The 68466-nt window shown below is 37.3% G+C and overlaps 1 protein-coding gene across 1 annotated transcript; it reads right to left on the minus strand.

The window, feature by feature from the left end:
• Positions 1–6758: 6758 nt before the first annotated feature.
• Positions 6759–57563, minus strand: DICER1 (dicer 1, ribonuclease III). The gene is given in 27 exon segments (XM_063290283.1): positions 6759–11518; positions 12950–13025; positions 13111–13273; positions 13881–14149; positions 14281–15157; positions 22625–22780; positions 23259–24036; positions 24607–24782; positions 24872–24977; positions 25757–25939; positions 26964–27117; positions 27595–27808; positions 29170–29349; positions 31557–31696; positions 35424–35499; positions 39646–39778; positions 42859–43013; positions 44600–44842; positions 47520–47652; positions 49195–49667; positions 50516–50684; positions 50964–51124; positions 52482–52616; positions 53829–53959; positions 54265–54427; positions 57416–57538; positions 57540–57563. Coding segments are annotated over 27 exon segments (5757 nt in total). The 3' UTR covers positions 6759–11352.
• Between the last annotated feature and the right edge of the window lie 10903 nt (positions 57564–68466).

Consider the following 68466-nt stretch of genomic DNA (forward strand, 5'->3'; position numbering starts at 1 on the left):
TAACTTCAGTTCTCGTCGCATTAGCCTTCTCTGGTAGTACCGAAAGCAGACAACCTCTTCCTTCTCCTTTTCCCCGGCTCCAGCTCTGTTGTGTCTCTGCCTGTCTCTCCGTCTTTCCTACATTCGCTCCCCATCAAAATCTTCTATTAAAACCACCTGCCGGGTTTTGTCAGTGGAGCTGAGGGCTGTCAAGCAATGGAGCCGCTTAAGCCCATACAAGTCATTAGGAAGAAAAGGGTGAATTAGAGCTTTTGACTGCCAATAGGAGCTATCTATGATCAATTGATACCTTCCTCTGATAAAATGGGGCCCTGCAGCCCACCCCCCTTCCTCCCCCCGCCTCCTCTCCTGCCTCATCCAGGCCGGACTGAAGCCCTGGATCCAATTACGAGTGAGGAATACCAGGCCCGATCTTGTGCTGAAAGGCCATCAGTAGGCCTATCCATTAATAACTCTCCAGTGCGCTGTACATTGTAATTGTCAGGCTGCAATTTACAGTAATCCTCCGATGCAAAGAGAGAGAGGGTGGGAGGACTTAAAGAGCTGCAGCTGATTTGAAATTCATACAACCAGTTGAAAGAGAGAAAAACAAGATGCACGGGTTAAAAGGCCAAGCCATGTATGTGTGTGCGTTGAGTGACAGACATTTTAGTACTAGCAAGGGACCATATTTTAAAAGGTCACTGAAAACTTTTGGCTTGGGCCCTCTGACAAACAATGAACTTTCCATATATTTATTTGCCATCTCTTTGTTTTTACAGCAAGCAGAATAAATGAGTTAAATGACGTTGCAGAGGCCTGTGTATTGTCAGCACAGGTTATAAGTCATTATTAAACTCCATCAAATCAGACCAAACCTGGTCTAGGCAAGCAGTCTAAAAGTTATTTGCATTCCTTCTGTCATAAAAAATCATATCCCCTTACCCCGAGACTTTCGTTTCTTTATTAAATACAGCCACAAGAGTATTTCAGGTCTGGCAACGCGAGCACAGGAAACCTTACTCTCTATGGCTCAGTATAACAGCTTAGAACCAATTCCACTAAAATGTCCCAGTTGAGTGTATCTGGGCACTCAATCAAGAAACACATATTACTTTTAAATAAGATTAGTCTTTCTATTTTGCTGCTTAAGTTAAAACTTTTCATGTCATTCTCTGGCTTTGAATAAACTTCATTCTGTGCATGGGTGCTTGTGTGTGTGTGTGTGAGCGTTATATGAATACTTAGCTGAAAATTAAAAACCTCAGACTCAAGGTGTCTTAACAAACATTGCCAAATGGCAGGACAGGTTGCATGGTGACAGTCAAGTGCTATTAACTAAGATAAATTTCTCTTGTGCTGCTCTGGGTTTGTAATTACTCTGGAGCAGTTTAAGTGCCTTTTTTACAACAGCAGAAGCAGCCTCTTTTAGTCAAGGACTTAAATGAACTTTTCTCCTGCCTTTTTTCTTTTTCACAAATCTTTACAACTTTTTTTTTAAACAAACATTGTATTCTTCTGGATCCTTTCATGATCTATCAAGCCAGGGGAGGGGAGCAATCCAATTTGTTGTGTCCATGCCTGCCAACTTATAAAGCTTATTATTTAGACATCTCTTGCTCCTGTAGTCTTCCTTCCTGTAATGCTTGAGATCTAGTCCCTTTGACCTGCTTTTCTAGCACTAGTGTTCTATATTTTGGAGATGACACACATTGACAATGCCTTTATTCTCATAACAAGAATCATTGGCTAACTCTTCCCCATCCCCACGCCCAAACCTATGACGAAGGCTGTCTTTCGACCACCTTTGTGATGTGATTTATTCTGCAATGATCTTTCCACCATTGATTTAAAAGCTGTTTTATTTTTTTTTAAGGTCAAGGATGCGGAAGACTGTGGTTCTCCAGAAACTGCTGAATTACACCTCAAAGCATCCTTCATCATGCTGGCTGGGGCTGCTGGGAATTGTTCATCAACATCTGGAGGACTGCAGATTTTCCTTACTTTAGGTTAAAGAAAATTTATAAGAGATTATCAACAAGTCAAAAGAAGTATCTCCATAGGATAGGAAACTCAGGAAAAATATGCCTTTTTGATAGAACTGGACAGTCTATAAAGTGGCTGTATTTACCTTAATAAATGGGATATTCAGCTGGTGCAATTTACTAGGGACAATCCTGTTCTTTAATATCTTCCCCTGGTATGCCTGTTTTGCCCTTCCCTCCCTGCTTCTTGGAGTATACCTTATTACACATCATGTTAAATGTATCTTCTATTTTTCAGTGGCTCCTGTAAAAGATAAAGTCATCATTTTTATTTATTTAAAGAGTTTATATGGCCTCTTAATTAATGTGACTCTAGGTAGCCTGCAAGAAAAAGCAAATCCAAGATAAAACAACTATCAGTAACAGTCAATAATGGGTGACCTGGCTCACATTTGTACACTCTCCCAATAGGACTCCAGTTACCCTGGCCCAAGTACCTGGGGAGTAGCCAAGCCTTTGAAGATTTTCTAAAGACCAGCAGGGTGGGACCAACCAACTATTGGTGCTGGTGGTTGGGAGCTCATTCCAAAGGGCAGGCACTGATACAAAAAAGTCATGCCTCCTGGGCCTTGTCAGATGGCCCTGATTCAAGGAAGGAACCCAGAGTGTACTCATCTTATTAAAGCAAGTGGGATGGGCAGATGTCTTTGGGAAAGGCAGTCCTGCAAATAATCCAATCCTGTGCCTTGAAGGGTTTTATAGGTGATAACCAACACCTTGAATGACACCTGGCAACTGATAGGAAGCCAGTGCAGCTCACAAAGTGGTGGTGTTCAGACCCTGTGTGGAACTCAGGGGTTCTGCTGGACTTGTGTTTGAAATGATTGATCCAAAAAGATGGCTATTTTCTTCTCATAGACCATTGTTTTTTCAGTGCAGATTACAATGCTACATGAAGTTAATTGTATTAATAGCCTATAAAAATAGGCTAATTCTATCATTAGCCTAATTGCCTCTATATAAGATATTGAAGGAGGCAAAACATATTTCTGAACTAGAAAGTCAAGTAGGTTCTAAGAATAGAGGTAGACATCTCTATTCTGTGCAATAGCCTGTAAGACAGGCAGACAAAATGAGTCTCCTTGAGCAGCATTTGTGGTGAAAAGGTGAGATTTACTTTTAATATCTCTCCTCCAACTGAGTGCAAAGCAATGGTACAACTGGAAATGACCTGGAATAGTTTGGCTGCTCAAACGTTATTTCTGCCATGAAATGATTTTGCCTGCAAAGTGATTTTGATCAGTTTTCTTTCTCAGCTTAAGTCTTCCATTCTTGCCTACAATGTGAAGATCTTAATCCCGACCTATCTTATATTACTGTTGTTGGGACTGCTAAAAGTAAGATATATTGAATCCTTAGAAGAGTAAAGAATTTGGGGTGAGCTTGCAGCCCCAGACCTTACATATTGTACTTACTTATAATTTCAGAGTAAAAGGCTGTCCCAACTCAAAGCTAACTCTGGGCTTTCAAAACCCCTTGGCAAGTGAGCCCTGGAGTCATTGCCACTTTTCAAGTAGGAAGGAGAGACAAAGCGGACCTACTTTTTTCTGTAGCTACCCTATTACCAGCGTGCAGTTGCCAGCTAGATGCTTCTGTGGGAGAACATCCATACAGCTGGGAAGCACACAGTATAATTTTATTCAAGCTAACAGCTACATTTATATATTGAATTGTGTGCTGTGGGCTATACTCCAAAAATTAAGAGACAGGAGAAAAACTGTATTTGGTGACAACCATTGTAGAGGGTCTAAGAGTTGCACCCAAGACTTTGAGGGGCTACACTAGGTACTAGAAACTGCTCTCAAGTGTGCTAGAGACTTAGGTCTCAGAGTATACATTTATACTCTGTGTAATATTTACAAAACTTCATGAACATTCTAATTCTTACACTGAGTTATGTTTCCTTCCAGATAGATACAAGCAATGGGAGGGGAATGATTGAAGATGAGGGAATTACTGCAGTTCCTTAATGCTTAGAGAAGTGTGAGCTTGGGAGTGATTCAGAGAGGGATGCAGCTTTTTGTGAAATAAGAAAATAAAACAATTATTGTATAAAAATCTATTCTTTAAAAAATAGACCAGAAACAAAGTTATAATAATTTTTGTTAAATTCAGAGGGTACACATCCTAATTTAGATCAATTTATCAATTAGTGGATGTTTTTTTTGTTTTTTGTCTGTCAGATATTAAGAACATTGTAGCAACAGACAGGCCACTGACGCTATCTCCCCTGACCAAACAGGCACGTCTCTGTGTAGGAAGATCTATTGAAGTCGCTTTCTAGCAAAGGCTATGGGTCATGAAAAAACATTCTTTGGTTAGGAACAGTGAAGTTGGGAAGACTATCTACAGGTAGTCCTCACTTAATGACCCTAACTGGGACCAGAATTTCTCTTGCTAAGCAGTCATTCACCTAACATAATTAGGCAAAATATCATGTGACTGGACCAGGTAGTCATGGATGCAGTGGTGAGCACCTCACACTTCTCCTGCCCTGGGTGAACTGCTGGCTCCATCCCGCTACCTCAGCAGGGCCCGGTGAGCTTTCTTCATCGGACAAGGCTCCGCCCCCTGCGGTGCTCGCCTCTGCTTCAACTCCCCTCACTTGCCTATCTTCCCCTTATCTCTACCCCTTTGGCCGCTCTGCACTCTGCCACCCCTGCCTACACTCCCCCCCGCCCCCCCCGCTTTTCCCAACTGACTTTCACCATCTTCCTCCTGCTGCTAGCCTGGGATCCAGGTGCCGGGTGAGGGTGCAGCCCTGGGACGCATGCAAGCATGGCAGGGGGGTGGAGCCTCATCTGCCAAAGGGAGCTCACTGGGCCCAGCCAGGGAAGACACTGTGGAATGGAGCTGGTGGAGGAGGCACGGCAGCAGCTCCTTGGGCAAAGGCCTTACACAGCGTTGACAGCCATCACCTTCACCTGGGGAGCTGCTGCCTGCACTGCCACCCAGCCTCCTCCACTGGCTCCATCCTGCTGCCTCCTCCCTGGCCAGGCTTGGTGAGCTTCCTTTGGCAGACAAGGCTCCACTGCCATGCTATGCACTTCCCAGGGCCACCACCTCACCCAGCGCCTGGATCCTGGACATGGAGGAAGAAGTCAGTGAGTGTCAGCAGGGGGTGGTGGCAGGGTACAGGGTGGCCAAAAGGGTAATAGGGAAGATAGCTGGGTGGGATGAGTCAAAGCATACGCTGCGGTCGTAAACGTGGGCTGGTTGCTGAATGCCTGAATTGTGATCACATGACTGCAAGCGCACTGCAATGGCTGTAACTTGGAGGACCAGTTGTAACTATCATGTTTGGTGCCATCTTAACTTCGAATGGTGGCTGAATGATCGTTAAGCAAGGACTACCTGCATGGCTGTGTGTCTAATTACCCAGAAATGCACCCATTTGGTGCATTTATTTGGTGATCAACTTGTTCATAGATCTATAGTGTATTGATTTATAATAGTAATTATAAAATTAATCATAGTGGGTACACATGCACATTTGTATGTAAAAGGGTATGTAATAAGGCCAGCTATTTTTTTCAGCCTTTTAGTTCATTAAATTAAGGATCATTATATACCATTGAGAAAATACCACTGAAAACATTTTAACATTCAATGACAGGGTACAAATCCAGCATCACTTCTTCCTGTAAGCAGTTGTAATTTTATATAAAAAAGAATCACAAAGGCAAGTCATAAACATGTGTCATAACCAAGCTCTGTGGTATTTCAATGGAGTCACAGTTAAATTCAGAATGCACGAAGTCAGTATTCATTACCTACGGTGAATGGAATTGCATTTTTTAAAATCTGTGCATCTTTTTATAAAAGTGTATACTCTCTCCTGTATATAAAAATACATGAATAGAGTTTTATGGCTTGTTTCAAGCCACTTGGAACACCAGAGAATTGAAGCAAGAACTATTTATTCATACTGAAATGGACCCAGGGTTGGCAGTACAGCTTCATTGCATACAAAAGCTCTGGCATAGCTAATTAAAGGACTCCAGTAATTGCTGATGGGAAAGATAGGGTAAGGCAGACCAAGAAATGTCTCTGACACTTTGCATTCTCATTCCCACATGGGGAGAAGTTCTGATCGTTATAGCAAGTAGAAGTATCTTTTACAAAGATGCTTTGTGAGTTGAGATGGCCCACTAGAGAAAAAATTGCTTTGCTGGAAAAGGGGTATGATAGCATACTGATTAAGGTACACGACACTCAGGATTTTCATCTTTTATCATTTTCTATCTTTTAGTGGCAAATGATAATTTTTGGAGACCAGTCTTTCACTGCTATTTAGACAGAAAGGTTTACCAAGAGTTATCAGCTCAATTATCTTGCTTCCAAATCAGACTACTCATTAGCAGAAAAATTCTGGGGTAGAATTAAGGCTTAGAGCTTTACTGACTCAAGCCAAAACCTTCTTGTTAGTGCTTTCGTCTCCTACCAGTCAAGGTAAAGTAAATCAAAGTGTCTTGTGGAGAAGACTTATTGAACCACCTGTGTGAGTGGCCTATCTTACTATAATTTAGGAAGGAGACTCAACAGTGCCTGGGTAGAGATAAAGATTTCATATACTATTTATTGTCCAAATGTATGTTTGAAATCAGAAGCTTCCAAAAAATTGTGCATACTAAGTTCTTAAAGCAAGGATAGTGTAATCAGCAATAATCCAATTTGATATATTCATGCAACATATGCATTTTAGTGTTAAATACAGAAAACAAAACACAAGAATGAACAGAACATAACTTTATTGGGGATAGATTCAGCTACAATTTTACAAAAAAAAAAGTATTAAAGGTAACTGTGATCCATAAGGTGCAGACTGCAAATTTCTGCAGCATGATTACAGTATGAATGAATTACATTTTATGTCCCTTAAGACAGCTGCAGCATGTGATGGGAATCTTTTATTGTCCATAAAATTATGTTATTCATTCTACTTGATTTTAACCATCTTTAAAGTCAAACTATTTACAATTAAAAAGCCTGCAATATTCAACTTTTTTCAACTTCTGTTTCTCCAGATAACTTCCTTTTGTAGTAAACCAGTTATATAAATGACATCAGTTTAAACAGTCTATGGTTATCCAAATTATAAAATACAAACAAGTAGAGGGAACCGTAAGCAGACTTAGAGACAAACAGATATATGCAGAATTATTCTTCAAAGACATTGTGGCTACTGTTTTGTATTCTACACTGACCCCATGGAGATCTGTTATCAGACTTCTGCTGGTGAATGCTGTTAAGTTTCAGTTATGTTTCATACCTGTAAATTATAAAGGTTTAAAGAAACACTATATAAATATTATCACATCTTTCCTTACTGAATATGAAATTTGCCATCAATACCCTAATACCATCCTTGATTCAACCTTGTGTTCATTAGTCACATACAACTAATTCTACTACATTCATGGAAGAATACAGAAGAACAGTGCATGGCTCTAGTATGATCAAATAACTTCCAATTTGAAAAGGCCTTGGCTATTAATTTATATCACTTATAGATGTGGGCCTGTTTAGAGTTGAACAGAGCCTATAGTTACAAGAGCTTTTATAAAAATCAGATCCTTTCACATCCAAAATGAAGGAGAAATGTAAGTGACCATCATGTAGACAAGTGAATTTACATCAAGGGGAGGAAATCAAAGTTAAATTTAACAATTCAACCATTTCATCAAAAATAAAAATGTGGTACAAGAAAGAAAAAGATAAGTGATAAGATTGAGGGAAGCACTTAGCAAGATTCTACTCATGCAATGGCACTCCTCTCAACTCCTTCCTGTTGCAGCCTCTGGTATTCACTGAAATATATATTCCTGTGGAGTTGAGAAACTCTTCCAAAAACTATGGGATAAAGCATCACTAGCTGCAACTGAAAGAAAACTCTTAAAATGGAGGAGCATGTACTTGAGGAAGTATCTTCTAATCATACAAAGGGCTCCCCAGAAATTTTTCAATAGTCATTTAAATGAAACAAATATAGTAACATGCCATAGGAAAACAACAGCAAATGGCCTTTATCATTTGTGCAAGTTAACTGATATACTGCAAACACTTTAGTGGTCTTATTCAAATTCAGTAAACCAAAGCAGCAGCAAGCCCCAAACCATATTTTCTCTTTTAAGGGTATTTCTCCTTGAAATGAGGTAAAGCATGGTACCAAGTGCAATGATTATTTGTGCTACATGAACTGAATAGCACAAAACAAAGCCGTAATAAAAATTAAAAATGCAGCATAGTTAGGAGGACTGTAAGCAGGACAGTTTAACATACAGACAAACATCTGAAAATAGGTTTATGCCATTAACCCCTCAGTTGTCTACATGAGGAATCTGTGTTATACAATTTGAAGGCAGGTTTGCAACAGTCCCTTTCATCTCATGCTTGTGGTGTATCCAAAGATTTAGACCCTAATTTTCAAATTTAGGTTTCAAAAATACGCCAAAATACCCAGTTGTATTTTCTAGAAAAGGAAAAAGGGTCACACAAGATCAAAATTTTATATGTGGATTTTGTGTTATATTTGTGCATTCTAATTGCTTTATGAAATACTTGAACTAAATGATAGAACAAAGACATTGTGATATTATACACAGACACACACAGCAGCAGGACCTAGAATTATAATTGGTCCCTACTCAGTATTTTCAATTACGTGGCTTGATGCACTGTGGAGGCACTGAATAATTTAGACCAGGGAATCTAATGATCAGACTCTTCAACTGCCATCATGCAATATCCTATTCTTTGAAATTATTCAAATATGAAATGTGTTTATTGAATATATTTGGATTGTATTTTAGGTATGGCATTTTATAAAACTACACAACTTTATATATGTGATTGGGATAACACATACTCTTTTTTAAAAATTGTATGAATATTTTTAAAGGCTAATCTGGCTATCAGCAGAGAAAAGAAAATCACTTTATTAACAATTATTTACTAGTGTTACAAGATGTTTACTTTGAGCCACCACTGTGAATTTAACAGTATTTATCCTGAAATTACCTTTACAGTCTAACTGTTCCATAAAGAGGGCTTATATGCCCCCCCCTTCCATTGAAATATGGATGCAACCAACTAGAGTTGGTGGCTGAGGGGGATTAAAGTCTTTTTTTTAATGCTGTCACAAATATCTGCAATCCAAAACACACACACACACACACACTCTCTTTATGTATATGGAGAGAGCTCTATGTATGTCGCAGTTTCTAATTTTTTAAAAAAAATTAATGGTAACCACTCATGCTGAAATGAAGAACAGACTAATTTAAAGCTGAAAGAGAAAATTACTTCCTCATCTGTCTGAAATGGTTGTGCTGGACACACACAAAAAATTCAATTGCATGTGCAGTTCCATGCATTTTATTCTCTCACTGAATTAAGCCCCACACAAATATTATTTTGATTCATTATTATGAATTTAAACAGGGTATCTGTCATTCAAAATTAAATCCTGAAATTTTAACTTAACTATTTTGTCACTAAGTTCTATTCTTTACGAAGATAAGCCAGATGGTTTTCCTCTTTACAGTTTGAATGAATATGCTTGTGGGGTGGAAGGGGGTCTTTAAAAGCAGAGAACAGGATTATCTGTAATTTAGCACTTAAAATAGTATCAAGAGTAAACCACTGTGCTGGAAAACATTAAAAACTTTGCTCAGTTCTCTCAACTTCAAGCATAATTAACAGGGGTAAAATTGCAGCAAACCTCTATTGATATTGGTGGGAGTGCAAGATGACCCACAGCTTTTTATAAAGGTAAATTAAGAGGTATTATAGTTACAGTGCAAAAATTAAAATTTCAAGCATAATACATACACATAGCACCAAAAACAAACAAACAAAAACAATGCATGCAAAAAGGAGAAAAAAGACATAAAAAGAACAAAGAACTGAGGTATTTAAGTGAAGGGTGCCTACAAATGCATAAAGAAATTGAGGCATAGCCTAACAATTTACGATTTCATATCAACTTAAACAACAATAATGATCTAGTCACTCTACATTAAAGAACCTAAGTCACAGATGTATCAAAAGTATGGCAGTTTCTCTCACTCGACAACTTCCATGGCATTTTAACAGCACAGCTTTGGTAGGTGAAATATGCATGCAACTCTGAAAAGTACAGTAAGAATTATGTGGAAATTGCTTTTAAAGGTGTAAAGGTGCTCTGTTTGTTAAATAGGTATCCAATAAAAAAAAACTGCAGCATATTTTAGGTGCGATATGTCAAAAGTTCTTTTTTTTTTCTTTTTAAAAAATGCAACAGTTCACACTGTGCAGTTATCATTACTAAGTTCCAGTAACCTATGGCAATAATCCACCAAGAAACTCTCCTGCACAAGCCCCTTGAACTGAAGGGAAGTTCCACAAGAGTAATGGACATTGCTCAGTCTAGACTCTTGGTTTCTTAATGGAAATTAAGAAGAAACATTTTCTTTGCAATATCAAATAAACTCTGTACTAATAATTTCCTTTGAAATGTTAAAAATAACCTCACTACATATATATGAATACAATTCTATTACAGTTGCGTAATAAGTTAAGTCACAGCTAAACTAACAAGTACTGTAAATACAGAGATTTATCATTGCAAAATGCATTCTAAAAGTGGAGGGAATATAATACAGTTTGTCCCAAAGAGATTAAAAAATGAATGTTTTTAATTTTGAGGGCATATGTACTTTTAAGGCAAGAACCTTTAATGCAAGACTATGTGGCATCAATTTAAAATTCTATTGGATGCAAGACATTTCAATTAAAAACCTGTCCCTAACAAATAAGTGCAATAATGATTGGGAATGCCATCTTAATGCAAAGATGACATGGAAAGAACAAGGACAATACTGGCACACTTATTCTTACACCATATTATCCAGCACAGTTTAGAACTGTTTTGTGACTGGCACTAGTGCACAGATTAAAGGAATTTCAAGATATATCCATGTATCTAGATAGAAGTAGAGATACAGATAATTATCTCACAAGAGACATAAGCTCCCTGGCCTTTAAGCAAAGCAAAGCTGTACTGTAGTGAAAAAGTAAACCAAAGAACCTGACAACTGTTTTGAACACTTGCTAAATATCATTAAAGCACTCTTGTGATTAAACAAAGCAGAAGTGAGGAAAGAAGACAAGATTGTGTTTGCGCAAAAAAACCTATAACTACAATTAGTTCCAAAATTATGTATACATGTTAAGGTTGTTAACTACTTTATTACCAAACTTTAATTGCTGTCTTCAGCTTGTTCCTCCCAACATATATTTTTTTTAAAATTTCTCTTTATGGTGTATTTGTTTTTAACAAGGGGTCTCAGCTATTCGGAACCTGAGGTTGATTTGCTTTGAGGCTTCGTAGAGCTCTTCTTGCTGCTGCTGATTTGGCAATCCGATAGCTTCTTCCAACACCTTTGAACTTTCCCTTCCCTACAACTTCCACTGTTACTCTGACCTTTCCATCATAAGTTCTTTCGGCAGGACTACATGAATTGTAGGGGGAAAGAAAAAAAATCAAATTACAATGAAAATAGAAAAAATGAAATTAATTCGAAAGAGTAACAATACAGTACTGTTAAATATTCCCCTGAGTTGAGCTCAACTCCTGGTAAATACACAGATACATTCAGGTAGTCTTCTTGGTAACAATATGATAACCAGGTAAACCCATTAACGTTAGAGAGTAATTTACGGAAAACCGAGCTTTATTGAAACTTGAGCAGAGTTACTATTTTGAGTATTCCATACCTGTGTTCTGAAATTTGTCTTGAGCTCATATCTATACATCTCCTTTCATTCCACATTACTTTAAATATTCCAAGATTCCATTTGTTAGCTTTTTTTAAAAAAATCTCCAGTCATGGATACTTGGAGAGTGCAGTAGCCAATGAAACAATGTTGAAGGAAAACATGCAGGGATGAGGAAAAGAAGTTAAGCACTTATAGAAGAATCATTGTGGATATAAAAAAAAGATTGCTGTCTACACTGTATGCAGATTTGTTGTTGTTTATTCGTTCAGTTGCTTCCGACTCTGGGTGACTTCATGGACCAGCCCACGCCAGAGCTTCCTGTCGGTCAACACCCCCAGCTCCCCCAGGGACGAGTCCATCACCTCTAGAATATGTATGCAGATTTACTATTTGTATTATTTTTTTCTCCAAGAAATTAACTTTCATAGGTAGTTATTGTGTTCTTGTTCATCTTCTTTCCTTTTCAGGCTGGTTAATGTAAAATGTAAAAATGTGCACTGTGGATATGCATTAATAGATAGCATTCCAATGCTGTTGACCTTTCATGTTACTAAATGGAAAAGTTATGTTGCTTTATTTGCCAAGCTGTGCAGTCATATTATCAAACACACAGGAAGAAACAGTAGCTAGAGCAACACATTTTTGCTATTGTGATGTTCATGGGTGGTAGAGATAAAGTTGCAAGCATTAGAGCTGGTTCTCACATTGATAGGAAGTCTAGTAACCGCTTAAAAATACCAACAGGTGCAGCTTATCCCATCTTCACAAGCCTCCTTCCCTTTACATGGAAAAAGTACAAAAACAAAAAAACCCCAAAACCCTCCTTAAATTACCTAAATTCTCACTGGAATTCTTGTGTTGTAACCTTAACTTTCTTTTTAATAAATATTACTAATCAGAGCTGAGAAGAGTTGTTCGTTGGAAAAAATCAGGAAAAAAACTTTCATGTGTGTTTGTACATAGTTAAGTTGTGCATATAAACTGATATCTAATGGTACATAGGGAAAGAAAACCCATGTCTACCTACTTTTGAATGGAATCAATTTATACTTAGAATCATAGAACCAGGGTGTTGGAGGGGATCTTGGAGGTCTAATAGTCCAACCTCCTGCCCAGGGCAGGAATCCTTCATTTATATAAATACGGAAGACATGAATTCTTACCTAAATTTAGCTGTCTCTGGCTCCATCTCCAAAAGCTCTCTTACTGGCGAACGGGGCACATTTGCAGAGAATTTTTCTATGATAAAAATACATAGAAATTTGTAACCCCCCTATCAAAGTAATAAATTACAGAACCCTTTTTCTGAGAACAATTACATTACCTATTAATGGCCTCATCATTGGATAGTACACTTGCCAAACCATTTCCAGAGACATTCCACTATCCATGTAAATTGCACCAGCAAGGGACTCAAATATATCTCCCATAGCCTTTGGTACTTCTATGTCTTCTTCTTTTTCTTCATCTTCTTCAGATCTTCGGAGCTAAAAGTCACCAAAAACAGTCCCTCAATAAAAGCTGTTGCAAAGCTTATATTAAAAATACAATTGGACTGTATTCAAGTTTGCCTGACTGTGATGGAACTGGTTGGGTGACCAGCTGGCACAGATCTAGGGAGCTCTGGGGGAAGGAGAGTTAGGGCAGTAGCACTATTAGCATCACTACTGAAAATGCTGCTAGGTGGGACAGGATAGAGAGGAAGCAACAGCAGTGGGGAAGGGAAGCAAAATTTTAGCAAATTTGCCTTCTTCTCATGGGTAGAATCCAAGCCTCAGAGTTGCTTTCTCCTCCCAATGAAAGAGTAGCTTAATTTTCTGTTGTCTTTGGAAATAAAATTCTTTTGTTTTTTGCAAGGGAAGGGGCATTTGTATGCATGTGAGAGATTATCTTTTTTATGATTTGTGGAAGAGTTTGTGTATGTATAATTGTATTTGAATACATAATCATGTAATTTGTAAATATATACTGCAAATGATACAACCTTGAATTACAGAAGGTTGACTACTTCAATCTTGCTATTCATCATGTCCTGTGCTGGGTGTTTTTTAATGATACTCAACATCAAAATTATTAGGATTTGTTGCCACTAACCTCAGAATCCATTCCTTGCATTTCATTCTTTTCCATCTGAAACTGTACAAAATCATCAATAACATGAAAAAGCTCAGGAGAGACAGCTTTGAAATATTTGTGGTAGTCGTATTTTACAGCCAATGAGGCAAAGATGGTGTTGTTAACGAGAGCCGATCGCAGGTCTGTTAGAACTCCTGGAGAGTGTTGTCGTGGGTCTTCGTAAAGGTGCTTAGTTATGAGGTAGTCCAAAATTGCATCTCCCAGAAATTCTAACCGCTGGTAACAATCTTAATAAATAAGGATTGAGGGATTGGAGAGAAATATATAATGATACAATACAATTAACATCTCTTTCAAATGATTTCTATTCCTTCAAGTACACAAGCTTAGAGAAAAGGAGATATTTTATGTGACTCACCAGTAATGGTGTTGTAATGATACGAGGCATGAGTAAATGCCTGGAGTAGATAAGCCTTGTTCTTAAAACTGTAGTTAATCTTCTTCTCAAAGTTTTCAAAGCCTGATATAAGGTGATTTAAAGTTCTCTCAGCGTCTGGATGATCAAACATACATCTTGGAGGAATCTTTAAACAACCATATACTAAGTCTTTATAGAGAGAAGATTCTTGATTAGCTAAAGAGGCAGAAATGCAGTTTGCTGAAGAATGCTTCTGTTGGCTGTTAAAATGGTCTCTGTAAGAGTACAGAACACTGTCCCAATCAGTTTTTTTAATAACTGGAAGCACTTTCAGACCCAACGAACAGAGGAAAAGCTGGGCTGCTCTTTCCCCACAGCTGGTCAGATAACATCCCAAAAGGGCTTCTACACAGTCTGCAATACTTTTGTCAGCAATGCACTGTTCTGTATGCAAATCATATGAGATAGATTGTTTTCCAGCATCAATACCACAGTTTTCCTCTGATGGATTCCAGAAACCTACAACAAAATCATCTTCTTCAACCGCTTTGCTAGGATCTAAGTAGCACATTGCGTCCCATGAGCTGTAGTCAAAATCATCAAAATCTGATGAAAATTGGACATTAGTTAAAGATGATTTTTTGGGTGCTTTCCATTCATAACTGCTATCAGCAGGTGAATATGGGGACAGTGATATTTTCTTCACAAATGCTCCGGAACCCATTAACATATTGTCAATAAATTTGATATGCTCCTGATCATATTCCAAAAAGTCATCTTCAAAGTCAGCTTCCTCCTTGGGTACCCGCCACATTAAATCATCTTCGTCGTCATCATAATCATCATGCTTTCCATTAGACAATAAACCCTCTTTTGTCTAAAAGTAGAAAAAATAAAACTTCATGTTGAAAAATTTGCAGAAATTTTTTAATTTCATATAAAATGGCTATAAATAGAATTTAAATACATTAATGTTGTCTATCAATGGGAAATATTCTTCTGCAGTGGTTCTGATTCTTCTTAGAAGGTAGACCTTGGAGCAAACCTTTTCCCCACATAGCCTTTAATGCGTGGTTTGCTATTAAGTTTCATACTTTTATTTAACATCTAAATAAAACTGTTGTAAAATAATCTCAATATTTTGGTTTGGGAATCATTAGGATACAGACAACACTTACTTTTGTCTCATTTCTAATGTCCAACTTTGGGGAGGAAATAAAAATTCTAAACTGGTGACAGTTTTAGCTGGATGAAGATGAAGACAAGACTAATTGAGACAAAAGTACTATATATCAAAAGATTTGATTACTGAACTGGACTCTTACAAGTTATCTGCACTCCCTAAATTCTAAGTTGGCAACCCTTTCAGATACCATCACAAGATCTCAGGAGATGTGGGCACAAAATAAATAAATAAAAATGGTAAAAAATGTTTTGAGATTTCTGTGATCTCATATGAAAACACATTTCACCAGACTTTGGTCGTTCATGAGTTTTAAGGGTTGGCTTTTGGTGTGAATGGCGGACTGAACGGCTGTGCCTGCTGGTTCAGCATGCAGAGCTGACGACGTGGTAACTTTTTTCAGGCTCATGCAGGTTTTCCTGAAGCCCAGAAACATTCTCTGGATAAAGCAGAACACCTGGAATTATCCCATCTGTCCTCCGGACTGCTGCTTGCAGCCAGAAGATCGCAAACAGCATTTCGCATTCGACTGGTAAGAGCCAGCTGGGAAGCAGTGACTTCATCACTTTCCAAGCCACGCTGTAGCCTTAAAGGGACCCTAAGATTGGCCACCCCATTTCTAAATCACCAATTTGTATTTTTTTTTAAAGTATATGTACCACAGCGAGCAGAGGCTGGTACTCTTGGTGCTTAACATTATTGTTGGGATTACTTTTTAAAAAAAAAATATTTTAAGTTTTGGATTCTGTTTTCCTTCCAAAGGAAATTCCAAAGATTGAGAGTAAACAATTGTCTTCCTGTTATTATTTTTGTATTAAATTTGAAGATATTAGCATTTTCCTACACGTTGAATCGGCTGATTTGAACCTTCAGTTTTCTGTTTTCACTTTCCCTTGAAAACTGTCTGTTATCTCACTCTCACTCTATATAAACACACTTTGGAACTCTTCCATATCTTTGATTTGGTTAAGTTCCTAAGGGGTTCCATAATCTATTGCGTGAGACATGGAGGATTTCAAACAGATTCCTTCTGACTTTCACTAGGATTTTAAACAGATTTCTTCTGACTTCTATCAAGCTTTTATGCAAGATATCCAAGACATTGTGGAAAATATGAGATCTAAAATGTGCCATCAGGTTGGGGATCTGGTGGATGAAACTGAGGAATTTAAGAATGATAGAAAGGTTTTTTTAAGACTGAGATTGGGATTTTTATCGAGATGCTGGATGAAGATTGGATAATGGAGTTGGAGAAATCTAAGGGAAAGAGTAATATGCAAACTATAAGTAAAATCGATCTCCTGGTAGAATGCCATGAAATGAACCTGGAATCTTTGAGGGGGGCAGTTGGGCTGTTTGATTCTTTAAAGAGGAAAGCTCTGTGCACATTGTGGGGATATGTAACTGCTTTGGTTTATTCTGAAGTGGGATAAGGGTTGAAGAATGTTAATCTGGTTTGCTTTAAGGATTTGACTGATGCTATTTGCCTTTAAAGGTTTGGATTTACTGTATTGAATTGGCTTTGTTTTTTCAGTTTATTAAGATGAAAATTATTACAACTGTTGTATTAGGGTTAAAGAATGCTTACCTGGTTTGCTTTAAGGATCTGATTGATGTTATTCCCTTTTAAAGATATGGAATTACTGTTTTGAATTGTCTTTGTTTTTTGGGTTTATTAAGTTTGGGATTATTAAAACTGTTATACTATTAAGTATAATAGCTCACAACTTACGTGCTTTTTAATTTGATTCTTATTGTAGACAGAAATGTATAGAATTGTGGTAGGAAGGGAATAATTACATATGTTGTATCTTTTGGAGGGGAGAAAGGTGTTTAGGAGGTTTATATGAACTTTTTCTTCTTTATTTTGATATAAGAGGGAGGAGTAACTGTACTTAGTGATTTTTATTATGTGTTAAAGTGGAATGACTTATAGAAATAATGTGGCATTTTGGTTTAATATAGAGTAAGAGATTGATTATGGAACTTTTTGTATATCCTTGCTGTTAAAAGTCAGAAGCCACATCTTTTTGTAAATTTGAAAAAAAATTCCCTTGTGTTTCCGCACTTTTTGTTTTTTTTCTTTCTTTGTATTTTCTTTGTAGTTTTTGTTCTTCTCTTGAAATCTAATAAAATTTACTATTAAAAAAGGGTTTTAAGGGCTAATTAACTAGTTTTAGGTATGCTTTAATGTCTAGACACACACACAGGGCAGAGTGAAAGGTTATCTAGTCCATGGTTCTGTCTAACCACATACCTAAGGAAGGCCAAAAAACGGAGTATGAGGGCAATAGCAACATTCTGCACATCTGTGATTTTGGATATTTTATTCATAATCTGTATGGGTTTTTTATGTGGCTTGGAGGTTGCTCATTGTGAGACTGCTTCACAATGAGATTTACAAAAGAGAAGGAAGACTTCAGTTTATTTTAGCTGGGACTTTATTTTCTGTCCTATGACCCATGCCTAATAAAAGATGAAATTATCTCCAACTGTAAATATGAACACTGCCCTATTGATTTCTTTTCTGTATTTCTCCCACAATCAAGGGAACTTTGAATATATCCAAGATAAAAAAAAAAAGACTGGAATCAAATAGAGATAAACAACAAATAACATATTTTTCTTGTCCTCTTCCTAATTAGCTTTGAAAAAACATAGCTTGCAACTCAGTGGTAGCCTGTAGCAGATAAGACCTTATCTGCTCAGCTAGAGGCACTATCACTGCAACTAAGAATACAACTCTGTACCTATAGTGCTCCACTGTCATTTAACAACCACCTCACTTCCTACCTTGTAACCATTTTATCTAATGAAAACTTCTGACAAAGCTGAAAGCTTACAACAGTTATAAAACTTCAGCTAGTTGCCACTGTGAATCTGTGATTTTGGATTTCATATCCCTCAACAAATGATCCTGAAAATAATGTACAGCAACCGTGTCAAAGCAGTCATTGATTTGTCTAATTTTCCTTTAAAGCCATGCATAACTTTACAGAATGAAGAAGCACTTCCTTTAAACAACTGCAAATCTCTCATGATTCAACTTAATTGGAAGCTCCTGGACTCCAGTCTAATAAAAGGGAGGTTCTTTTTATTTTAACTAAAAACCTTTGAACACTATCTCACCTCACAGAAGAAATGATTAATAATTTTGATTGTCTTTATTCACCTTTTTCAACTGTACAGTATCAATGTTGTGGTGTGGTAACCAATACCGTTCACAAGTATGGAACACAACATAGATTGTCTAGAACTATTGAAGTATCAATAGTGTGATTTTCTACTCCTTTCAAAATTATTATCAGAAACCTAGGTAAAGGTTTCCCTTGACATTAAGTCCAGTCGTGTCCAACTCTAGGGAGTGGTGCTCATCTCCATTTCAAAGCCAAAGAGCCGGCATTTGTCCATAGACACTTCCGTGGTCATGTGGCCAGCATGACTAAATGGAATGCCATTACCTGCCCGCCGAAGCGGTACCTATTAATCTACTCACATTTGCATGTTTTCGAACTGCTAGGTTGGCAGGAGCTGGGAGTAGCAAAGGGAGCTCACCCCGTCACGCAGATTTGAACCGCCGACCTTCCGATCGGCAAGCTCAGCAGCTCAGCGGTTTAAACCTGCAGAGCCAACACGTCCCCATCAGAAACCTATATGTGCATAATTTCCCATGTATTTACATTGGTCATATTAAGGTATTTACTCAGTTTAAAGAGATTTGGACTTCTACACTTTTTAGTCATCTTAAATAATTGGGTTTCAGCAGCAATATCTTTTAACTTCACCCGATATTAATACTTTATTTTTTTTTAGGCAAGCAGACATAGGGAAGGTTCCATTTTTCCTGTCTCCTGTGCATAAAAAATACATTGTTTCTGCTGCTAGCTATCTCGAGGAACTTGAAATTCCCACCCATTGGAGAGCCTTTTCCTTAGCTCGCTGCCACGCTCTCCTTTCTGCAGTATTGGAGGGCAAATATAAAAAAAATTCCATTGCCCACAAGACTTTGTCCACATGACTCAGGGGAGGTCGAAACTATAGACCATGTCCTTTTGCACTGCGCCTTTTACAAAGACATTCGTATTAAACTCATTACACTACTGATTGCTAAACATCCCAGATGTACAGACCCTGAGCATACGCAACTGCTGCTTATAGACAAAAAATCTAGTTATGGTGCAGGTAGATAGGTTCTGCGCTGCAGCAATTAAGATTCGACACACCAAGAGAGACCAATCTTCATAATGTCTTGTATACAATAGTAAACTCTTTATAATCTTATCTATATATACAGCATAGTCGCAACATAGTTTTTCATGTTTTATATCTCGTATCTAATATACGCTTAAAATTTTACACTCTTAAATAGTTAAAATAGGCTACACCTTAGACTTTACATATAGAGTTAGACAGATAATTAGTGTATTTTAGTGACTTTTAATATATTTTTTTATTGTATGTTTTTAATACTTCAAGCATGGGTATGTTTATCTCATAGAATAATACCATTGTATTGGTCTATGACAGTAATAAAGAGTGATGATAATACGTTTTTTTAAAAATTGGTCATGATACAGATTTTTGGGGCATTCTGCTGCTTCCAAAACTTTATTAGGGTAACTATCCATTTATACTTTCAGGCCAGTACATAGCACTGCTAGCAACTTCATTTTTTAATCACTCCTCTTTTTGTATACATTTATTCAATACTTAAAACGTTTTACTGTACAATAATATTCCATTGTAATATTTTGGTGTGCCCTCTGGTGGTTTTGTAGTTAAAAGTATAAATTTCAGAAAATGGATAAGCACAAAAAATATTAATTCTTTCTAACCAATCTTATGACTTTTTAAGTGGACATACCAATTATAAACCTAAAAGACCACTGTGGACTTCTGATGTAACCGTTGCATATAAATTCAAGGGAAAAATAAGTACAACAGTATCATTCAGTTTTATTCCACCCACAAAATAACAGAAGGCTAGCAATAAAGCATTTTGGCAAAGAATATTATTTATTATACGATAAAGAAATTCATAGTAATAAAAGAATTAGACCTTGGTCTAAAATAATCTGCATTAAACAGAGCTACAAATAAGCATTTCAAGAATCCATTATACATTGTATTTATCTTTGCAGCAAATATTCTGACAAAGTAGGACAAAGCTAAGTTCAAACTTGTGATTTCAGAAGTTCTGATTCTGTAGGGCAATACAACAACCTATAGTTAAACAGCAAACTATTACAAAGCTTTATCAAGATTGGGTTCTATCTGGAAATACTATAAATAGAACCCTCATTACAATAACACTGAAATAAATAGTCTTCTTAAATTACAGCTTCAGCTGTGAACTCAGAAATCTGAGGACTGGATATTGAAGAACTCTAGGGCTAAAAGGACAGCTGATTCCAGTATTATCCAATCAATTAATTTTCCTTCCTATGCATTTGAATGTTCCATAACAAAGATACACAATTTGCACGAAAATAGTATGAAATCAAATATATCTCCAGAAAAAGCATTTTGTCACAAAACAGAACAAAAAGATCCTGAGAAGAAAGAGCTACAAGTTAGTGTGATAAAAGCCAACCTGTATTTCTTATGCTAACTCTGACCCTGGTATCTTGTGACACTCTATCGGTAAAAACTGAAGAGCCAGGAAAGATGATAAAATAAGGAGTGTTAGAGTCATAAATTCCTTCTTACATTCTTATATAGGCAGACTGATAGACAGAAAAACTGTTCTGTAAGACACTGTACTGGTATTGAGAGTATGATTTTTATATGTATAAATCCATCTCAGAAATAAATGAATGAAAACACACAGACAAAAATGAATGATTGAGAAGTCTGACATAATTGAGAAGATAAGGTGGTATTACCTTAGGTTATCTGCTCATAAATACCTCTGAAATGTTATACATGAAAAATCAAATATACCACATTAGGAAGAAAATGAAAGGAGAGCTTATGCTGAAGACATTTAAGCTATCTGAAATGAACAGCTCAGATTGTTCAAATTTGCATATAGTTCAGAAAGACCTGTGTGTTTTTTTATTTCAAGCACTGATAAAGCAATGTTTTAATAATTTGATTGTGTGAATACTGGACCATGCTAAACTAGCTCTCTAATATTTTGATACCGTTTTGTTCTAGACTGCAGTATTTCTTTGAATAAATAGATACCTTATTCATTTAGGACACCAAAAAGAGTATGTGTCCTCAAGGAAGTCTATATTTCAACACAGAAAGAAACAAAAACTTCTAAAGTGCACCCAATAACATTTTGACTAATAGTTGGGAGCTGGGGATGTAAATATTTTTTTCATAATGTTCTTTGAGATTATACAAACACTACACATTGCTCATCATAGTTTATCTGTAACATAGGATGGGGTATGGGGAGGAGATAAATTTCCAGGATCAGTTTCAACTACAATTGGCAATCTCAAGTTTAAAAGATGAGGAACTTAGGCACTGTCCTGTTTATACACTGGGTTTTTCCTAAGGGGGCATTATCTTAAATTAAGATTCATATTCTTTTCAGGCAAATAATATTAACACACTACTATAACTCTTGCATGAGGCAGATATATGAAAATACCAATGTATATTCAAATTGAGTTGTTCTTTTTGAAGAGAACATTTGAATTTTCATATACTGTCATACATGAATTAGTGGTCATGAGAAGAAGAGGCTCCTAAATGCTATTTTGTGTTTGACTATCTGATTCAACTCTTCTTCAAAAAGAGAACCCCATTATGATTTTCAGTAAAAACTAGATAGGTGCAGTCTACAGACCTCCAACACTGAACTATCTTTTTTTTATTCCTCCCTTCCCTTCCCTTCCCTTCCCTTCCTTCCCACTTAAAGGTAGAGTGTTCTGGAGGAAGAATCTCGGTTTTCACAACAGAGAGCAAAGGAAATTTTTTGCACGAGTATTTTTCCTAATTTTCATTTTATTATTGAATAAATTTTCCTTCATAAGTCTTCCAATATTACCTTTCACCCTACTTTTATTACAGAAATGTTTTAAGAGAAATAAAAAAGATGTAGGCAATATTTTGTGGAAAACGGATATGTAAGGGCCTCATTTTCTTGTTTCGCTTGCAACAACACATTTGCAACTGAAACATTTAATATTTCAAAAGTCTTACCATTTCATCTTTTTCCCATTTGTCTGCATTACTCTTGTCTTGGTTTACTATGTAACCAGGAGGAAGCCAGTTCACGGGAGGATCAAATATAGACACTACCATGCGACTAGGAAGCCCTTTCTTTTTTCCAAGACGATACAAGTTACAATTGCTGACCTTTAAGAAAAAAAAGTTTATCATAATCAAAATATTCAAAAATTCAAAACGTGCAATTAACAGCAGGCTTCAGATAGCCAAATCTGCCTCTATTAAGTTTGTAACTTTTTGAAACACAGCTGTAATCCATTGCTACTTTGTGCCAGCTTTGACACTGACTTTGCCTGTCAGAAGCTGCAAATGGCAATCACGTGACCACGGGATGCTGCGACTGTCATAGATGCACTCTAGTTGTGAAGCGACCAAAATCACGATAATGTGACCACAGGGACACTGCAACAGCCGCAAGTTTGAGGACCTGTTGTAAACCTATTTTTTTCAGCACTGCTGCAACTTTCAACAGTTGCTGAACAAAGCAGTTGGTAAGTAAGAACTACCTGTACATACTCCACCAACACTGTAACATGTCCCTGGATTTATTGGTTTGTACACATACCCAAACTCTTACAGAGTTAGAAATCATGAATATACCACTTACTTTTTTGCTTCTCATATATGACAGGCGTCCCTCATGAGCATCAGGATAAGTGCAAAACAAGTATGTAGTGATGGCATGCTTTAAAAATGAATCACCAAGCATTTCAAGCCGTTCCAGATTAAATCCATCGCTAGCATTTGAGAGGGTCAATGCCTGAAGAATGAGACCAGGGTTCGGACCAAGGGTTTTTGAGGAATAACCACTGGAAGGGCTTGTTACAGAATCTATGCTTTCTTCTGAAAATCTGCAAGCTTCTGAAGCACTGGTGGTCATTGTCATTTTGGGACAATCATCTGAGGTAGATTTGTTAGCATTTCCATCAAGATATTTATTACTCAGAGTACATTCATTGCTGAGCTTGAGCTGGTTCTCACTGTTGTATAAATTTTGAATAGGATACGAGGTAGTTGATTGTACAGGTATTTCTTGCCTGCAGTAATTTAGCTGATTTTCTTGGCAAATGACTCTGTTAGGTAAGTCACAATTGCCATTGGCAAGGTTTTTACTGTAAGAAACACCATTAGCTGTTGCCAGTTCTACTGAGACATCCTTTTGGAGTTTGCTAGGTGACTCTATCAATGCTCTGTAGTTCACAGACATTTGGTCATGCTTATCTGCAGAGGAGGTTTTAATAGCACCTTGATGTGCAGCATTTTCAGGGACTACAATTGCGCTGTGCTTACAATAATTTTCATTCTCCTCTAGAGAGGAATTAGGAGCAGAGATGAAAGATTTGCTGTCAATGGATTTTTTCCACCCAAAGTCCAGGTTAGGATATCTGAAAAATAAATTATCTAATTAAAAACTTCTAATTGTTACATGTACAGAAGGCTTAGGTCCATAATACTGATACCTGATTTTCAATATATCCCTCCCCAATGGCCCTACAGCTATACTGCATTGCAAACTGCTTTTAGACTTCACAATATCCAAATCAACTTGACAATAAGAATTAACTGTTCAATAGAATTAAAAGATGGTAGTCCTGCTGCTCACTGAATTCTGGATGTTGGCCATAGTATTATCAGCAACTATAAACTTGAGAACAAAATTGATTTCAAAAAAGTAATGAACAAAATAGACTCTATCATTATTCGGCAAATATAATTTTAAAAGTTTGTTCAACGTTGTGAAAGGTTAATTATTTTCTTGTCCAATTTAACTTGGGCAAGTAAATCATTAGATTTCATTTTAGTTCTTGGAAAATATGCTAGTAAAATGTAAAAACTTCCCTTCTGTTAGTTGAAAACACGAAGTTCTGATGGGGCATTTATGGATCCATTGAGAAACTATTTGAGAACATGTTAAAAGTGGCCTAACTCCAGACTGGTGTTCATGTATTCAATACCTGAAATCTATAGGAAGTGACTTAACTCCTACACCAGCATCAATAGCTGTTTGAGATCTGAGTTCCTCGGCTGTCAAAAGGCAGTGAAGACGATAAAGGATGCTAGGGAGACAGACTGCTTTTCTCCAGAGTGATGCTGGAATAGGATGTATAGCACAAAGTTCTGGAACCAGAATCTTTAATAAAAAACAAAACAAAACTTCATTTTAAAAGCTTACATATTTTATAGTAGTAACGTGCTTACTGACAAAACATATACTATTACCTGCTTATTTTGCAGACTTTCCCACTTTGCTTTCCGTTTCTCTGCACTGCTTAATGGAAGAGCTTTCCCCTTCTGATTCAAATGCCGAGGAGTCAAAAGATTAAGTCTAAAACAAAACGAACAGGCTTCTTTAGAAGGCTTACTTTAATAATTTGTATTCCATCTTGAAAGATGGAAACAAGAAAAAGAAACTTGATTTATAAGATGTTAGACGTATGGATGAGATTAGCCCCTCCTAGACATTTTTGTTTCTTTTGAAATTTGTTCATGTTTATCATAAACAGAAAAACTTGGGAGTATTTTTTCTGTAGGAAAAAACTAACCATATAGTTAATTAATACTTTCTTTCTGAGACACAGATATTGTACAGCAATTCTATTCAGAGGGGAGATGAGAGAAAGTAAGGTAGAGGAACCAACTTATTCAGGTAGGGCAACTTTTTCTGTTTTCTTTTCTCCCTTTGACTGTCCCCAGTTGTTATTTTAATATTTTCTGCTTATTGTGCTCCCAAAAGGAAGATAGTATAAACTTTTTCCTGTTAAGGGACCTAGGAAGGAAAGGTAGGACAGCTCCCTCCCCAAATCTAGACACCCTTCCCAACAAATTTCATTTTTTAATCTTCTCTGATAGAATAGGCTTGGTATCAGAGTGCCAGTATATTGTTCCACTAATGAAGGTAAGAGGCCTTAGGAACAGTGAATGTCTCTCTCTCTTTACTTACAGAGGAGATCCAAAAAATCCTCAAGAAACTGCATTGGCCCAGGATTGTCCCCTGAACACAATTTTTAAAAAAGTAACATCAAATGTGTCTAAAATAGCATCACCACCACAAGGAAAAATATTTGTAAATTCCCATAGGTTACTAGATTATTAAGTTGACTTTACCTTGAAGATGTGTGGTCCACATCCAGCAATGGCTGGTTGAGATTGGTCAGATCAAGGTTATACTTTGTTTTATAATATTCAGCAAACGTTTCATATTCTGGTGAAGGAAATTTGCTCAGTGGTGTAAGATCTGTGTAGACATCAGCAACATAGAATCGATGAGGCTGATCAAAATTTCGATACCTAGACAGAAACAGATATTATTTAGCTGCCAATGTCAAACGCTATGCCAAATAAATTTTCTATCACGTCCTGACATTGGACGTAACTACAAACAAGTAAATAAAATATAATTTAATTCCATTTTCAAAATAGTTACAGATCAAAAAACAATGAGCTACATGCCCCAGTAGGAATTACTGCAAACCCTCCCAGATATCAAAATACTGTTGAAATCCCCTTCCTTTTAATACTGGAGGTGAAAGTACTCTTTGGGAGAACAAAATTAACTGAACAGTTATTTTGATCTTGGCTACTGCATTTCTACTGAAAGAAGGGAGAAAATTTTCCAAAGAAAAAGGAAGCATTCTGTGTTTAAGAGGTAAGTGTAAAACAATATATTTTAGCTTTTATCACTATTCCATTTTTAACCCAAAAGCTTCTATACTGTTTTTCCAAGTTATGCTTAAAATATTCCATGTTTTATTATTTTTCTTCCACTAGAGTTTCTTAGTGAAATCACAATCTTTTTACTGTTGTCAAAAATTCTAAAAAATACTTTGCATCCTACATATATCTGTGATCAACTTTCCTTTCTCTTTTAGAGAAGCCACCTCTTGTATTAGGGAGCCCAGTGAATAGCAGTATAGAAAACATTTCCATTTTCAATTCTCTCAAAATTAAAATATCCTATTTCAAGTGTGAAATGTTTATCGTCTTCAACAGCTCTGATTTGAGCTTGAAAGGAGGTATTTCCAATTTAAAAGTGAACTAGTTTAGTTTGAAACATTTTGCATACTACGCCTGATGGGCAATTCTTCATACTAGGCAACTGCTAGGAGCAACAAAAATGCTATAATACTTCATTATTTGGGATGCGCTTTTTTTGACATGTAATCTTTTCAAGAAATCCAGAATCCAACTCTTTTCAGTCAGACTTGATCACTATAGGATCTTCTAATGTTTGCATTTAAACTGTTAATAGGTGGAAAAATAACTACTTTTAAATATACACAAATGTCTGTTTCAATTTTCAGAAAATACTCACCTTGGAATGATAACTGCATCCTGATAATCCTCTAATTTAAAAATAAAAGGTGTTTCTTTTGTATACTGTGTACTGGGAATGCCAGTACGAGCTTCAGATTTCTCAATATTTTCCATAAATTTAAAATCAATGTCCAAAGTGCTGGAGCCGTCAACTTAAAAAGAAAAGATTTTATTTGAATTTCAAAATGGAAAATATTTTTTTTCAGGTTCTTAGCACATATTTTTAAATGGCAGATACCACCAAGAATTTTTGTCAATATCAATTTGGTAACATCACAGGGCTTTTGGTGGTAATCAATACTTCAGATGGATAGAAGGCAGCCTGAAATATTGTTCTATAGACTAATGTTTATATACTATAGTAGTTCTCAAGCTTCTGCTTTTATAAGAAAATGTGCAAAGTCTAAAACAACTAACGTAACATAACTCATTTATTTGTTAAATGTTTATGGCTCCCTATTTGTTCAATTCAGTTTTATTTTTCTGCAAATGCTCTAACACAGAAGGTTGTTGAAGGGTGTTAAGCATTCCCTCTACGACTGAAAGAACTTGTGAATGCAATTGGGCACTTATCAATCCCATCAACTGTATGTAACTTTAATTAATAAATATAACAGCACTCTTCTCACCAACATTAAGAGGTAGAACACAATAGGCTGAATCAGCATCAGTGGGTCTGAATTCTAGTGCAGGTTTTTCAAGTCGAAGAATGTGAGAGAATATATATTGGTGAAGTCGTGTGATTAACTCAAGCATTTGCAAAGACAAAGTGAAACTTGATTTCTTTAACTCAATAGATATAGTCACTTCTCCTGAGCGGGTATATACAGGAAAATGAGGAATCTAGATAAACAGACAAACCAACCAAAGTAAATATAAGATGGTTACAAGAAGACATTGGCTAAATGTGTGTCTCTTGTCAACTACTAATGTACAACTAACATTCAAACCAGCATAATGGTGTATAAATTTACAGCCATTCAAGTCTAGATTGGAAACACACACACACACACACACACACACACACAAAACATGTTAATGTCAGATTCAAACTGAAAACTGACAGAAAAATGTAATGGATTCAACCAAGAACTACAAATGGAGGTCACACAGCAGCTAATATTATAACCCAAATATTTGTGAAAAGCCTTGCATACACGCTCATACAAATTCTTAAAAGAAAATCGTAAAAAAACTGTATTATCAACAACTGCAATCTTTATATTTTTGCTTTTCTTGTCCAATGTTCTTACTATTTGTAAGATGCAATCTTAGAAAGGAACTTCTTGATCCAAACCAGGATTAAGGAGCATATGTGATTTACGTATAACTAAGCACAAATATTTATTAGTATCATTTATAGCCCATTCCAATCCTAACCTATTCTGGTAGGGGACACAAGGACAATAATGTAAAAACCAAAGAAACCATCAATCTTATAATCATAGGTGCCCAAATAAACTAAGAGCTGAAAGCATGCTGGAATAGTATTGCTTTAAGTTGGTCTTGAAATAAAAGAAATGTTGGGGCCATGTGAATCTCCTGGGCAAGAGAACTCCCTAAAGTTCCCTACTATAGCCTGGTGGGAATGTCCACCAGCAATCTTGCCACCCCATTTTGTACCAGCTGTAGCTTCTGGATTGTCTCCAAAGTTAGGCTCACTATGCTTGCTTTGGAAGATACACAGGAGCCAGAAAGAACATGATGCTCTCATATTTTAGTTTGGCTCAAAATATTAATCTTGATTTAGTTTAATTCATGAATATGCATTCTGCAATAGAAGGTGTTGCTTAATCATATGTACCAACTGTAGAATAAGAAAGGATAGGATTTAGAAGGTCAGTCATATATAAAAAAATCTTTTTTTCCTGTGAGCAATTTCTTTACAGAGAGGGAATGCATATAACTATATTCCACAAGATTCCTATATAAATTGCAAAAGCAGTTACAGATGAAAAAGCAACAAGCAGCTGAACTACTGATTTGGATCATTATATTATTTCAGTATTTCACACGTTTCAAAACATAAATATTATTGGTCTTTTTTAAATAGTTAACAAGGTAACTATAACAAGGTACAAGGTACAGTAAGCAAGAGTGTTCCATGAACATGAAGTTATACTGTGATACACTGGTTTGAACATCTCAAAGCAAATTTAAAAGGAAGGAAAGAGAAATGCAAGTACAAGCACGTATTAAACTACCTGAGGTATAGGTTTAGCTGTCAGTATTCCAAAACATCTTGTGGTATCTTCAGGAGGATATAGCTTTCGTCTTCTGAAGTTCAGCTCATCAGGAAGAGGAGTAGTTAAGACCATACCAATTACATAAAGATAACAGGGTTGATCAGGTTTGGGATAACTGTCCCTCAAGCATTCTGGAATCTATAGACATAATGTAACAAGCATGTTTTAAAATAAAAGTTGTCCTTACATACGCACAGAAACAATACAGTTTTTAAATAAATTATCTTTGTATATGCATATATTTTAAAAAAAAATAAGATACAGGAATAAATTACAACTTGTCAAATGTTTATAGATTTATATAACTAGAAGCTAAAAATTTGATGCATAGTTTCTGCCCCAGAGTTTCACAGTTTCTACCACAATGACAACAAATAAAACTAATGAACCATAACGGAATGAAGCAAGGATCTCGTGAAAGAGGCTGTAGTCTAGAAAACAATAATGCTTCGGTAATTTAGTAAGTCTTTGCAAGGATTCTATTTCAGCTGTTTTGGACAAAAAGGTAGCTTATAATTGAAATTCTTGTAATAAAGCCATTCGTTAGCAGGTACAACAGCAGCGTTAATTAACATATTTCTGAACTGTAAAATGCCTGCAGCAGAGCAGAGGCATTTTGTAGAGCACATGCTTTCATGCAAGAATGTATAGGTTCAGTCCCGGGTTTTTCCAGATAAGGCTAGGCAAGACCGCTGCCTTGAATCTATATCATTGCTGTCACAATGCTGGATGGACCAAGGATCTAACCTGTTACAAAATAACTTCCTGTTAACTGAAAGTAGTCTCAGATGGGACAGTGAGGTATCACAAATAAGAAGTGTCTTTAGCTGATGTTTCAAAATCCCAAATACATTTTTACTTTAATTTGTGCCTCTCTTGGATTGTACTGTGTCCTTTTCATTACTCTAGAATGACATTTGTAGTATTTTCCTGAATATGTTTCCTCCGAATTGTATGCTGTTCTAGGGACTATACAGCAATCCAGATTCAAAGGGGCAAATGATTTGTTGGAGTGTGAAGGGATGCTCAGATAGCACCAGTTGGCAACTCTTTAAATATGATGTCCCTTTTTCTTGGTTCTTAGGGCAGATCTCCCAAGCTGTTTCCTAATCCTAAAAAATAATGCATTTAAAGAGCTGCTAATAGATGCTACATGTTCAAATACAGATGGCTGCACTGCTGTATTCTACAATTCTCCTATCTCCTTAACATCATATCCAAACCTGTACCTATGCATGTGGCTGCAATACTGGATTTGTATGGAAATGAATGATTAAATTAAAGGATTCTGTATCCTATTTTTCATCCAAAGACCCAAAAACAGCACACACAGCTTTCTTATTCATCAGTACTCATTTGGCATCAAAGATCATGCTGTCTCATACCGGGGAAAAAAATTGAAGCACCACTTTATCTATTGTTTCTGCACTGTGATTTACTTGTGCAAATGAGAAATTAAATAATGAAATGAAAGCCATGGGATGTGCATGAAATAGGAAAAAACATGTCTTATTGTGAATCAAAATAAACAGATTACAAATGGGATGCATTTTGGCAGGAAAAAAAACCTGGAATATTTTTCTTGTTCAAGGTTTTGGCTATAACAAAATCTGTGAGGATCCTTAAATAAAGGAAATAAAGGAAGGCTGGTGGATGTTACCCCCTCTTCTCATAATATGGCATGTCCCACTGACCCACCTATCCTGTGCTTCCCTTCCCTCAGTGGCTGCTGCCAATGTCCCAGGATTCCATATGCTACTGGCCTGCCTTCCTTCCAATCTTCCCAGAGCCACTGTCATTCTTGACTTTCTCCTGTGCTTTCCCACCCGCACCCCCTGCCCCCAACTGTTTTGCCTGGAACAATTGCATTTTAATCTGTACCCAGAACAAAACAGCCCTGCTTCATTTCATAGTCAAACCAAACACACATTTTAGTTTGGGAATGAAACATCTGAAAACCTGAACTATTTTGCACACTCCAGAAAGCCATTACTTTTCAATATTCTACATTAGGTTTCCAGAATCAAACAAACTTTATACAAAATGAACTTCTAGTGCTTCCTACATTTCCCCTTCACACATTTCCTTCTGGCCTCATTGGAAAAAAAATCCTCTGTCTTAAGACATATAAAGAATCTTATTCTATTCTTGTTATTCTGTGGTGCAGAAATGCACGTGCTTCCCCCAGTCCTCAACGGAAACATTTTTTTTTTCATTATAAAGGCTTACTACAAGATCCTCTGGTTTGCACAGATGTTAAAGAATCAGTATGCCTTTACTAGTCAAGTCAGAAAAATCTTAAATATATACATTCACACACAGAAAAACCATAAAACTATACTAACAGCTTTAGGGTAGCACTGCCTTCGTTTTGTAGAACCCGGCCTTCCTGGAACGCTGGTTTCTTCTTCATCATGCAAATCAAGTTCCTCCTCATACTTCACTGTTTCTTTTCCAACAGGCATCAAGTGATCATCCAGCTCACCTAAATTATAAATAAAGAACAAATTATAAATCAAGTAATTCCATAACTAAGAAAGAATTGCTCATCCAAAAAGGTAACTTTTATCCAGCCTTTTAATAAAATGTATGTATAAAATCCTGAAGGACTGTATCATTGAAGGTCTAAAGTTCCTCATCTGTTTTACAACAATTTTGAAGTACACATAAAAGAATAAAAAATAATCATCTCTTCACTAAAATGGAGGGAATTAAAGTTACTGCAGCAGCAATTAAAGGAAACTGCTTGAGTTTATATTACTGAGAATTTTTTGAAAGATTCTTAGTACATTAATTGGGATGTTTACAAATCAGTCTATAAAGTTAAGTGTCTGAAAACAGTCCATTCATATTTACTCTGAAACAACTCACTGAAGCACTCAATGAACAACTTAGCATGAAATATGTATACATAATACTATATCCTTTCTAAGACTTTTGAGAATGTTAATCAGTGTGCAAAACTAGGCATTCTTTACCTCTTCTCCTAATAAGAGACTGAACTCCTCAAATAACTGGATATTACTAAGTTCCACAGTGTGATCTTAATAACATCAAGTAGCATAAATAGAGGATGGAGGAGGAGAAAGCAATTGGGAAATGGGTAGGGGAACTTTGTACCACAGCATTATGTTTTAACCAAGTGTTTCAGAGACAATTTTTTTTTTTTAATAGGCCAAATTATGCATCAACTAAATTCCATGGAAAAGGAGAAGTCTCATGTTTCCAATTTTCAGACCTTCTCAGACCAGAGGGTCAAGGAGAGCTCTTTTCATTCTGGATGCAGGGCTGTCTATTGTTCTCTCAGAGAATTACAGTGGTTGCGAATGAATTAAAGAGTTTCAAAGTAATTTCAGTGGACAAACAGAAGACAGTTGAAGGGGAACCTTTTTTTAAAGAAGTATACATGGAAGTTTTATCCTCAGGTTTTATTTCAAGTATTTAATTTAATAAAATTTTTGTTTTGTGGGGGATGAGAAGAAAGAAGCAAATACAGGTAGTCTTCACTTAACGACCATTCATTCAGCGACTGTTCGAAATTACAATGACACTGAAAAAAAATGGACTTACGACCTGTGCCCGAAATTATGACTGTTGCAGCACCCCTGCAGTCATGCGATCAAAGATTGGGCACTTAGCAGACCACCTGCATTTAACACTGTGTCATGTCCCCTGTTGCAATGCATACATGCATCACAACGGGGAACATGCCTTTCCGGAGAAGGGAAGGAAAGAGGAAGGAATTAGTGATAATCCTTTAAGCACTAACAGACAAATACCAATAAAGGACAAAGGAGCCATACCTTTGCCCTGACCCAAAAAGCCATCATCCTATCTCCCTGACATCTCTGCATTACCCCGGGGGACACACCTGCGCCGGACACAGGAAGAGGACAGAGGTGATCAGCGCTAATCCCCTGATTGCCCATCGAGACTCCGGAATCGCACCCTGATCGCCCATCAAGACTCCGGATCAGGACTTTGGGACAATGGGGGGTGGAGAAGGACCAGGCCCGCACCGCGGGTATTTACCGGCTACCTCGCACGCCATGTGCCCATTCCCGTCTTTTTCTGTGTATGCATTCTATTCCTAATAAACTGGAAATCCTTAGCCCTGACTAAGTGAGTCTGTGTCTCTTTGGGAATAAGGCAACCATCACACACGGTGGGGTTCCTCCACTTCCCCCTACGTATTTTCCCCAACATCTCTGCCCTTTTGGAAGCCCCGCACCCTGCCTTGCAGGCGGCAAGCCCAGCCACACCGCACAAGGTCACCCATCCCAGCCGCACTGTGTGAGGCCGTCCCATCCCAGCCGTGCCAGGCTGCCAGGCCACTGTCCCAGCTACGCCAAGCCAAGCCACCCACACATGCTGCATGAAGCCACCACAGCAAGCTCCAGGCTCTGAGAAGATAAGACAGCATTTTGAAGAGAGCCATGAGGAGGAAAGGTTCGCCAGAGAAGCTGGGTCTGAAAAGGACTCAGCAAAGGCAGCCAAGCAAATCTGTTTCACCTATGGCAGCTGGGCGAAAAAGCCAAAAGGCAGGTGTGGGAGCTGGGAGAGGAGACAGCTGGGTGAAGGAATGCAGGTTGGGAAGGCTGGATGTCCTAACAGCCAGGAACCACGCTGAGACAAGGAATAGGTCTCTAGTGTTTATTACTGCTACATTAGACAGAAAATCCTAACAAACTGAAGAAGCGTGGGAAAACCCAGACAGATAATCCCCAAAAGTCAAGGCGGGTCTGTTTTGAATGGCTGCTCAACTCCTCACTACTACGCGTGCGTTTTGCCCCCTGGATAGGGGCCCCCTCCTGCTCACCATCAGTGCTCATGACACTGGAGCTTGCTATGTTGGCTTTGAGCAGAGCTGATATGGGTGGCCTCAGGCGGCATGGCTGAGCTTGTGCCCTGCAAAGCAGGGTGCAGGGCTTCCAAAAGAGCAGAGATGGGAGGAGATAGGTGGGGGGGGAGTCAAAGGCAGTGTTCGGGGCTGGGAGGAACCAAGCCTGGAATGGCTTGTATTGGGGTGGCTGCTCAGGCTAATGACGGGTAAAATTTACTTAACAATGGCAAGGGGGATTGCCAGGATTGCTGTCCCTAACCAATGCTATCTCGTTTTACAACCGCACGTCTTAGTGATGGAAATTCTAGGCTTAATTACCATCATTAAGTGAAGACTACCTGTAATGGGAAAATTAATAAATAAATGGGGAGTTACACAGTCATATTCGATCAGCCTTTCTCAACTTTTTGACCCTGGAGGAACCCTTGAAATATTTTGCAGGCCTTGGGGAACCCTGGCACATTCAGGCTCAGATATAGGCCACAAGTCACAAAATTGTTTGTTTCATGTGTAGACCTGTATATATGCATTAACTGTCCTAACAGCCAGGAACCACGCTGAGACAAGGAACTGGTCTCTAACGTTTTATTGCTTGTACATAACAGGAATCCTAACAAACTGAAGAAGCGTGGGAAAAACCCAGACATATAAACCCCAAAGGGTTAAGGCGGTCCCGATCTGTGTCTCTTTGAATGGCTGCCCAATTCCTCAGTGCTACGCATGCGCTTAACAGTCTGGATGGGAGCCCCCTGCTCGCCATCCTTACTCATGACATTAACAGTGTTCTTAAACTAAAAATAATGAAACTTGCCTCTTTAATGTAAAGTTGCCTGAATTTGAAATATTTTTTTAAATAAATCGTGATCTCCCAGGGAACCCCCATGACCTCCCACAGAACCCTGGTTGAGAAACCCTGTATTAGATAGTTAAACAATTGGTGGGGATGGAATGTATTTGAATTGAGCTTAATGCCAGTACTGACAGTACCGAAAACACTAGATCTCGTTGATGCTGGCTGCTATTGGCTGCCAGACCAAGGAGTATTAAGCATCAAGAATTCAAGTAACTCAGCATAAATGATGCTAGGTACTCTTGTTATAACTACATACATGGATTTCCAGCAGAGAAAAATACTAAGTGCAAAGGATGGATATCAAAACTATGTTTAATAGAAAACTGTAAAAGTTACTTGAAAGAAGACAAGAAGTAAGAGCTAAGGCTGTCAGTTCCAAAAACCCTAGAAGAGCATTTTTCATATATTTTCCCCCTCTGTACTACCTTGTACCATTAAAAAAAAAAATCAGAATAAACATTCAATATAGTATCAGACTTTTGTTAAATAAACAATATTGCTTCTAAAAATACTTACCAATTTTATGCAATTTTTCACAACAAATAAGAGCAACAACTCTCTCTGCTAATCTCACACAACTCATTGGAGGACCCTGGAAATGAAATTTGAAGCAAGTATATTATAACTTCCTAACAATATGTAATAACGAAATTAATTGCTTTGATTTTTTTTTTAGCTTCAGTTTCGTATTTTAGTTATTATTTGTTAGATTAATGCCCTCTCTTTCCTTCTGGAGTTCATGGTGAAATAGGTATCATTTTTTCTTCAAGTTTTTCCCCCACAGCAACCCTGAAAAGTAGGTTAGCCTAACAGGCTCAAAGTCACTCAGTAAGCATACATGGCTGGAGTGGACTTACACCTGGGTCTTAACCTCAACCAGCATACTACACTGACTCTCCAATAACAAAATACTGTCATGCACAAAAATACGTAATTGTTGTATAAGGGACAGGTTTAAGAACATAAAAGAACATTTTAAAAAGCCATAGAGCTGTACATATAACAGATGTTATTTATGTATTCCAAACATAGCCAATAATTGCTTTTGCAAAAAAAGATACATTAGATTATTATAAATGTCAAACCACATAACTATTTAGACCAAACATTTAATATGAAAGGAAAATAAATTATTTATTTCTATGCTAAGATACCTCCCTTCAGCAAAGGATCATTACCTTGTCGTGCTGCTGGAGCTTGAGCAGCTCAATGATGCCATGAGCTAAACCGTGAAGGGGCATCCAAGATGGGAAGATCGTGACAGAGAGGTCAGACTAAATGTGATCCCTGGGGAAGGTAATGGCAACCCACCCCAGTATTCTTGCCATGAAAACTAAATGGATCAGTACAACCAGAGATATGTCGGTATACCATCAGAAGATGAGACCCCCAGGTCGGAAGATGGTCAAAATGCTACTGGGGAGGAACAGAGGATGAGTTCAACTAGCCCCAGACGTGATGACGCAGCTAGCTCAAAGCCAAAAGGACGGCCAGCGGCCGACGGTGCTGGTGGTGAACGGCGAATCCGATGTTCTAAGGATCAACACACCATTGGAACCTGGAATGTAAGATCTATGAGCCAGGGCAAATTGGATGTCAAGATTAAAGATAGACATTCTGGGCGTCAGTGAACTAAAATGGACTGGAATGGGCCACTTCACATCAAATGACCACCAGATCTACTACTGTGGACAAGAGGACCACAGAAGAAATGGAGTAGCCTTCATAATTAATAGTCAATTGGCTAAAGCAGTGCTTGGATACAATCCAAAAAAATGATAGAATGATCTCAATTCGAATTCTGGGCAAGCCATCTAACATCACAGTGATCCAAATATACGCCCCAACCACAGATGCTGAAGAAGCTGAAGTAGAGCAGTTCTATGAGGATCTGCAGCACCTACTGGACAATACACCTAAAAGAGATGTTATTTTCAACACGGGAGACTGGAATGCTAAGGTGGGCAGTCAAATGACACCTGGAATTACAGGTAAGCATGGCCTGGGAGAACAAAATGAAGCAGGACATAGGCTGATAGAATTTTGCCAAGACAACTCACTCTGCATAACAAACACTCTCTTCCAACAACCTAAGAGACAGCTTTATACATGGACTTCACCAGATGGACAACACCAAAATCAGGTTGACTACATCCTTTCCAGTCAAAGGTGGCGGACATCTATACAGTCAGTAAAAACAAGACCTGGAGCTGACTGTAGTTCAGATCACGAACTTCTTCTTGCACAATTTAGGATCAGACTAAAGAGATTAGGGAAGACCCACAGATCAACTAGATATGAGCTCACTAATATTCCTAAGGAATATGCAGTGGAGGTGAAGAATAGATTTAAGGGACTGGACATAGTAGATAGGGTCCCGGAAGAACTCTGGGCAGAAGTTTGCAACATTGTTCAGGAGGCGGCGACAAAATACATCCCAAAGAGAAAACCAAGAAGGCAAAATGGCTGTCTGCTGAGACACTAGAAGTAGCCCAAGAAAGAAGGAAAGCAAAAGGCAACAGTGATAGGGGGAGATATGCCCAATTAAATGCACAATTCCAGAGGTTAGCCAGAAGAGATAAGGAATTATTTTTAAACAAGCAATGCGCGGAAGTGGAAGACGACAATAGAATAGGAAGGACAAGAGACCTCTTCCAGAAAATTAGAAACATTGGAGGTAAATTCCAGGCCAAAATGGGTATGATCAAAAACAAAGATGGCAAGGACCTAACAGAAGAAGAAGAGATCAAGAAAAGGTGGCAAGAATATACGGAAGACCTGTATAGGAAGGATAACAATATTGGGGATAGCTTTGACGGTGTGGTCAGTGAGCTAGAGCCAGACATCCTGAAGAGTGAGGCTGAATGGACCTTAAGAAGCATTGCTAATAACAAGGCAGCAAGAGATGACGGCATCCCAGCTGAACTGTTCAAAATCTTGCAAGATGATGCTGTCAAGGTAATGCATGCTATATGCCAGCAAATTTGGAAAACACAGGAATGGCCATCAGATTAGGAAAAATCAACTTATATCCCCATACCAAAAAAGGGAAACACTAAAGAATGTTCAAACTATCGAACAGTGGCACTCATTTCACATGCCAGTAAGGTAATGCTCAAGATCCTGCAAGGTAGACTTCAGCAATTCATGGAGCGAGAATTGCCAGATGTACAAGCTGGCTTTAGAAAAGGCAGAGGAACTAGGGACCAAATTGCCAATATCCTCTGGATAATGGAAAAAGCCAGGGAGTTTCAGAAAAACATCTATTTCTGTTTTATTGACTATTCTAAAGCCTCTGACTATGTGGACCATAACAAATTGTGGCAAGTTCTTAGTGATATGGGGATACCAAGTCATCCTGTATGCCTCCTGAAGAATCTGTATAACGACCAAGTAGCAACAGTAAGAACAGACCACAGAACAACGGACTGGTTTAAGATTGGGAAAGGAGTATGGCAGGGCTGTATACTCTCACCCTACCTATTCAACTTGTATGCAGAACACATCATGTGACATGCTGGGCTTGAGGAATCCAAGGCTGGAGTTAAAATCGCTGGAAGAAACATTAACAATCTCAGATATGCAGATGATACCACTTTGATGGCTGAAAGCGAAGAGGAACTGAGGAGCCTTATGATGAAGGTGAAAGAAAAAAGTGCAAAAGCTGGCTTGCAGCTAAACCTCAAAAAAACCAAGATTATGGCAACTAGCTTGATTGATAACTGGCAAATAGAGGGAGAAAATGTAGAAGCAGTGAAAGGCTTTGTATTTCTAGGTGCAAAGATTACTGCGCATGCTGACTGCAGTCAGGAAATCAGAAGACGCTTAATCCTTGGGAGAAGAGCAATGACAAATCTCGATAAAATCGTTAAGAGCAGAGACATCACACTGACAACAAAGGTCCGCATAGTTAAAGCAATTGTGTTCCCCGTAGTAACGTATGGCTGCGAGAGCTGGACCATAAGGAAGGCTGAGAGAAGGAAGATCGATGCTTTTGAGCTGTGGTGTTGGAGGAAAATTCTGAGAGTGCCTTGGACTGCAAGAAGATCCAACCAGTCCATACTCCAGGAAATAAAGCCAGACTGCTCATTTGAGGGAATGATATTAAAGGCAAAACTGAAATACTTTGGCCACATAAGGAGAAGACAGGACACCGTGGAGAAGATGCTGATGCTAGGGAGAGTGGAGGGCAAAAGGAAGAGGGGCCGACCAAGGCAAGGTGGATGGATGATATTCTAGAGGTGACGGACTCATCCCTGGGGGAGCTAGGGGTGTTGACGACCAACAGGAAGCTCTGGCGTGGGCTAGTCCATGAAGTCACGAAGAGTCGGAAGCGACTAAACGAATAAACAACAAGATACTTCCATGTTGCTAACAAAAAGATATCATTAAAACTTATACCTAGAGTTTCTTATGACTTTTGCATACAATGATTTATTATTCAAGCATTAACATCCTAGTCCGATTCAAATGGAGAGAAGAAAGTAAACTTTCTTCTTTGCCACAGTGTGTCTTTCAGTGCTTCAAATGGCCTCAATCATACCCCATTTGATTGATCAGTTGAGACACCTTGGAACACTGTAGCTCATATCAAATCCATGGGAACAGCTCCTTGCAAAAACAGAGTAAACCTGTATACAACAGCAACATATGCACCGCAGGAAAAGCAAGCCATAGCCAGGGGAAAAACACTGTACATACTCAAAGTTTATTTAATCTAAGCAAACAGAATACTTACAACTATTGAAGCTCGAAGAGGAGAATTGATAGGTAGATAAAGTGTTGCATAAAATGTGTTATCAAGGAGTTCTCTAGTTTTACACTTAGGAGCCAGATGAGTAAATGGATCACTAGGTAATCTAGCACAATACCTATTTGACACAAGTTTTTTTTAAAAAAAATTAATAAACAAACATAAATATATCATTTTAAAAAGCAAATTACATCTTATGGCTAACGTATTCACAAGTTAACAGAAATCAACAGGCAGAAAGGTAAGTCAATAGTTTGCAGTTATATATAGTATTTCCATATGCAGTTACAACCTTTAATTTAAATGGCAATAAAGATAATAAAGAGGAAAGTCCTGGGATGTTTCTAGGACTGAACTGGACACTTACGGGAAAATTTCATCTGCTACTGCGTAACTTTTTTTTTTTAATCCGTTCAATCATGTCCAATTCTCAGAGACTGCCTGGACAAGTCCCCAAAGTGATTTGCCATTGCCTCCTTTCTAGGATTGAAAGAAAGTGGCTGGCCCAAGGTCATCTAGCTGGCTTAGTGCCTATGGTGGGACTAGAACTCACTGTCTCCTGGTTTCTAGCCTGTTGCCTTAACCACTACACCAAACTGGCTCTAACATCACATTAAACCAGAAAAAATATGGCAAGTGTTCAATAAGATCAGTTTTACTAGATCTGGCCAAGACCAGTCTTAGCTCAGCATTCTCCTCTTAGTGGCCAAGTAGCTGCCTCTAAGTTGTTTGGAAGCAGGAGGGAGACAGACCCTTCTCCCACCATTGTTCCCTTGGAACTAGTATTTGGTAGCATGCTCCTCACAACTTGAATGCAACAATCTTCAAGATCAATAGCCCATGACATACCTGGTCTCAATGAATTTATTCAATCAATCCCCTTTTAAAGCTATCCAATTTAGTGGCCAACACATCATCCTGTCATAATGAATTCCACAGGGATTAATTATACACTGTATGAAAAAGTACTTCATTTTGTTTTAAAACTATTTTCAATCAGCCTCAGTGGAAGGTCTTTATGTTTTGAGAGAGGGAGGATAAAATCCTCCCTGTCCACTTTTTCCCATGCCATGCTTCATTTTATGCACTTTCAACATGCTCCCACCATTTTTCCATCTAAACGATCCCTTGGTCTAGCCTTTTCTAGTAAGAAATGTGTCTTACTTCCCTTGCCCAATAATTTTGGTTGGCTTCTTCTGTAATTCATCTAGCTGTACTATATCCTTTGTTAAATATAGCAACCAGAATTGTTCATAATATTCCAGATGAACATATAACCACAGATTTATATAACTTTAAATGTGAGCATTTTTACTTTCTTAATTACCCATAGCATGAAATACTCCTTTTTCATACACAGCTGGCATTCTCATTGTATTACCTACTATTATCCAAGATCTAGTTAAAGACAACTCAGACCCCATAAACATGTATGTGAAGTTGAACTTTTTGCTCCAGTGTGCAGCATTTTACACTAACTTAAATTGAATTGCATTTGCCATTTCGTTGGCCATTCACCTAGTTTAAAGAGGCCCTTCTGAAGTCTTTGAAGTAATATATGGAATTTACCACCCTGAATAGCTTAACATCATCACAAACTGGGCTATTTCACAGCACATTCCTTAGTCAAGATCATTTATAAAAAAGTTGAAGAGCTTTGGTACCAAGATAGATCTCTGTGGGACTCCACTTTTTATTTTACTTCATTGAGATAATTGCTTATTTATTCCTAGTCTTTGCTTTGTGTTTTTTAACCAATTAGAAATTATAAAAGGATGGTTCATCTTATTCAACAGTCACTAGGTTTACTCAAGAGCCTTTGATGGGAAGCTTTCCAAAATATTGACAGGGTTACTGCAATCCATATGCCTGATAGTATCAAAAAAATTCTAAACACTCTCAAAAATTCTGTATTATGTGAAAAAGTGTCAAACTAAGACACTTGTGGGGGAAAAATATGTCATAAAATTAATTTCCCCAAAGCTCTTTGCAAGTGTGCATAAATTGAAGTGCTGGTGAAGGTGGTTGGAGAAGATCCAGTTAACAGCCTATAAATTTCTATAGATACACATTTCTATAAATATATAGTTGATTTAGTCAAGCATTGATCTTATAAAATACTAGTAAACAATCTGACACACCATGATGCTTTTGCAGTGCTCCCTGCAACAATTATAAAAAATCAGTGACATGGTGTTCAACCATTTTGAAGTAAGTAGCTGATAAAAACTGTAATGTAAGTTCTAAAATAAGGTTAAAATAATGCAGTGGTTCTTAAACTGAAAGTAATCACCTCCAAGGGGGCCATTTGGGCTTATCCTGGGGATAATGGAGAAATTTGTAATTGCTTGTTTGTTAGTCTAGAATCCAGTTTGGGACTGCCACTGCCAAGATGCTTGTGTAAAACAACAGAGTCTGGTTTTTCTGGAGGTAATGACATTATTTAAGACTAGGAAAGAGGATAATGGGGTCAAAAAGTTTAAGAACTACTAACATTGTGTGAAAGGTTCTTCATTTAAAAAAAAATCAAGTCAGTAGAAAAAGCTCCTCCTTATGAGTATGTGAAATGGCTGTACCTGATTTCATGACTGCGCCACACACCACGGTGTTCATTCTATCCCCCAAAAGCATGATTTTTGGCTACTGAAAAAATGGTCCAGCATTGACGACGGTGAATGAATTCTGAGAGATCTAGCAATGACTGCACCAAAAGCCTTTTTCCTTAGGGAAGTGGTATTTAAGAATATACCCAACATCCTTCCAACTGGTGAGGACACTAAACCTTGTGCGAACACCTATATCATTCAATCTCTGCCTCCCAAAGCAACTGGGTAGTTTACCCTTGGTTGGATGCCTCCTTACAGCAAGCAGGGAACAATGAGCAGGAAAGTTAAGAGCAGGCAAAGTTCAATACATTGTAGAATTATCACTTGCTTTAAGAATATTATACTGCTACCTCTCTCCCATTTCATTCCCTCCCCATCCCCCAATATCAAACATTTATAGAATATTTCAGGAGAAGAAATAACTCTTAAACAGTAAGTGTTTATCCTTATTTCTTGTAAGACGTAAAATCCTTAGTGTAACCATAACAGACAAATGATTAAAATAGATACAGTTGCCAGCATTTAATTAAAAGGCTGCTTTATATCATATCAAATACAGAGCTAAATAGGGAAACAACAGTAGGCCTCATACCGATTAATGTGTCCAATAGCAGTGTTTATTGTGACTCTTGGACCACCATCTTCTGGCCTCAACACATACGGTGGGAAGATGTCATCATCATCTATAATGGGCTCATTTTCTGTTTCACTAATATCAACAGACTTCGAGCATTTGTTCCTCAGGATCTTTAAAAAAAAAATTGAGAATGACAAGAACATTCTATGTATTATCAGCTTTGAGATAAACATTATCAGCAAGAGTGAAAGATATCTATTACAATCAGTTCTAGAATAATTAAGGTAGAATGGTATTATCTATGAGTAATATCTTTACTAAGTTTATATTAGTTCCCAGGCCTTTTAAGGGGAAGAATTACCACAATCCACAATTATGGAAGAGGCCACACCAACATTAACAGTACATAAAAAGGTAAAGGTTTCCCTTGACGTAAAGTCCAGTCGTGTCCAACTCTAGGGGGCGGTGCTCATCTCCGTTTCTAAGCCTTAGAGCCGGTGTTGTCCATAGACACTTCCGGGTCATGCGGCCAGCATGACGACTCGGAACGCCATTATCTTCCCGCCGAAGCGGTACCTATTGATCTACTCACATTTGCATGTTTTCGAACTGCTAGATGAGCAGGAGCTGGGACTAGCAACAGGAGCTCACCCCGCCGCGCGGTTTCGAACCGCCGACCTTCCGATCGGCAGCTCAGCGGTTTAACCCGCAGCGCCATACATACCAGCTAAAAAAAAGAAACTAACAACACTGACTCACAGAAAATTGAATGTTCAGATTCTGTGGCTTCTGTCAGAAAAAGAATAGATCAGACTTTTTGTATACTATTTCATGAATATTAGCATATAAATGCTGGTTATATTTTTATACATATCAGGGCTGTCCAAATCGTTCAAGAGAAGTGCTTCGGAACATGCAGGAATGTATATGAAGCACTATTTTCCAACAGTTAAAGCACCTGTGTCTTTATAAAGGCTGGTATAACTCCTTCAGAAGTTACTCCCAGCCAACTCTGCAAATGGATACATGCACAATTTGCTGTTTCCAAAACACCTCTTTTGAAGTATTTACATAGTGTGTATGTGTAGGTGAATAAAAATATAAAATATGTTTATAATTTAATGAAAATATAAATATATAAATAAAAGAGTTGGCCAGTTTACTGAGAGATGCCTATGGGTTAGTTATTCATTCATTTGAAAATCCTCTGCCTATTTCTTACTGCACTCAGTAGTCTTTCTGTGGATCTTCCAGTCTGGATCCCTTATTTGTTCCCCCCACTTCCCTTTGGGCAATATAATCTTCTACATGTATTCTTTTTGCTCCTCTAGTCATCAAGACATCTTAATTAAACCTGGATTCTCTACGTTTCTTCCACTCTGAAGAGTAACTGTCTGATAACTAAACTACTGAATTGCTACCTATTTGCCACATTTTCAGAGTCATACAATCATGGTTCTTTTTGAAAGGCATCTGGGGATGAGTAAGACTCTTCAGCTAAGAAGCAGAGATGAGCACCGCCCCCTAGAGTCAGACACAACTGTGCAGGGGAAACCTGTACCTTTGCCTTAAGATCATGCTACCCTGCATCAGGCTGATTGTTATAATTGTATTAATTGATTTTTGTTTTTAATCTTCTGATATTAATACTGTAAGCCACTCTGTGTATTTGGAAGTGGAGTGGCATACACATTATACAAAGAAATAAATACTCCCCCCATTCTGCTTCAGTGTCCTGGACTTCTTTAACACATACCTTCTCAATAGCTTTGTAGGTTTTAAGATCTTCTTCAAAACATTTAATTTTGTCTGAATCAGCTAACATGATGTAGTTTGAGATTGGTGCCCTGGCTCTTCCTTTCGATTGCACATAGGAACGATATTCTGTGGGCAAATCAAAACGAACCACCAAATTGCATTTTGGTATGTCAACACCCTCTTCTACAATACTAGTCGCAATTAGCAAGTTGGTTTCATGTGCTCGAAATTTTCTAAGTACCTACAAAGTAACCAAGAAGACATATTTCTAAGACAATCTGTTGTAAACCATTACTTTCACAAAACTTTAATACTTCAGTACTTGCAGAAGTCTACTTACAGTCCAATGGTTAGGAATAAAAAGTTATAGTTTTTAACAGAACTTCAATAAAATTAAAACTTATTTTAATTTTCTTCAATAAAATTAAAAACGTTAATAAATTATTTCAAAAAAAGGAATAAAAATGTATAGTAAAGACAAAAATAACAGGTTACAATTTTAGGGAATTGTTAATAATTTTAGAAAAAAAAACATTTTATACATTATTTGGTTCACCTTTTAATACCACTTTTTGTTTTTGTTCCCTAATTTATGCTGCGTTATCTTTAAAACATTCTTGTAGAACCTACCTCATATTTAACACTATGTCACTTCTCTAAAATTTAATATATTCTAAAATGCGTGCAGAGGACTCCCCAGATTTTCTTTTGTCATTTTGAAGGCAGAGGAAGCATTTCTACATTTTGATCAAAGTGCAGATTTAATTTCAAAAAGGTGTTTCAGAGCACAAGCTGTCTCTCTTCCTGGGATTTCCTGGACTATAACAAGTTGCAGACTAGTACTACATTCTCATTCTTGAGCTGAGAATTACCCACTGGTTCTTTTACTTATTGTCATTTGCTTCATTTGAAAAAATATACTAAGCACTAAAATACGTTTCTAGTTTACTGAAACAAGCTCATTTAAAGAGCTGCACTGGAAGTTACTGCCATAAATGGCAACGGTTTTATAATGGCAATTCTGAACTCTTAACTATATGTAAACAAAGTTTGGTTAGAGAAATATAATTATTTCAAACAATTAATATTATTTAATTTGAAATATTAATCACTTCCATTTTCCATTGAGCAGAAATAATTTTCCCAGAAACAGTAAAACACTTAACAAAAAAGTGGTACAGCCAATACAGTTTTAAGGTCCTTGAATCTCAATTCAGTGAGCTAGCAACTAAGAGCATCCAAAGTAATAAAAAGCAAACAAGCTTATTTTCTTAAACACGTCTAGTTATATTTTATAACATGTCTGATTCAAATGGACACTTAGCACTCAAACTAAATTGTCTAAAAATCCTTAAAGCACATGCTTAAACATCCAAAATCATAGAACAGCTATAGTTACATGACAAAGTGTAACAATCAAATTTCACTATTCCAGTCCTTTTTAAAGCACGATCCAGATACAAAAGCAGACTGTGTTTGCCTAACTTGTACAATTACTGTAAAGCTAGCTACATTTTCTGGACTAAAAAGCTCACTCTCTGCTAGCTACATTTTATTATATATGACATGAACAAAATGGAGTTAAATGAATCAGTTAATTATTCAGATAAATTGAAAATGCCTGAACTGAAACAGAACTCCCCTAAAATGAATTGAATCTGAACCTTTCTGATGCTTCATTTAGCACTAGGAGAACAGAGACCTAGGGTAATGTATTAAAAAAAGGATTGATTTCTTTCATTCTGATTCCTCTCTTTCCCAGGAACAGGATCAAGAGAAAAAGTCTGGGGAGTTCACAAGACCTTGAAGTATAGTACTGGGTGCTTCTTAGAAAAATGCTGGATTTTCAAGTCCCTCTGTAAGAGCTCCACAGCCATAATCCACTCAAATCCTTTCTAAAACTTTGGTGCAAATTGGAAAAAAAAGGCCTTACTATTTCTCATTCATAATATTTTCCTAGTTTCAGTATCTAATGTTAAGATTTTATAAGTTGCTTGCCTAGGGACAATTTAAAATAGAATATTTTAAATGTATATTATAGCCCCCCCCAAAGAGTCTATGATGTGAAGGAAAAAAGGAACAAATCTGTCCCATATGTCAAAGATTGTCCTGAATTTTTTACAGCTTTCTATGCTGTATCCCATCTTGCCCATTAATAACATACAGGTATGAAATAATTTATTTAAAAAACATAAATCACAACCTCTTCTCGATAACTGAAATTGTCAGATTTGATCCCACCAAGGGGAATTTTTTTCTGCAAATTTCATCTGGTTCTGTCAAGAATTACAAGAAAATTGAGATAAAAAGAGGCATGCATACTACAAATACACCTATATTTGTTTTCTTGTAATTGGACTCCATTCCATTAACTGCATAACCAATTTCGAACTCTCATCCAATTCTGCAGAAAGAGAAAATACTAGTCATGATGATTCCTAATCTTAGTCAATGGGTTCAAATCCAGAGTGAAATCAGAAAGGGAAGATGGCTCCAAATTGCCCTGAGGCTAAATCAGGAACCACATTGAATTGTACGGCTGGTGCAAAACCCAGAAATTGTGGGCAGAGGGTATTGACATTGACTTCACAGAGATAGCACATTGGGTTACAGAACAGAGAAGAGGGAAGAGGAGGAGAAACAGCAGCTACTGTTGCTAAAAATACTTATTTTTACTCTACAATATTTCCAACAACAATCTTAATTGCTATCATTCAAGAAAAGCAGAGTTATGAATGCTTTGCCTTGCTTTTCTATTTATGTTTTAAAATACATATATGATTTGTTTCAGAAGCTTTAAATACATTCCTTTTATATACTGATTGTTCACAACATTAAAAATGGAGAATTTCTTAGTGAAGGGTTCAAATGCAAGAAAATACGCCACATTTTTAGACAATTATTTTCATTAAAGTTACCTCTTCCTGCTTTCGGAATTCTACTTCCATCTGTTTGCTACGGGGCTGATTCTTTCCAATGCCATGTCCAGTTATAAAATTGCTGCTGATGTAAGCCAGCTCTGGGTCTTGTTTGCCAGCTTCTTTTATCAACCTAAACATATTACACATATTTTGGAAGTTGCATAAGTTGAAATAATATAAGATAATTTTTGGGATATCCAACAATACTGAAAATAGAGGCATGGTAATTGGCTTTCTTACCAGGATATATACACAGGTCTCATTCATTCTTTTAAAATTTAAACTTGAGTACAACTGACACTGATAAAGAACGTCTTACATGTGAAACAAGAAAGTTAACATCAAAACAGTTATGGTTCGTGTATGTTTAAATCTCCCCAAAATCTAGTGAAATTTTAACTTTTAGAGACTTACGTGGAACTGACAGAAATATGAATCTATCTGACAGCTTTCAAAAAGCAAGCTAGCAGTTTTTTTTAAAAAAAAAATCTCCCTAGGGCAGAAAACCACTGTTCTTCCTGGATAATATGCTCTTCAGCATAGTAATTCCAATATCCAGTTTTCTGTGGCTCATTTTTGTCCATTACCCACAAAAAACTGCATGGCCTTGTACTTGAAATGGCCAGCAGCTTCAACCACCTTACAAAAGGCTATGGTGGGCTCTGCTATGTACTATATTCTTATCAAGGATTGCGTTAATTCATATTCAAGTTCATGATGTTATTTCTTTGGCTGAGCCATCAAATAAATTGCCATACTATTTCTCTTTTGTGCTCTCTTCTGGTAGCAACTAATCCCCTACATGGTTAGCCTTTATGGCTCAGTCAATACACATATTCTCACATGCTAGATAATTAATCAGATAGTTATATTTATCATTCTATTTATTTCATATAAAAGAGACAACCCGAAGGCTTGGGAAAATCCAAGGACGCGTAAGAGTGCAAACCTGTTTTGTATATATTAAAAAAAAAACCCAAAGAAAACCCAATTAAGACTACATATGTTCAGTGGCAAATGAATGCTAAGAAAGTGAAATGGACTGAATATCTGGAATCCTGAATGGGGAGTATTGCACACTACGGCACATCACATAGTTCATACAGAATCCTCATCATCTTGAGAATCATTTTACAACAACCAAGAGTTTTAGCTATTAAATGCCTAGTTTTTGTTTAAATTACATTAATTTTCTGTTTGTTTTCCTGCAGTTATTTTGGTCAAAACTCATTTCAACAGATTAAATCCAGTTATTATGAATTACATGAAACCATCTTAACTTTAATATCTGTATTTCAAGACAAAAAGCATAAAATTTCATATTTTAAAGATTCACTTTAAGTAACTATCACCTAATTTGGAACAACTCATTTCTGTCCACATGCCTATGAGCATCTGTATGTATATTTTTATTGTACACTGTATGCACAAATCAGACAAAAATAAAATCTTACCAAGTTTTTAGTTTCTTCAATATATGAATATATGAATTAGCAATACATACCATCAAATGAGATTGTAAAACAATAAAAAGCATCTCAGTGGGTCTACGCAGCCTTTTCTGATTAGTATGTGTATCAATGCTTTCTCTGAATGGCTGAATAGTTATTCCAAATTAATCCTATGTCTTTTTGTTACATACAGTACTTTTCATTTTATTAAAGGAATTTACCTGTTTAAAACAACTGCAGTGTATCTTCGTTCCACAAAAATAATTCCACATAAAATATTAGTGAAGGGAGAAGGAAAGTTAGTCTCTGTCTTCTCTTTCTCTTCTATTTCTTCATCCTCATCATCATCCTCAGAATCACTCCAAGATACGTAGTTATCCTGATTCCTATTATTATACCATTCAACACTTTCAAATTGTTGACGTTCATAGGGTTTATATTTGCGCAAGATTTCAAGCAGTTTTATTACTTTTGGGGTTACAAATTTCAGGTCAAGTGAGGAAGGCGAGAAGTGCTCTTCACAGAGTGCATGAATTTTCCTTAGGAAAGTATCTGTAAACAATAAAAATTTCCTGTGCAGCTCCTCTTGCTCATGCTTAATGTACTTCTGTAGTTCTCTCACCATCATCCCAGCTACTTTATCTGCACACCACGGTCCCAGAACAAGCAACACTGCCCGGCAGTCTGACAGTATCTGCAACCAAAGAAAAATTTATCCGTTCAGTATAGCACACACGTGACTATTCTATTATCAGTTTAGCCAGTAATTAATTTCACAGGAACTCAAAAGGATGAGATCAATAAAGAATATGCCTACATATTCATTTCCCATGAGGTTCAAATTGAGTGAATTATCATTAATACAAATCACAATGTGTTTCACATCAGAGTGAGAACTTCATTTTTTCAACCTGGTATAGATACCAGAATAAACTATGAATATGCAAACAAAGAAATAAGGGAAAATAAATCACAGTACTGGGGCAGTGATTGGATTTGGAATGTATGACTACAAAACTGATTCGTGGATAACCAGTTCTTTGTTTAAATTAATTTCTTTTACCCTCCTAGTTTTGGATGCCTGCAGGTTTAAGAGAACTCAGTTGCTACAGCTCATTTATATAATTACATGTCCTAAAATTAATCTTTAGACTCAACAATGATCAGGTTACACAACATCTTTAAAAAAAAAAAAAGAATCCCAAGTGTTTTTTAAAATTATCACCAAAATTATACATTTCATGTTATTGTTTCTTGATCATTCCTAGTAAAAGATTAGGAATAAACTGTGCAGCTTGCCTCTATTTAATCTTAAATATATTTCTTATACATTTTTTAAATTCTCAGGTTTGATCTTTAGATTTTAAACTGAGGGTTTATGTTAACTTCCCAAACTGATTAACTATTAATACAAAATTGATGGTGAATAAAGAAAGAAACTTAAAACATTTCTGTATAAAAGTGAAAATTTCTATGAAACTACATGACTTAAAATATAGTAAAACAATAATATAACAATGATACGTAAACTGTGGTCTATACCTGCTTAGAAATTAAAGTAGAATCTTTCTCTCTATAATGTACAGATATGTTGCAATCATTCAGAAAGCTAAGTGCATCATCCAGCTCTGATAACAGTCTTTCATAGAGCCCGCTTTTGTCAGAATATGGTCCGCAATCCACCACAATCTCACATGGCTGAGAAGTGTATCTTTACCATGAAAAAACAAAAGGTTTTGTTTATAAATGTTGAGCGCTGATAAATGTAAGATGTTACTAATTAAGAGATTGCATGTGATTTAAAAACTATACGGGATTATGAAGATACGATATTCAAACTGACATTATTAAATGGATTTAAACCTCCAAAATTAAAAAACAAAAACAAAACCAAAATGCTAACATTCCAAATATGCAGAATCAGTTCATCCTTTCCATATAAATGTTCATGAATGATATTCAGCATTCAGTCTAATATATGACAATATACCTGTCCAAAACCACTAAATCAGTTGCTGTTTCAGCACTGCTCTTTAATATTTTCTCCAGTTTCTGAATCTTCTCTTCTAACTCTGCTGGATCACACTTTCCATTTAAAATGGAAGCAGTTAATCCCAAGATTCGAGGACAGGATGGACAACTCTCACAAAGCTGAAAATAAAGCAGAAGGAAATTCAAGGATGCATTCAAACACATGGAAGGGGAAAGAAGGAATCCAATGACAAACTAAAATTTTGCATCTCTTTTTTCACTATGGAAAAGAAGTCCAGAGGGTTGAGAGAAAGAGAAGAAACTGATTTACTATATAAATCACAGACCTAGGTTTGATTTTTATTACTGTGCTGATATTAAAACACAATTAATCCTGGTCATACACAATCAATCTGAAGTTAGAATTTTGCAATGGTTTTGAATCCATTCCACAGGTCAGATCAACCCACCGCAGCTCTTCCTCATGAGACTCTACATTAAAGTAATGCAACTGTTTTATTCCACTGTGTAGTTCCAAAGGAGGAAGTCCAATTCTTATTGTGCTGGAGTTTTAAAGTCCCATAGATTGACTCAGATTTACAGATTCTGCAGTGTCTTGCTTACTTAAATAAATTCCCTACAGCTTTCTATTTAACATTTGGCAAGGAGAGGTCTTACTCCCCAATCTCCAAATGGATAATTTTAATAAAGTCTGTAAACATCAGTTACTGAGTATAAGCAACAAAACAGACCTCCTTGACAAAGGAGTATGTTCATGCCAAGCTCCTTTCCACCTTATATTACCCGCAAAACCCTAGAGTAAATAATACTTCCAAGCATTTTTGCTCTGTGAATTAATGCAGAAATAACTTCGCACACTGCAAAAAATAGCTTGCCACTGGCCATTCTGCTTGGATAGATTTAATTCTTCCTTCCTTCATTCTAGCAGAATTTGCTGAGCAAATGCACTTGTGAATCTTAACAGGAGAAGGAATCTGTTAATCTCTTCAGTGGAAAATCAGCTACTACAAGAATGAACAATATATCTTTATTACATTAATGCCCAAACAGTAGTATAGTATAAGATGATAGTGAACTTTATTTGCTAGCCACTGCAGTTTCTGCACTGGAAGGGTGCTTCTTCCAAAACTGAAGCAATCGCTTAATTAAATTTATATTATATCCATGAGTTTATAAACAAGGATATGAATTTTTAAATATGACGAAGTTAGGGGTGTGCAGCCCTTCAGATGTGAAGTCAAAAAGGTCCTTCAGCATATACAAAGGTGCTCGTGCAACACCTGTCATTACCTCTGTAAAGAAGCTGCCACTCTCCCAAGGCCTGCACAATAGCTGCAAGATCCCAGGAAAGTACACATTTGAGCTAAGGAGGCACCAGCAGTGTACTCACTTTCTGCTTCAAACCTTTTCACTTATTTGTAGTGCTGCACATCTTAAAATCAATGTTTTTTTCCTAACTGATATAAACTGAAAATTGAAGAATAAGCGTTCAATACATAGCTGAGTAATAATGTACCTTCATAATTTCTCGATAAGGATGATCCTGGATTGCAAGATGGCACTCATCAAAAATAAGGAGATTAATGTCTGAGAGGGCTAAATGTTCATTTTTTAAAACATTCAAAGCAACCCGACAGGTCATAACCAGAACCTGAATATGAAAAAATATAAGACAAAAATAGCATTACTGCTGTAGAAAAAGCTAATGGTACTCAATTTAGTCAATATTAAAAATGGACCACTTGTTTTTTTCTACATAAAGACAGGCTGTAACACAGAATTCGGCCTTTCATTTATACTTCAGATCACGTGAGGTGAAACACATTTTAATCCTATTCAAAGACTGCTCAAATCAAATAATAATATTCCATTTTTATCAAACTAGACAATATTTATAGGGCTGTTCCATAACATTTCCATCAAAAAAAGCCATGGGAACAAAATAGAAGACAGACTGCCATTGTATAATTTTAAAATTCTGCTATGTAGAGAATTAGATCTTAGATTAAAAAAATACCTGCAGACATATTTTTAGAGTAATATCTAACTGCCATGGATTCAGAGAAATACCAGTTAAGGGCAAAAATCCCTTTAAATTGTACATTCAGGCCAACTTTCCTCTCCTTTAGAAGAAACAGCTTTCTGCATCTTTTCATCCCTATGGAGCATAAGTAGCCTGATGATGTGATTAGTATACCAAGCTCTTGTCTGAGATAAGGAAAGGCCAACAGATTTATTTATTTATTTCATGCCCTTGAGTCAGTCTTTACTCCTGGCGACTACCTGGACTAGTCCCTGCAGTTTTCTTGGCAGGACTTTTGGAAGTGGTCTGCCATTGCCTCCTGCCTAAAGCTGAGAGTGACTGGCCCAAGGTGACAGCTGGCTTTTAGCCTAAGGTGGGACTGGAATTACAGTCTCCTAGTTTCTATCCTGGTGCCTTAACCACTACACCGAACTGGCTGTCGAACAGACTTTAGGCCTTCTTATCCCTCATCCTTCACATCTACTTCATTCCAGGGATTTGCTTCTGTTTACACAGAAAGAGCAGTCTAGAGAACCACTGTTTATCAAAGCAGTTTTTATTTAGAGGACGCTATTAATAAAATTTTCGCATAACATTACACAAGTAATAGAGTAAGCTACAGACTTCGGCTGTACATCCCAGTTAAATGATAAGACTATATTTAATATTGCCGGTCCTCATATCTCCTAATTCCAGTCTGCCCATATTCAACTGAAAAATACTGCACAGTACATTTATGTCATTTATGTTTTGTTTTACTGAAATAACACACAAGTCTTTACCAGATAAAATTAACCATGGTGTCAATCTATAGTATAAAAAACTATGAAGATATCTTACCTGGTACTTAGCAAATTCCTGGTTCCATCTTTCTTTTGTCCATGCTTCTGTTATTTCTAAACTTGAATACTCCCCCACTTTAAGATCTGAATGTGTCTTAACAGTTGATACTTGCTGAGCAACTTGGTTTGCTTTATAGAAAAGAAAAGACAGACTGGGGGTAGCAAAATAAACATTTTGACATCCATTCTCAAGTACACATGCAACTAGATTCATCCATACTAGGGTCTATGAAAAGTAGACACTTCGCAGTTAAATTTGGCTATTTCTCACACAGTAATTATATTCAAATCCTTAATACATACAGCCATATAACTTCAATTTCATCTTGCCTGTTAACAAAACATTGTTTCATTTTCTTGTTTTAAAACTCTAATTTTATTGTAAAATTAAAAATGATCTGTTCCTTATTGATTAAATAACATTACGTCCATACCTGAGTTGACCAAAAATACTGTTCTTTTTCCGTTTTTGTTGAAGTCTCCCCTGATCTGATAAGATAGTTCTTTAATGAGTAGTACTGCAATAAAAGTCTTCCCTGAGCCAGTGTTCAAACAGACTATAGTATTATGATCCAGAGCTGCTTCCAGGAGTTCCACCTAAAACAAATATAAATATTTTATTTTATTTTTTTTAAAAAAAATTCCCTGAATTGTATATAAATAAGATTTCAGACCAATCAATCAAACAGCTTCAAAAATACTTACTTGGTTAGGGAAAGCCAGATCAAACATTGTCTCTTGCTTTAAAGAACATTTTGAAGTCACAGATACTTGAAGTACAATGACTCAACATTATGGTGATTTTTCTGGACTCATAGCTCCTGCTTGAAAAGCAGGTGTAGGCTGTCACTGGGAGGGGCTTCAAATAATTACACCTTGTGCTCCATTTGCAGCCATTTCCGGGACAAAAAGCTTTCCTCTTGGCCATGCATACTTTTGTCACCTCGTGGAGGGACAAAATGCAATTTGTTCTACATAGAGCTGCCCCTGAAGACCACTTGGAAACTTTAGCTGGCGCAGCATACAACAGCTCAAGCAGGTATGGAGTATTTAGGTTCATTCATGCAGCACCACTACTGTATGAGCTGCACTGGCTGCCAATCAGCTTCTGCCAGTGACAGATCTGCTAGATCAGACTAGACTGTAACAGGATGCCTATTTCAGGGTCCAAATGCTTGACCAGCAGGGAACCCCACAGACTTTCTCTATGACTGGTGAACACTTGCTTTACAAAGGCTATTTATATGTTCCCCATCCTTAAAGGGAACAGACAATGCAACTCTACCACTGGAGTTGGGAAGCCATCTGGTTTGCTTCAGCTGCTCTCTTCATCACTAGCACCATGGGATTCTGTTTCAATGGATTTTATTAAAGATCTTCCCTTGGTACAGGGCTTACACAACCATTTTTGTTGTAGTCAATTTGTGTAATGGTATGTGGGAATGATCTTGGGAGATGGGGGGAAGAAATGCTGCCTAGGGAACAATCAGATAAGAGGGGGTGTAGCCCGCAGCTGCATAATGGACAGAGAAAGAAACTCAGAAAGGAACCTCCCTAAGTTATGAGATGGTAAAAGAGACCTCATGAGATCTGTACTTTCAGACATGCAAGATTTTGTTAATGTAGCCTTACAATAAAGTACAATTAGCTCATGTTTCTTGTCTGATCTTACTGAATTAAAAATTAAAATTGATGCATTCCCTGCCCTTACCACTTCTCACAGTTGTTTGATGGGATTTTAACACACTAATATTTTTCAGTGTAGGCTGGCAAATAATTTTAATTTCATGGACCTCTGAGAGGGTCTTGGGGGACCTCCACACTTTTAGAAACACTGTTTTAGACCATGTTTTTAGATACCAGTGTATGTGTGTGTTCGTTAGTGAATCATGTAATCTCAGCTCTCAGTTTACTCCAAAGTTTTGGAAGGCCTTCTTCCAGCTATTAAGACATTCTGATTAATTTGCCATCCTCAAATAATCTGGCTTCTAATGGGCAACCAGAGAGAGTGAACCAATAATCAGAACAGTACTTGAGATGCTATGTCTCTTATCAGCAGGACAACTGGATTGAGCTGTTGCCTCTTGCAGAATTTGCCTTTAACAACTCAATACATTCCTCCATAGGAAGGAATGTCTCCCTTTCAAGCAATCCATGGCTGCCATCTCCACTTTTTGTCCTCCAACTCCAGCATTCACTGGAGTTCCTCACACCTTGGAGTTTCTGCAGGAGAGACAGGTTGGTCATCTCCTCTTAAAGGAGCACTTAGATCTGGCAAAGGCTGTGTACAAGAGGCCACAGATGCTGAGCAGCATTTAAGGTAAAAATAAAATAGATAAATAATATATCTTAAATTATCCAAATCAAACAAAAGGCAAGAAAACATTTTCACACTTAGATAAGAAGGAAGACTGATTTCCTTTTATTTTTCCTCTCCATTTATCATTACAATGATACTCTATTAAGGAGGGACTATGACTCCCAGGTGTGTCATGAGGGAAACGGAAAAACCCAATACAAACATGATACTTCGAAGAGCAGGTGGCAGCTGTGGCCGGAAGGGCCTTTGCACAGCTTCGTGTTGTGCACCAGTTGCGCCCTTTCCTGGATCGGGAAGCCCTGTGGACTGTCACTCATGCCCTTGTTATCTCCCATATAGACTACTGCAATGCGCTCTACATGGGGCTACCCTTGAAGAGTATCCGGAGGCTTCAGCTGGTCCAGAATGCGGCCACGCGGGCTATTTTTGGCACCACTAGAAGGGCGCACATAACACCTTTGCTACGTGAGCTGCATTGGATACCAGTTTGCTTCCGGGTCCAATTCAAGGTGTTGGTTATCACCTTTAAAGCCCTACATGGCATGGGACCAGGTTACCTGAGCGACTGCCTCTTGCCCGTACCATCAGCCCATCCCACCCACTCATGCAGAGAGGACATGCTGTGGACCCCGTCAATAGGAGAATTCCATCTGGTGCGGTCCAGGAGCGCCCGCCCTTTGGAATATCTTGCCCCTGGAGGTGAGATTAGCCCCATTGCTCCTAGCCTTCTGGAGGAAGTTGAAGACCTGGCTCTGCCACCGGGCTTGGGGCAGGGAGGAGAATCGACATACTTGGGGTTGGCTAGTGCCTTAAAGTGCCCCTCCTACATAATGATTGAAGAGATCATAGCCATCTGGATTTTATGAGCTGGGGTAGTTAAGAAATTGTTTTAGTTTTAATGGGATTTTATTAGAATTTTATTGTATATTTATTCTATATTGTAAACCGCCCAGAGTCCCTCCAGTCGGAGGAGATGGGCGGTGACAAATTTGATAAATAAATAAATAATAAATTGTTCTTTTGATTAAGGTAAATGAGTTAATATAATAGTAAATGCATCTTTTTCTAGATTCTATAGTATAGTACTTCAACTTTGAAATTCCTGGACACAAAATGGTAACACACAGATTCCAGTATCTTTTTTGCTTCTAGTGTTAACAAGAGGAGACAAAAAAATATATGTAATGAACTGGAATCTAACAAAAATGCACTCTAAGACACAAACATATTTTCACTGTGAATAGTATTAGCACTACAATTAGTACCTGATATTTTCTTGGTGTGTAAATGTTATCATGAATTGCTTCTTGTTGCCATGGTAGTCCAAAAAAAGGACCCATTGGAGAGGAAGCTGGGGTCATGAGTTGTAGTCCTGCCATATTGAGGGATTGCAAAGCAGGGCTTGTCATTCATTCATCCAGTGTTTCTTTCATAGCATTTTTTCTGCACAGCTTACTAGTGTGGAAGAGATTGCAATATTAAAACTATTTATTAACCATTTATGCATATATACAGAAAAGTATTTAAAGTTTTTAAAAGTAAACTGACACACGCATAGAATCCCAAGAGACAATCTAGAAACAAAATGTGAAAAGCATTATATTACCACCCTAGCTGGGCAGCATTCTTCCAATTCCTAAAAAAGAAGCGTGCAAACTTTTTCAGGCCAAAAAAGAAAAGAAAAAAGGCTTTTGGATGGCATGCCTATACTTCAAAAAATGTGTAGGAGCAGGAGAAAGAAACAGGCAAGCCAAAGAAAAAAACTGAACCTGAACTGATTTAAACTAAATTATATTACAGAAAGTATGACTAAATATATTGAGATTAGTCAAATTCTCATCTGTCAGGTTAAAATTGACAATTCAGCGACTTCTGGGGGAGGAATGGCAAACTAGCACATCTCCAAATGAGTGGATGACAACCACAGCAAAGACTAAAGAACCAGTAAGTAGACTGGTCCTACAGAACCTCTCTGGAGGAGGAGGGGATGGGGAGGACAATGGTCTCCCATGGGTTTGAGAAACAGGAGACAAAGGAAAGCCATTATGCTCTCAACTGCAGTGGAGCCTTTTAAAAGACACTGGGTTTGCTAACCTCACTTTCAAAACTTTTAAACATTGCCTATATAATTATCTTAAGGCTAACAGAGATCTTCAAGATGACAAGTTTGAAAGCTACCTGGTGACTTTACCTTCATTCTTGAATAAAAGAAAAATTAAGAATTTAAAGAATTGGAAAATGACAGAAAGCTAAATAAGATTCTGATCCAAGAAAGTAATAAAGAATTAAGAGACCAGACAACTTTGGAATATTAGGACTTTTGCTATAAGATTTTGGAAATAATTATATAAATAAATAGCACATTCATGGGAACTAAATTGTTTTGTCTATCCTAAGTCATAACAGAAATTCGAGACTTTACTAGACAACCCTTAACCCACTGGGTCATTGTTTAAGAGATATTTCCTTACCAGATTCCTCAATGCCTTCAAAATGGCAGAGCTTCTAATGTACTGGAAAAGTTCTTAAAAATTCAAGGAGACATTCACAGATATATCTGCCTTCAAAGTAGCCCACGTTGAACTGTATAGCACAGTCAAACATCAGGAATTGACCACAGGAAATGTTTTATGACATTTTGTATTATGTCATAAAATGTTTTATGATAATTTTTATGTGAGAGGTGGGCGAGATGGGAGAAGTAGGTTATGCACCACCTTACTGGTTAGTGGGAGAGGCCAGTTAAGGTGGTGGCAGTTGGTAGGGAGGGGTTGGAGGTCCCTGGCAGTGCTGAGACCATGTAGCTGAAGCACCGCCGGGGCTCATTTTTTGCCCCAGACTGAGTGGGAGTAGAGGAGGTGGTTGAGTGGACAGAATGGATGGATCTCTGGCTAGGGGTACTAGAAGGCTGGAGCTGGGGGGAATGGACACTGGGGGGCTCAGGGAAAGTCAATATATTCAGGTGGTGACAGGCATGGGACGTTTTGATGGGAGACAGAGAGTGGGTCACTTTAGGAGGACACTTTGACACCACCTGGCTGGGGCCTGAAGTGGGGGGGTCCCCTTTTGGAAGTGTGTCTGGCTGGGTTTAGGGTATGGTACTGGCTGAGACCGCAGGGCAGGGGGATAGCAACTGTCATCAGAGAGTCTCTGTTGGCCTTCAGGGGCACTGCTCCCTGCCTGAGCTGCTGGAGGCCATCTCAGGGTTAGCAGTGGAGTTCCCCAGGCTTATGGTCTTGGGGGACTTTAGCCTGCCTTCCCTTGGGCTGGCCGCAGAAGCAGCTTGGGAGTTCATGGCTACTATGGGCCTATCCCAGGTCATCCATGGCCCAACTCAAAACAGTGGCCACACACAGGACATGGTTTTCTTGCCAGAGCAGTGGCAATGTGATCTGGTGGGGGAATTATCTCTCCCCGCAATGTCATGGTCAGATCACACCCTGGTGGCTTTGAGATTCTCTCATACTGCCTCCCTCCACAGGGAGGCAGGACCTATTTGTTAGGTCCACCCTGACAACTGATGGACCCAGCTGGGTACCAAAGGGAACTGGGGATTATTACTGAAGTTCTGCTGCACAGTCCTGCCAAGGCACTGGCCACTGCCTGGAATAGGAAGGTGGCTGAGGCCTTAGACAGGATCACACCCATGCGAACTCTCTGGGACCATCGCTCCCGCCACTCCCGTGGTTTACAGAAGGTTTACGGCTGCTGAAAAGGATCAAGACACATCTAGAGTACTGCTGGAGGAAGACGAGGGACAAATCTGATCAAACACAAGCTAGAGCCACCATTAAGGCCTACCTCTGCCTACAGAGAGAAAAAGAGATTCAAAATATATTATGCACAGGGTGCTCCAATGAACAACAGAATTGCAGCCTTAGTGAGCTAGTAACTAGGACTGAGATTTAAGCCAGCAACTATGGTACTGCTCATTCACCATATGCTACATTAACTATCCAGCTTTAATAGATTCTGTTTATAATTTAGAGACCATTTTATAGTCCTTCTTTTAACATGTTATATATTTTGCATTTTGTGCACTATACTGAAAAAAGGTAAAGGTTTCCCTTGACGTAAAGTCCAGTCATGTCCGACTCTAGGGGGCGGTGCTCATCTCCGTTTCTAAGCCTTAGAGCCGGCGTTGTCCATAGGACACTTCCGGGCCATGTGGCCAGCATGACTCACGGAACGCCGTTACCTTCCCGCCGAAGCGGTACCTATTGATCTACTCACATTTGCATGTTTTCGAACTGCTAGGTGAGCAGGAGCTGGGACGAGCAACGGGAGCTCACCCCGCCGCGCGGTTTCGAACCGCCGACCTTCCGATCGGCAGCTCAGCGGTTTAACCTGCAGCGCCACCGCGTCCCTGCACTATACTGAAGAATAGTGTAAAATATTGAAAAAATTGCCAAGTAATAACAAAATAATTTCTGTACCTTTCTTGTGTTGTATATAACAGAAAACATAATAGATAAACTTAGGTTACAGAAGAGCATCCACTTTTCCCACCATATGCACAATCCTCTTAAAGCAACTTAATTATTGGGGAGGGGGGAGTCATTCTTGGGGATGGCTGGCACCTTAGAGTGCTCCCCTCATATTTATCAACCTTTGTAGCTATCCGGATTTTTATTTTACTTAATTATATATAGTACTGTATTATAGTTCGTGTTCTATTATCATTATTGTTTTTATGTTTTAATTGATTAACTTATTGTAAACCACTCAGAGTCCCTCCTTGGGGGGAGATGGGTGGTAGTACAAATTTGAGAAACAAACAAATAAATAAATAGTTTCTTTCTGTTGTTTAAAAAAAAGGCAGTTATGAGAAGGAACATAATGACAAGCCTCACTTAACTTTTCTTTGCTTTGCCCCTTCTGTCAATCTGCAACATTAATTAGAAGAATTATTTTATTCTAAATTCTCCATGAAAAGAAAGAAATCCTCCATTTTCTGTTCTTTAAAAGATTCTAATCGATCTACAAAGAATTTGTAAATAGTAAGTAACTGAATACCCTATGACAATGTTCAGAAAATTCTTTTAACACTGAAAATTTAATTTGAATGGGAAAAGCAGATTGTAATTAAATACATATCACCACTAAGAATCTTCATGAAATTGAAGGATAATAAGAACCTGTGATGCATTACTTTTTATCTTTCACGCAATCCTTACTCTTCAGAACCCAAATTCAGTTCATCCTTCCAATACTAATTTAATTCAGGGGCCAAAAAAAAAAAAAAAAACCCACACACACCCCAGAATACTGTAGCACTAATAATATTTAAATGGCAAAATAAGCCTTAGTCATGGTCTGGTATGGGAAGAATGTAGAAGGGATTCATGCTTGAGAGAGCAAATACTGAGAAGAGAAAACATGCAATTGCAGAGCTAAATCTGATCTCCTAGCCATGATTAATATACAAGCCACACAAACACTTGCCTATAGACATATTAATTACCATCAAAAGCAGCATTCATTTTATACAAACAACTACGAACTTTCTATGCTTTGGCTCAACTCAATTTTTATGAAATACCCATATACAAATTTTAGCCCTTCATTTGTAAAAATGAGGGTAGAGTCCAAGCAAACATGCTGTAAATATTTAATCGTATTATGCCTATATTTGTATATAAAAAAGGTCTACATGCTGAGAAAATTATGAACCAATAAAGATATAAATGTATTTCACAATTCTGTACTATTATGTGCATACTGAAAAAAATCAAAAGCTATTTCCTACTGTCCAGTAAAGCCTCATGAAAACATTTTCACTTTGCAATCTCATATAACTTGAGAGGAGGCCCTACTGAACTAAATGGGACTTACATCCAGGGAGATATAAATGGGATTGCACTATTACTAAATTATATTAAAATTGATGTTAACTAAATATTTATTTATGGAGCACTTTGCTTCAACATTTTCAATAGTTTTTTTTAAAGCATGAAGTTTCTGCTTCACTGTTTTTCTTATTTTGTTTGCCTTATAGTCCTTTATATTTCAGATTAAAATATAGCTTTATTTTAATTTTGTATAAATATTCATAGTAATCAAGCCACATTTTTCACAATAAAATATACATATTTTAATATGGACATCTGGCATATAAAATTTCAAAACATACACAATATAGACAGCTGTTACTACAATAATCTTTTCAACATCTTAAAATGTTTCATTTTAAGTAGGCGATTTTGAAATAATAGCTACTAATTAATTTATACATTCATTTTTATAACAATTACCTCTATGATCTATTTTTTCCAAATACATTATTTTCTAAAATGTAATGATCAACAGATAATAATTTTGAGCATGTTAACTATCACTGACTTACTGTATTAATTTCTGAGACCTCTGCGTATATGTTTTCTGAACTGCATTTTGACACCATTATATCTCCGTGTATGGTAATCACATCACTGTGAAGCTCCTGCTCAATTAATAGAAGAAAACTGTTGTTAGGGTCTGAACATTTTTTTAAAAATGTAAATAAAAAATTCAACTGCAATAGATTATCACTGTGATTTCTTCTTAGACCAAGGTTTGATTAAACTAAGGTTATATGAAATATTAATTTAAAAGTAAAACTTGATTTTAAAAGGAATAAAGGGTCAAAAGAGTAGATTACATGTATATTTACAGGTAGTCCTCAATTTACGACCAATCCTTCAGCAACTGTTCAAAGTTACGAACATGCTGAAAAAAGTTACTTACGACTGGTGCCCAAAGTTATGGCTGTCGCAGCATCCCCGCAGTCACAAGATCAAAATTTGGGCGCTTGGGAGCCTGCCAGCATTTACGACTGCATGGGCATTGCAACTCCCACTAACCTATCTCCCCCCATCTCTGCCCTTTGGCCCCCTACTGCCCTCCACCTTGATGTCTTCTTGCTGCTGGGCCAGGCTTCAGCTCCGGAAACAGGAAAAAAAAAAAAGCTAAAGGCAGCCCTTCAGTGGCATGCGTGAAAACGCCCCTTTTTGCCACGCTGCTGGGCAGGGTTTGGGCTGGCTTTGGCTCTGGAAACAAAAAAATTGGTGGGTTGCCTTTAGCGTTATTTTTTGTTGTTGTTGTTTTCAGAGCTGAAGCCTGACCCAGCCACCAGGCCAGGGCATGCCTTGTCAGCAGCAAGAGCATGAAGAGGGCAAGGTCAGCTGGGGCAGCAGAGAGCCAAAAGGGCATAGATGGGGGGGAACATAGGCAGGTGGGGGGAGGTGGAGGCAGTCCCTTACCTTACTGGGGCTCAGGGCTGGGAGGGACCAAGCCCAAAATAGCTTGGTTTGAGGTGGGAGCTCAGCTAATGACAGATAAAATTTGCTTAATGATGGCAAGGGGAATTGCCAGGATTGTGGCCACTAAGCAATGTGGTCACATGACATTTCACTTTATGACCGCATCGCTTAGCAACCAAAATTCTGGTCCCAATTGTGGTCATAAGTCAAGGACTACCTGTAGATGTGTTCAACTATCTCTTTAAATATAATTACTGTTTCCAAATAATTTGGATCTATCTTACAAAACCCAAAAGAAGTAAATTAAGAAAGTGAGCAGAATATATTCTACATTATAAACTCAAGCTTTGAAACAGGGAGACTAATTTAGCAACAAATAGTTACATATATAAAAAAGTTTCCTCTTGTTGATCAGTTAACAAGGCAGTGTGCCCCTCCTTGTCTTACTGGGCCTCTTCATGGCTTTTGATACCATCAAGCAGAGTATTTTATTGAACTGCCTGTAGCTTGAACGGATTAAAAAAAAATCTTCAATATGCTGCTGATACCCAACTTATACATCATTACCCTGGGCCTGAGGGAGATTCTGTTGACATCCTTTCCTGGTATCTGAAGGCTGTCATGGTCTAGAGAACAGAACCCAAGGAGGACAGAATTACTGTTGATACACTGGGGATTCTCTGTCATCATCATTGACAGGAAATCTCTACCCATCAGAGAGCAGGTTTGGGTTTTTTTCTGGATTCACACCTTCTTCTTGAATAGCAGGTGAAAGCTATGGCCAAGTGACCCATGACAGCTTCAGTTACTGAACCAGTTGCAACCTTATGTAGGGAAGGAAAACCTGGCTACTATAACTCACAGTCTCATTACTACCCTATTACGCTATTGTAATACATTTTACCTAGGGATGCCCTTATAGACTACTCAGAAACTACAGCTGATCAAAAACGCATAGTTTCTGGCTCCTAGCCTTGGTAGATCATTTTTGCAACCTCTGCACTAGTTGCTGATTGGTGTCTGGATACAATTTAAGGCATTGATTTTGACCCACAAAGCCCTTTGTGGCTTGGCACCTGGATACCTGCAGGATCACCTACTTTGACCAGTATTGGCTGGGCTGATTAGAACATCTAAGGAAAAGTTGCTGCAAATCCCACATTTTCAGGAGGCTCAAGGGTCTAAAGTGCCAATGCTCTGGAACAGCCTCCCAGTGGAGATCAGGTTAGCCTCTCTTGCTGATATTTTGGAATCTGTTGCAGAAGGAATAGTTTTAGATGGCTTTCTCCTGAGTTTATGCTATATTTCTTTTTATTATTTTTATTTTTGTGCTCCTCTTGGCTGAGTGTTGGTTTTAAGTTAAGTGTTAAATTCAAATAGTTTCTATTTACATTCTATATAAGCCTCTGAGAGTCATTTTTTATTGCAGGGGGATAAAAATGTGTTTAATAAATACAAAAATTTTTTAAGCAATATTGATGAACATGTATATTACCAGAGAGATTATATAATTTATTACATATATAGATTGCAAAATTGTGTTGAACAGTGTTATATATTTCTGTTATACAAAACGTGTAACAGAAAAGGTCCAATCTCAGTTTTCTCTGCAAATGTTTGTCCTCTCTTACAAAAAAGGAAGTTTCACTTTAAAAAGTCAGTTTGTACTTTTTCCTTGACAAAGCACTTGTCAAGAGAAAGCAAGGGGCTGTACTGGATATCTTCCTGAGGTTTGCTTTTCTAGATTAGTTGTAATACTTTCACAAGTAGATATAAATTCAGTGAGTAGGGGTGGTAGGCATGGTACTCCTCCCCACCACACAACAATGCTCAACTGCAGAATAAATTTCTTATCTAGCAATTTGGAGGAATTACACTATATATCATCCCCAAGTAGGAGACCAATTTCCAGTGAAAAATAAGTAAATCTTTTCATAACAATGCATATAACTCTTCAAGAGAATGTTGATAACTATTAGTGTTGTTTTACCCACACAATAATCTTTTCTGCTCCCTTGTCTCCAAAGAGAGAAGACAGTGGGTATTAGTTGAAAATTATGTTTTAATTCAATTTAAAATCAATTATTTTTACCCAGTATGATCTCCACAAATAATAAGCATAATATTATCCATTTCTAACAAATAAAAACAATAATGAACTTTAATACATCCTCTTAGATTACTTTTTTATTTAGAATATATAAGATGTTGGCACTCTTTATTTAACTATACTGCTCTAATTATCAACTGTCTCTGAGCAGCTTACAATCCTACCATATATGAACAAGATTAAAATAAAAATAGTCAACGACAGACAATACACATGAAATATTCCTACACTTGTGAATCATAATCCCATATAAGCATACATTATTATATAAGAGGAATCACTCTCAAATAATCTCCCCCTCAAAAGCCTGTTTAAATGACTATGCTTTAATTGCATAAACATTAGGTGACATGTATTATCAAGATTAGAAAAGCTGCAAGGTTATCAACAATACTATGATGTACAGAAAAAAATCTTAAAACCTTAATATTCTTGTAAAATCTTTTTTTCAGAATTCAAAATAGGCTACAATATATAAGTTACAACAGTATTACATGAACTTTGAACCTTCCCATATGATGAACTACTAAGTAAAATATTAATATTTTGAAGATAAATCATTTTCAAGTCAAGGTATATTTGAATAATTAAAAGGAAACTAATAGCAACATTGAATTCTTTTAGACCATTTCTCTGTCTTGACACCAAATATTGGGCTTTCCCTGAACTTCCAACCCTACAACTTGTTTCAATCTAGATATCTCAGAAAATAGTACAATAGTAGTACAGTTTAAAATGAACGCTATTAAAAGTCAATATCATGAAGTAATTTGTTTTCTTGGATTTAATATATAACTCTGGGGTAAAGGCCCACTGATCTTTGAAATCTAATTAACCGATGTTCTTTGTAATGAAGAATATAGACAGCGAGTTTCTGAATGATAGGGTGTCTGAAGAGCCTAAAAATAGTTGCATATTTCCTTGTTTAACCTACTAAAGTAATTATTATTAACATCTAAATGTACAGTTGGTTCTATCTCACTTTTCTTTCATTATGAAAACTAAAACCATAAAAAAGCTTTATATTCAGTGACATCCAAGACAGTAAAATGTATCCTTTCTATAGGAATTTTAAAGCAAGTATTTTGGATTATTGCAATTTCAATTGCAATAATTTCAATGAGACGGCCATTACTATTTTTGTATGTAAGATAGTACTATAACTCAATCTATTCTCATTTCAAAATCAGTGAACAATTATTCAGATAGTGCGTTAATAAGATTTTCAGTTCATTTTTTAAACTTTCAACCTAGCTATCTAATTTCAAGGAATGTAATCACGTTCTCTGGCCATACTATTAAAAGTATTACTCAAAACCAGCTTATTTGTTAACAAGCTAAACTTCATCCATAGGAGTTGAAAAAAAAACCCAACTAATTAAAATTTGTAAAAAGTTGGTATGGCATATGGATGTTCCAGAGCACTAGGAGAGAATACCCAAAATAGGATTTAGGCAGTCCTGTTCTCTTTCTAGAATATCAGCTGAATCCCAATTCAGTAGTAGAATGGAAGCCACATAAGAAAAAAGGGAGCAGATGACTTGTTCATCTGTAACATGGCAAAGCCAAATCAGTCTACCAGTAGCTTCTATAATAAATAGGGTAAAGTCAGAAAACATAAAATTCCTCTTTTTATATTCCTTTTTTTATAGTGAGGAAAAGATGGTAAAACTCATGCTACTCTTCCCCAAATACGAATTCCATCTGCTACACAAACAAGTTATTGTAAGTTTGCTGCACACCCATTTGTATAAAGTGTTTCCTTGCTTTTTAGACACACAGTTACTTTGGACAGAATTATTTTTTTATCTAATAAATATTTCGCTGAATGGGGGGAAAAAAACCCAGCCTGCAGTGGTCATGAAAGACCAACAAGTGCAGTACTGTCTTTTATTGGTTTCTGAAAACAGAAGTCTTAGTTTCAGTTATTTCAAAACAAGAGTAGTTAAGTAAATAAATCCACTGCAAATTTATTTTGATAATTTTGCCTTTTTTCAAGTAAAAATAGAAAAACTTAAGTATAACAAAGAAAAGGACGAATTTAAACATACAGTGTCTTCAGTTTCTAAGTTAAAGTACTATTAGATAGTCCTGATATCAAAACATGAGTCAAGTTCTAGTCCAGACTTATATCACATTAGCATCTCAATAGGCTTGGTATTTTCCTATGGACAAAAGGCCTGTGGTAACAATCAGACCAATGACACAATTTACAAGCAAATACAACTTCACAGCAAAAGTAACCTATTCCTTATCTTTCTACAGAATCATGTCCACTTTTATATTTCATATCGGAGAATATCTACAGAATATGAAATATGTCTATTTGCAATTCTCCATAATTTACACAATCCAAGCGAAAAGACCTTATAATCATGTTCAAAAATGGGTTCAATCTGACTTCTGGTGGGGACATGGCCGACTGAAAAGCTGTCTGCGAGCTCAGCAGACAGAACTGATAGCGGAGGTTTTTTGGGGGGGGCTCAGGCAGACATTTTCCCTGAAGCCCAAGAGCGTTTTCATGATAAAGAAAACGCTCAGAATCATCCCATCTGTTCTCCAAAACGCCATCTTGCAGCCAGAGAATCGCAAACAGCATTCGCAACAATCCAGTAAGAGACCATGCTGTAGTCTTAAAGGGACATTTGGTCGAGCCACCCCATTTCTAAATCACTCAATTTATATATTTTTTAAGTTTATGTACCCCAAGAGAGGCTTTTTACAGTAAGAAGCGGACTCTCTTGGTGCTTATTGTTATTTCTGGATTAAATTTTTAAAATCTTTAAATTTTGGCTTGTTTTCCCATTTTAAGATTAAGGAGGACTGAGAATAAATAATTGCCTCCCTGTTATTACTTTTTGTACTGGATTTGAAGGATTTAATATTTTCCTACACCTTGAATTTGCTGTTTTGAATCTCCAACCTTCTGTTCACTTTCCCCGAGAGCTGCTTGTTAGCGTACTTT

This window comes from Candoia aspera, chromosome 1 (genome assembly GCF_035149785.1).
Source record: "Candoia aspera isolate rCanAsp1 chromosome 1, rCanAsp1.hap2, whole genome shotgun sequence".
In the NCBI taxonomy this organism is placed as follows: domain Eukaryota; kingdom Metazoa; phylum Chordata; class Lepidosauria; order Squamata; family Boidae; genus Candoia; species Candoia aspera.